Below are 70798 nucleotides of genomic sequence, written 5' to 3'. Positions count from 1 at the left end.
TTTCGACCGGGAGCTGCTTGGTCTCTACCTCGCCATCAGACACTTTCGTTCCCTGTTGGAGGGTCGACACTTCACCGCTTTTGTCGACCACAAGCCGCTGACTTTTGCCATGGCCAAGGTGGCTGAGCCGTGGTCCGCCAGCCAGCAACGTCATCTGTCCTACATTTCCGAGTTCACCACGGATTTACAACACGTTGCCGGTAAGGACAACCAGGTGGCGGACTGCCTGTCACGGGCTGTGGTAGGAGCAGTCCATCTTGGTTTGGATTACAACCGCATTGCAGCGGACCGGACCACAGACCCAGACGTGCAACTCCTGAGGACCTCGACAACAGGGCTGAAAATAGAGGATGTGGTTTTTAGCGATGCCGGCACCACGCTCCTGTGTGACGTCTCCACAGGCAGTCCTCGCCCAATCATTCCCACGGGATGGAGACGAAAAGTTTTTGATGCCATCCATGGTCTTTCCCACCCAGGTTCGAAAGCGTCACAGAGATTGGTTGCGGCTAAGTTTGTTTGGCACGGCCTCAAGAAGGACGTTAGGGACTGGGCTAACACCTGTCTTGAGTGCCAGCGGGCCAAAGTGCACCACCACACTAAAGACCCGTTGGAGTTGTTCCCGGTGCCGGAGAGACGGTTTGACCATGTGAAAGTGGATCTGGTCGGCCCTCTGCCCTCCTCTCACGGTTTCACCTACCTGTTGACCATGGTTGACAGGACCACCCGTTGGCCTAAGGCTGTGCCACTGACGTCGCTAGCGTCGGTCGAAATGACACGGGCGTTTATCAGCACCTGGGTTGCCCGTTTCGGCACTCCTTCCGACATATCCTCTGACCGGGGCGCGCAGTTTACTTCTGAGCTGTGGAACGCTGTCGCACAGAGCCTCGGAGTGAAACTCCACCACACGACCGCATATCACCCACAGGCTAACGGACTCTGTGAGCGATTTCATAGGTCGATGAAGGCTGCTCTTCGGGCCAGCCTCAAAGACAGCAACTGGGTCGACAAGCTCCCATGGGTACTGCTTGGCATCAGGACTGCACCAAAGGAAGACCTACAGTCCTCCTCCGCAGAGCTTGTGTATGGCCAGCCGCTGCGGGTTCCAGGGGATTTTGTCCCTGGCACCACCGTTCCTTGGTCTGCCACTCTCCAGCGGTCCACGCTACTGGACAATGCAAGGCTTTTCGCACCTGTCCCCACTTCCCGTCACGGCCTCCCTCAGTCGCACATCCCCGCTGGGCTTCGGACGGCTGACTACGTTCTCATTCGCCACGACGCCCACAGGGGACCGTTACGCCCCCCCTACGAGGGCCCGTTCCGGGTTTTGGAGACGGGGGACAAACATTTTGTGGTGGACATGGGCGGCAGGCCGGAGCGACTCTCCATTGACCGCCTCAAGCCAGCTCACTTGGACGTGGCCAGGCCCATTGAATTGGCTCAGCCCCCACGACGCGGACGACCTCCAGCTCTGCCCCTGCCCCCTGCTCCCCTCCCTCCCGGGACTCCCACACTCCAGGCCTCATACCCGTGTCATGGCGGGACGCCTGCCACAGTTGTAGCTCCTCGACCTCCTGTACGACGCAGCCGTTGTGGCCGGTTAATACGCCCGCCCCCGCGATGACTGTTTTGTTTTTGTTTTCTCCTGATGGTGAATTCTGGGGGGACATGTGTAGTGAGTGTTACATAATTCACCTACAGTATTTTGTTATGTGTTGTTCTTTACACTGTGTTAGGCATGTCTTTTACTGTCTCTGTGTTTCAGGGATCGCTGTCCCTTTAAGGATTACGAGCTTCTCATGACGCGGAGCCCGATGCGGCATATGTTCTCTTGCAGCACGTTTTGATTCCTGTTTTTCAAAAACTAAATAAACGAGTCACACAACTGTGTGCTCAACGTGCGAAATTGTATCCTTCATTTAATGCAATTTTCACAGCGTAATATTTTTATTGCTATTCCCATGGATCGATTAAAAATAGGTTCGGAGGATGTTTTCCCAAACAAAATAACAAGATTTTGTTTTATGTCTGTATTTCAAATACTTATATTAAAGCTTTGGATAATCTGATCATATTTTCTGAACGAACATCAAAGTCGACAAAAGCTTGAATAAACCAAAGCCTACTGTTCAGTTCACAGACCAGAGCTCGAGGTGTGAGGCTGAGGGACGATCACACCTTCAGGTGTGATCGTTGCTCAGCCCTGTCATCTGTTTATTCACAATGAAGCCGCTCTGAAACACCGCCTTCTCTCGGTCCGTCCCAGCACACTTTGGCTGCCGAGAAACAAAGTGGAGTCCAGGTATTTAGATCGATTCAAATACTTCATCTCAACTCTCTTTAGTGGCGAGGGAGGACCAGTAAACCTGTTTACGTTCCTCACTGGCATTGTCTTCATCAGCAACACAACCATAAACATACCTTCTTGAAGGAATGTTTGGAGAACCGTTGTATGTCCCGAGAATCTGATTTGGCTTGGACATTTCATCAGATGAGAACAGCTCTGCATGGGACAGAGAGGACAACGTCCTCAGCCCAATCCCACTGCTTTCTGACTGGCCAATGTCATTAGGATGTATACACTGGCTGTGCTTTAGAGAGAGGAGGATTAAGAGATGACAGGGAAGGTCCTAGCTTAGCTCCGGAGGCACTGAGCTACAGCTAGTTCGAGCCCTGGCTCCTATGTCGAGGCGTCCCTGAGCAATGCACCTGACCATAACTGCTCCCGACCAGCTGCCTGTCGCCTTGCCTGGTTGACTTGGCCGTCGGTGTGTGAATGTGTGAATGTGTGTGTGAATGGTTGAAGCTGCCTCCTATGCAAATAACAACCGATGTACAAAAATATCTCCATGCACAGAGCAGCTGTTCCTCGGACAATGCAAGACTACTGAGCTGATTTCTTAAGATATATATGAATTAATATGCCTCGTTATGCATCAGAAATAAAATGTCCTCCGTCAGAACCCAAGCTGAAGAGTATAAAAAAGCGAGTAAAGAAGCGCTTTAATCAGTGAAAGGGTAGAGGGAGCAAATACTGAAGCATTTGAGAACCAAAGTAGAGAGTACTTTGGCACTGACACAACCCTACTAGAGCTACTCCACGTGCAGCCCTTTGTTTCCAGGTGGAAGCACAGGAGGCCAAGTGGCCAACAAGGGAATGGAGCTTAAAGGAACAATGAAGAGGGGCACTTCTCAATGGGGCACCTTCCATTTTCTGGTCACTTTGGTCTATTACTTCAAAGCAGAGGCATTTTGATTTCAATATCAGGTTATTGAAATGATACTACATTACTGCAACTGCAAATAATTCTGATGACCTTTGGGATGATTGAATAGTGTTTATTTAGTTGAAGGATAGGCAGTGAGATTGCAGTATTGCTTCTCAATGACCTCCTTCAGTCTGCCTTTTAGAGGGTTTCCTTCCAGCAGCCCTTTAACGCTACGTGGACGAGCGTAACATTTTCTCAGCTGCCACATTGGAAAGGTCACTGGGGGGGTTGTGTTCGGTTGGGTCAGAGTCCAAATTAAAGGCGAATAACTACTTTGTCTGTCTCTTGTTAAAAGGGCAGTGAGGCAATTTGCTTATCCACTTATCATTATGCTGAGGGTACTTCTCCAATTCCCCCAACTCAATACGCATGTTAAACAGATGCTAATAGAGTGGCTGATGAACACACAGACAGCAGCACATTAGGGGAACAACATTCAACATCGATGTTGTTTTCTTCCACATTTAACCATGTCCTACCAATACCTGTCAGACACTTACTTATTAGCTAATTTGCGATTGTTATTTTGATGCAACGCTTGTAATTGAGTTAAAACACAATTGCTAAGACTACGATGCAGTGGTGAAAAACAAGTGCTCTGCTGTAACCTGATTCTGGATGGACTTCTGAGCTGAGAATCTTTTTGTGGTTTCCAAGCTGAGTTTACTAGACAGATATACTGTAGGAATTACAGGTCTTACTCATTAAACCAGGTGTGTGTGTGTGTGTGTGTGTGTGTGTGTGTGTGTGTGTGTGTGTGTGTGTGTATGTGTGTGTGACAGTGCCTGTGCACGCGCGTGTGCGACTGTGTGTGACTATGCGTGTGTGTGCTGCACTGGGCCCTTGGACCCTCATTACCTCTTCTCTACAATCGCAGTGAGGATTGATGACCACCGCAGGCTGTGTGTGGAGTCCCACGGTGAGGCAGTGAGGACCACCGCCAACACGTCCATCCCCTTTTATGGTCGCTCCTGTCCTGCGCCTGCGTTATACAACACAGCATGCAAAACACAGGGCTCTGCTCTCATTAGAGGAGCCCACAGAGGCCTGAGATGGAGCCCAGCAGCGAAAAGCCAAGTCCAGTCCAGCACTAGAAATCCTACGCATAGATCATGGGTGTAAACAAGGCCCTGAAGTCTTGCTGGGTGTTATTCTTAATGTGCTTTAGGTGAGACGCCAGCGTTGTTAAGAGAGGGAGAGATCAACATTCTGAAACGTAACAACCACAGAAGCGAAAAAGCTCTACTAGAACAGGCAAATCAAAACATATTCTCACAGTACATTTCAGTCATTAACAGATGACGGATGGCAATGGCATTTTCAGGTCTATACCTTCATGCTATCAATCAGCAGCTTGTTGCAGCTTCCCTAATTAGTTAATTAGGGTTCGGGGGTGGGGGGGGGGGGGGGGGGGGGGGGGTAAGACGTGGAGCCCTGGGGTGGGGGGGCATTGCGCATTGTGCTCATTCGCGTAATCGAGCAATCGCGCACAAAATATATTTAAAAGTGGACCGGCCCACTTCCTGATCTACCCGATCTCCAGTCCCTGCTGCAGAGCGAATTAGCCGGCAGAACTTGTCTAACACCGTCTACCCACTGCACCGTCCGTCAACGGATGACGGGAGGCGTGGCTGACGGATGGGGGAGTAGTCTTTGCAGAGGCATTCGTCAGCCAAGCCTGAGCATACCGATCTGATTGGATGACGGATCCATCGCTGCCTGAAAAGTTGAACATTTTTCAACTTTCTTGACGGAGCCGACGGATCCAACGGAACGGAAGGATCCACAATGCAGTGCGGCTCCGCCCCATTCAAAGTCAGTGGGATCCGTCCATTGACGGATGCAGTGGGCAAGAGGGGTTACACCGTAATATATATAAACTATAACCGCATTTCACATTAATCGCAAATATCCCGCTGTTTCGGGTTTTCCTTTGTAGGCGCGTTGAGAGGAGGAGCGGGCGAATCCGCTGTCAGTGCGTGCGCAGTGTATCAGTGATACGCGGGTTGATCCAACAAGTTGCAGTGTACCCGCGCACCATTGGCAAGTATGCGCACTTGTTTATGTGTGCGTGTGTGAACGAGAACGACAGGGCGAAAGAGTGCTATGCGGAGATGAATGAACGGAACGATATTTATATTTCAAAATGGCGTAAAATATCAATAAATAAAAGCAGAATCAATTTGTGGCGCTCTGTGTTCATTCTGTGGCGTTGCGCCACACATTGGTCTATGTATGGGAAACACTGTGTTGTGTTTAGCGTAAAGCCATAAGTGATATTCTGTATGTTCTGTCTGTTGTTGGCTAACCCTTGCCTCTTGACAATATCTTTTGCACTTTTCCTACCACAATTAGCACATATGTGCAGGTTTTTAACCTATAAGATTAAATCCTTTCCCCTTGCCAGTGGACGAGTGTGGCTTTCTGTTTGGGCCTCTCTATGCATGTCGTTCCTGTCCAAACTGCCAGCGTTTGGAACCAACATCATAGCATGACGCTGGAAAAGGGGACCGATTTGACAGCCGTGTGTCATGTCTCCGTCCCCGGGGATGGCAGCCTGAGCCGAGGAACACCTGGGACAACTGCAGTCTTTTTTCCTTGGAATGACCTTCCATTCATATCCAAGGGTGGATTACCGCACGGTCACACCGGGCAAATGCCCAGGGGCCCAAGGGTTCAGGGGGTTCTAAGCCAGAGCTTCTGTGTGAAGTCGCTGTTAGTAACTTTTAATGTTGCATTGTCGAAGCAATCAGTAAAGATATACAAAAATTCAAGCGAAAACAGCAATAGTAGGCCTATTACTACTGAGCAAAAAAAAAAAGATTATTATTTCAGTTTGTGGGGGCCTGCAGAGTCCATGTGTCCAGGGGCCCGATATCTCATAACCCGTCTATGTTTATATCTAAAACGTGTGAAAATGTATACAATATAAAAAAGTATATATACATAGAAGGTAAGTTGAAGTGGTAATCGCAAAGATTTCGATTTTGTTCTCTTTGGCGACAGTTTTGGCGATATGTGGTCATTCCAGAGATACTTAAAGTGCCTCACACCGACACCCAGTCATAACATTCATAATACTGTAAGCCTGTTTGAAGGAATAGAAGGAAATTTATGACCAAAATCCCCTTCAATTGTAGTGGTTTTCATGGAACATAATCTTCTGATGCTTAATGCCATAATTCAATTAAGGAGTAAATGATGGATCTGTTGTCCAGCACTTTAATGTATGTTGAAATTGTCTGAAGTTATACTTGTTAGGCCTATTCATGTATAACAGTAATATGAAGTTGGAGAGATTTAAAGGGTCCTGTTATAGAGAGGCTACAAGATGTAATCTCTTCAAACAAATACGTCTGGCCTAACAGGCCCTATCCAGTGGGTTTGATTGGCTTGTAAGGTTTACAGAGTTACTTCCTCCCATGCCATGTGTTAATCAATTACTGTCTGTGTACAATAATTGTTGTATATTGATCCTGGCTTCATTTACTTCATCTACTCTAGCAGTGTCCCTAAGTGTTTCGTAATGTATCTCTCTCTCTCTCTCTCTCTGACATCAGTTGGTGTAATGCATTCTCAGCCTGCACTCTGGTATCGTTTGCAATGTAACAACATTAGCCAAGGCCAAGGCTGGAAGAACATGTCATAGAGCAAGATTCACGCATACTGTTTAATAGGCTGGGAGGATTTCAATTGAAAATCCATAAACGCTGGTCAAAGCGCTTGTTGAAACGTAAAATGGTCTGAGTGGCTCCCATCTTCTTTGCACATTTATACACACATATGTGTACTGTATATATGTGTGTATATGTGTATATATGTACATCTATGTGTATATATGTACACATGAACAGGCACACAACTAATTGTTTTGGCAGGTCTATTGGACAGGGAATGCTTTCTGTCTGCCTCTCAATGTTTAGCAGCATTGGCTCTTAAAGGGTCCAATATCAAATCGAGTCCTGATAGAAAGGTGTTATGTCACACCGCTGGTGTTAAGATATTTGGTTCCACAGTCTTTGGTTTAATTATTTCTGACACTTCCCGCATGGAGAGCATCTACTGCGTTTATATAATTTTTCTGTGAAGGCGGTAAAATGAGACGCTATTACTATTCAAATGCCTCCCACCACTCTCTCTCTCTCCCACAAAAGGATTGATGGAATGATCCTCGAAAGGATTCGAAAAACCACCTATTCAGCGTTTTACTTACCAGCCGTGACACCGGGAGGGCGGAGGACAAGCCGACACAGACAATGTTGGGGGGGGGGAGAGAGACACGCACACACAGAGGGAGAGACAGACACACACACACACACACATACACACACACACACACACAAACAGAGGGGGAGAGAGAGAAACACACACAAACAGGGGGAGAGAGAGAAACACACACACACCGAGGGGGTGAGACACACACACACACACACACACACACAAACAGAGGGGGAGAGAGAGAAACACACACAGACACACAGAGGGAGAGAGAGACACACACACACACAGGGGGAGAGAGGCACACACACACACAGAGGGAGAGAGACACACACACACAGAGGGAGAGAGACACACACACACAGAGGGAGAGAGAGACACACACACACAGAGGGGGAGAGAGACACACACACACAGAGGGAGAGAGAGAGACACACACACACAGGAGGGAAGAGAGACACACACACAGAGGGAGACAAAGACACACACATACACACAGCGAGGGGGAGAGAGAGGCACACACACAGAGGGGGAGAGAGAGAGAGACGCACACACCCACACACACACACACACAGAGGGTGAGAGAGTAACAGAGAGAGAATACAGTACAAGGGAGAATGAGTGGTGCTAAAAGAGTGAGTGGCTCATCAGTATAACAGAAGGGAGGGTTAACGCGCGTTGAATGAATTCTCCACGCCTCACGCTATGAAGACATATATCCTCGTTCCTATTCATACCCCACATGCGCTGACACACCTCTCCGTCTCTCCCTCCCTCCCTGTGGCGTTATCCGTCTCAGCCTTATTACTCTCTCGGAGCAGAGCCCCTCGCTCGCACACGACGCCCTGCAGATGTAACCTCCCGCGAGCCCCCTCCGGTTCCCCGCTCCTCTCCTCTCGGCAGACCCCCCTTGTTATCAGCATGGTGTTTAATCGAATAAGGGGGAGGATTATAAAGCAAGCACGCATGTAATGGAATCAGCGCGAATTTCAAAGATAATTGGTGATGGTGATTGGTGTGTAATTCAGTAAGCAGTCGAGATCTCTGTTTATTATGAATCTCCTTTTAGTTTCCTACATATTACATATTATACTACATATTATTTGATATGGGCTAGATTCGAGCCTTTGTTTTGATAGCCAGGCGTTTTGCTTATTGCCAGCCACCAGAGATCTAAGGTCCCTCTGATATGCATTAACAAGTGCATGATTGAAAGCATGCTGTTGTTGTGTCCAGGAAAGCACGATCCTGGGTACCACACTAAAATATACCATAAAAACAACATCTCTGGTGGTAAACAAACTGACAATTGGCATGGCCCACTGGTGCTAAATGTAGTTTTTTATTAGCATAAATAGAAATGTGTTTGGTAGCGCACCAAGAAGCCACTACTGGTGAGTTCTAAGAACATTGGACTCTGGGCAGAGTGTGAAAGAACATGGAAGAATTCCAATCCTATTCTACATTCTGACCCTCCATTAACCTCTGCCTCTTTGCCTGAGCAGGCCTGGCAACTCTTCATTTATATGAGCAATAAACATCTATACGAGCTATATATATGCCTTCTTGCTCACTTCTTGCTCCCTTGATTTCATTACACAGGACGTCTGTGGCATTGACTAATGAAAAGCCTTTACTCCTCTCCAGAAGCACTACGCACTGTGCGCTCTCTTTCAGCCGGTACGACTGAATAGGGAACAGAGCTCCCTGTGGGTGGGAGGCCCCAGCGGCTCATGCGGCCCCAGCCGTTAGCGGGGCCAATTTGAAGCGGCGGCTGGTCTCGCTCCTGGTCCTGTGTCACTTAACACGAGTGGGGGAGCTCCGTCCCAGTATGCCATGTCCCAGTGCCGGCCCTCCCGCCAGTAGTCGCCGTACCCCCATCGAGAGGCATGGCCTCATGAGGCTCTGACCAAAGCCAGCGGATCCACTTTAAACAGACAGGAATGGTGGTCAATATTAGTTTCTTGTTTGCTGCGAAATTGTAATCGATATTCTTCATTTTTTTTGTGGTTTGTGCTGGAGTTGGCTTGATCTGCAAAAAGAAAATCCATTGTGGAATATGAAAACCCCAGATGGTGTAGAGCGCTCTATCACTGCGTTCATCTGTACAACATTGCCCCCTAAAGCTTCTCCTCAGCGCCTCACACCAGGTCCCTGAAGACACCGGAGCTGGAAACAGCACAGGTATTCACCACTACTCGGCCAGAGTCAGTCTGTCCTGGCACCTCACCCCGATTGTTCTCCCACATCCAGTGTGCAGATGTTCAGACGTCCTCCATGAGGTGCAGGTCCAGACGTGCAGAGGCTGTGTGGGAGGAACGACAACACAGAAAGATCTGGAAGAAGCATGTTGCACTCTTGTTCTAGAAACATGGGTTCAAACCTCACCCCAGACTATAAGTGAGGCTAATAGGAAGAAATAAAAAAATAAATAAAGGGTAAAGGGTGTGTACATCATGTGTCACATTGCAATGACACCTACATTTCAGAAGTATAGGAGCGTAGGAATAGTATTGGTAGTAATGGTATTTCGATCATAGTAATTAATTTGTCGTTATGGGTTCACATTGTGATGTTAGAAACTGCCACAGTGTTTCTCATGTGAGACAAAGTTTTGATAGGCCTAGGTTAATTAGGATTTTACATTCGACAACTCTGTCAAGGCATCAGAAAATGGCGGAGCATCGACAGCCAAGAAATGTATGCATTCTGAAGAACAAGCCGTATAACTACCTATAAATATCATCCAGACACCTGCAAAGAGTCACAACAGTGACATGGAGGTGGGAGTTCGTTTTTTTTCTATATTTTCTCTACTATCTCTTTAATAATTCAAACACGGGAATTGAATTTAGTTTCTTGATTGAATGCACAATGACATAATTATAAAATATAAAACCACACCATGGGTCTAACTTAATTCTGAGCAGACTTTATCAGGGGGCTGCAGTGAGTGGTGTCGCTGCGCCCCCTGGCGGCTGAAGATTACCTGCTTGACGGCTGCTGTCCTCCAGTGTTGACACGACCGATTGCTTTTAGGAGCAACCTCTGGAAAGCTTCAGGAGGAAGGATTTCTACGATTTATTACTGCGCGACTTGAGGAAAACGTTTGATTAAAGACAAAATGGGTAAGGTAGTAGGACCTAGGTATGAATGTGTGTATTAAATGTAGTCCTTAGTTCTCTGATGGCAGAGTCCACTAGCAGCTAGCTAGCGGCGCCCTGTAGCGAGAGCTAAAGCGTGTAGCGGGCTCATGTCAACACAGTCCTGCACATGTATTGACTTCAAATGACATGTTTAATTCTTATTGTATCAAGACAACCTCGGATGGAACTACCTCAGTGGATATGGGTCGACGGAAGCGGGGATTACGGTTAAAGTAGTAACGCACCCCGCTAGCGGCTAAAGCTAGTCTGCTAGCCTGCTAACGGCTAATGCGGCTGTCAGCCTCTATTTTTAAAACTGTCCAACAACTAAATAACATGACGTCAGCTAAAACCTTTTCGGCTGTTCGGCCATAACGTTTGACACCGAACGGTGTTAGCCCGTCAGCTAACAGACGTATAGCAATATTTAAATCCTGAATTACAATCGAGCGTGGGCGTTTGTTGACATGTGACCCAGATGAGGATAGACCATTCCACCTTGACTACAGGTATATGTGGATAGATCAGTTCACCTGGACTACAGGTCTGGTCTCTGATGATAGACCAGTCCACCTGACCTACAGTTCTGACCGTCTGATCGGACTCTCTTACATCGCTGCCCCTATCACATTTGAAACCAATTCTCAGTGTTCAGGGCCTCACAGACTTGATAAAACACGTCACTTACTACATTGGATTAGTAAGTCTACCTCGTGTTTTTTGCCGCATGGACAGTTGTCCATGCGGCACTATCACCTTGACTAAAGTTCACAACTGAGTCATATTAAGCAGGCTATGACACTACGGCACGTTGCACTTCCTTACAGCATCAGGTAGCTGTAAAGTCTGTTCCTGACCACGGCCTACTGCTGAGCAGAATCCTTTTATGGAATCATTACAATGTTCTTAATATAAACAATCTCAACGTTATCATTGCTCTTTTACTATCCACCAAGTTATCCTACCGAGAGGTCTTGAGGAGTGTGAAAGTGTCAGCTCAGCCATGTGTTGCCATGAAATACAATGTTAGTTGCATCATTTAATGCGGGGAATGGATATTGTGTGAGATATTCTATGCAGTCAATAACCTCTGCTGCTGTTAATCGGTTTTGTGGAGCGGCAGGAATACCCTGATGTCGGCCGAAAGCAGGTTCATCTCTGGCCAGAGAAGGAGGATTTAGACATTTTCTTCTATTGCTGCAAGCATAAAATAAAGGCATAAACCTTTCCAAGGCTCAAGCCTCATGTAAAGTTAACCCCCCCGTCCTCTTGTTTCCTCAACGTTACCTAATTTTAGTTTTTGGTGGGGTTGGAGAAACGTGAGACACATCAGTCAAATACCCTGCGCCCCTCAGACACTTGCTACCAGCTTCTCATGTGTCTGTGTCTGTGTCTGTGTGTGTTCTCTCTCTCTCTGCAGAACCGTCAGCCAGTCCGGCCAAGGATACCTGCCGGATGAACCGCTACAAGAACAAAGCCCTGAACCCCGAGGAGATGCGGCGCCGGCGGGAGGAGGAGGGCCTCCAGCTCAGGAAGCAGAAACGAGAGCAGCAGGTGGTCACAGACTCCATATAGGGCCCTCATGATGGAGGGCCCCTGGTCCAGAAGGGGAGTGGCCCTCATGATGTAGGGCCCCTGGTCCTGAAGGGACGTGGCCCTCATGATGGAGGGCCCCTGGTCCAGAAGGGGCGTGGCCCTCATGATGGAGGACCCCTGGTCCAGAAGGGGAGTGGCCCTCATGATGTAGGGCCCCTGGTCCTGAAGGGACGTGGCCCTCATGATGGAGGGCCCCTGGTCCAGAAGAGACGTGGCCCTCATGATGGAGGACCCCTGGTCCAGAAGGGGTGTGGCCCTCATGATGGAGGGCCCCTGGTCCAGAAGGGGCGTGGCCCTCATGATGTAGGGCCCCTGGTCCAGAAGGGGAGTGGCCCTCATGATGTAGGGCCCCTGGTCCTGAAGGGGCGTGGCCCTCATGATGGAGGGCCCCTGGTCCAGAAGGGGCGTGGCCCTCATGATGTAGGGCCCCTGGTCCAGAAGGGGCGTGGCCCTCATGATGTAGGGCCCAGTAGAGGGTAGGGATGGGGATCGAAACCCAGTTAAATCAAATCAATCCAATCACTGCAGCGTGTCCACCAATTACTTTGAATGGAATTGTAAGCAAACAGGTATTACAAGTAAAACAAGTGAAGTCTGGCAGTTAACTTTGCTCGCGAGGATGGCTGAACGGGCGAAACGGGCGAAAATCATTTATTGTAAAGGGGAGAACACAACCTCAATTGCCAAGCACATTAGCCTTGTGCATCAAATGAAGACCAAATGCAGTACCTTCGACTGTCTCCGCCTTCTCCTGTCGTACCACAGACGGGCCCGTCTTAATCATCCACTCAAACTACGAGCAGTAATTGCACACACAGACATTGTCGCTAATCCCGTCAGTTACAAATAGTAATCCAATTGTGAAATCTGTGTTGTAGTCGGCAGCATACAAGCTAGTTATCTTAAAAAGTAAATAAAGTTTCAGATGTGCTGCGTGATGATGTGTTGAGGTTGGCTCAGTAAAACGACTGTTAGGTTATCATGATGCGTTCAAATGTAATATAAAGAAACGGTAAATTGAGTTTTTGGTGAGAAACACGAGTAATACTGTAATACTCATGTTTCTGTATTACTAATACAGTTGTATAGTGCTCTAATCATTTTAGTTTATATAACTAAAACTACTGATGTCAGTATTTATTAAGAATTACATATTTAATTTAAAATGCAATTATTTCCTAAATATTTTCCTCATCACTAAAAACGCTTCGTATTTCAACCAATTAATAGAAAAATATCGATAGTGGTATCGATAAAGACTCGGATTGTTAAGGAGTATCGAAAATGGCATCGATATCAATAAATATTAATGATCCCCATCCCTAGTAGGGCGTGGCCCTCATGATGTAGGGCCCAGTAGGGCGTGGCCCTCATGATGTAGGGCCCAGTAGGGCGTGGCCCTCATGATGTAGGGCCCAGTAGGGTGTGGCCCTCATGATGTAGGGCGTGGCCCTCATGATGTAGGGCCCAGTAGTGCGTGGGCCTTATGATGTAGGGCTCAGTAGGGCGTGGCCCTCATGATGTAGGGCCCAGTAGGGTGTGGCCCTCATGATGTAGGGCCAAGTAGGGCGTGGCCCTCATAATGTAGGGCCCCTGGTCCAGAAGGGGCATGGCCCTCATGATGTAGGGCCCCTGGTCCAGTAGGGCGTGGCCCTCACGATTTAGGGCCCATTAGGGGGTGGCCCACTGAGTAATAATCAATATAATGATCACAATTCTTGTAGCATTATTGAAGATCTTGGTCCTATTTGGAGCCATGCAGAACGTAAATCCATGGCCTGAATGGTCCAACTATTGCACCAATTTATCAAAGACACAAAGTTGAAGATGCAGACCACATTATTCTTCACAACAATGGTGTGAAGAAGAGGTTAGAAGATGTTGGTGTGTCCCTAAGCCTCGACTATGTCCTGTTTGATGCGGAATTGCACATTGTGCAAATGTTCTGTGAGAATTTGAGTCAGTCGATTCACGGTTAGCGTTTTAGGGTACAACACCGCATTATAAACTGGCTGCAGTATCTAGGCTGCGATAGCAACGCTGAATCTTAATGAGGGGAAAAGGCTGAAACAGTTTTTTCTTAATACCTAAATAATTACTGAATGAACTGCTGACTTTACGATTAGTTCAGCTGTATTGTTGCGCTTAATCTTAAAATAAGGAAGTCAATTCTACATAAGTGCAGTGCTTTTGTGTACAATGCCACTGACCTGACCATATCCCTTTTGAGTCGCAGCTCTTCAAGAGAAGAAACGTGGACATGCTCAGTGAAGAGGCAGCCATGTTTGAGAGTCCCCTGGTGGATTCCTACCTCAACTCACCGGTCACAGTGAGCTCCCCACAAACATCTACACACCCATATCCCAACACAGACTCATGCCTGGTTCTTTGTCCATATTTAGTTTCAGTTCTGGTGGCTAATGTTCCCCAGCCAGCTAGTGGGTTGAGAACTCTGGGAAATGTAGTCTCTGAGTGTGTGTGCTTGTTGTTTTGTCAGGAAGGGGTGATAACCAGAGAAATGGTAGAGATGCTGTTCTCAGAAGACCCAGAGCTCCAGCTAAGCACCACGCAAAAGTTCAGAAAGCTACTCTCCAAAGGTAACCCACACCTGACCCGTGTTGCCCGTGGGGATGAGCCACTGTGTTGGACCACAACAGCTCACGCCTTGTTTTGTATTGGTTCATCCACTTCAGAGCCCAACCCCCCCATCGATGAGGTCATCAACACACCGGGGCTGGTGGAGCGCTTTGTGGAGTTCCTGAAGCTGAGTGTCAACTGCACGCTGCAGGTACTCACACACTCACGCACACTCACTCACGCACACTTACATACAAGCTCACACACACTCACGCACACGCACGCACACTCACATACAAGTACACGCACACTTACATTCACACGCACCTACAGGTACACAAACACACAGAGACAGGTACACAGACAGACAGACAGACAGACATTCACGCGCACACAGACATTCACACGCACATACACACAGACATTCACACCTACATACAGGTACACACACCCCTTGATAATAATGTAGCGGTTAGTCGCCCAGCAAAGTATACGCACGCACGCACGCACGCACGCACGCACGCACGCACGCACACACACACACACACACACACACACACACACACACACACACACACACACACACACACACACACACACACACACACACACACACACACACACACACACACACACACACACACACACACACACAGCACTTCTGCCACGGTCTAATCTGTTGCTTTCCCCGGTAGTTCGAGGCGGCGTGGGCGCTGACCAACATCGCGTCGGGAACGTCCATGCAGACAAAGACGGTGATCGAGGCTGGGGCGGTGCCCGTCTTCATAGAGCTCCTCAACTCTGAGTTTGAGGACGTCCAGGAGCAGGTAATGACCGGCCTGGTGTTCCTCACCGCGCCTGTTGAACCCAGTGCGCTGACCACCTGCTGTGGTTGTTTGTCCAGGCGGTCTGGGCCCTGGGCAACATCGCCGGGGACAGTGCGGTGTGCCGGGACTATGTGCTGAACTGCAACATCCTCCCACCACTATTAATGTAAGTTGGTCTACTTTGCCCCCAGGCTGACATTTGACGCAGCCTATACACCGTGTACAACCATCCTGTCTTACTCCTTGGTGCACAGATCAAGTGACTGATCTAATCAATGGACAGTAAAAAAGGGATACATGGTTTACATGAGACTCATCTCAGAAGCAGCAATCCTACATGATGGCAGACAAACACGGCCTGAACCACATGACCTCAAGGGGCGGAACTGGGCCTTGTTAAGTTACGCACATATTCTACTGAAATCAAAGGGATACTTCAGAAAGGATCTTAACGTATTCCTACAGGAGACACTTTTGTAAAGTTAACTACTGCTGGCCAAGATGTGTTAGCCGATGGCACGTGTCATCGGAAGACCCATTGTTCCCCCTTACTGGAGTTGGTTTGCTGTCAGACAGAATAAATTCTTAGATGAGACCAGGGACATCCATAAGGCGATCATACATGGCCTGGGCTGTGATGTGATAAGCCTAGTGCTCACTGTTTGAACTCTCCTGTCAGGCTTCTGACCAAATCCACCAGACTGACCATGACCAGGAACGCCGTCTGGGCGCTGTCCAACCTGTGTCGAGGGAAGAACCCGCCGCCTGCCTTTGAAAAGGTCAGTCCTCTCCTCTCCATGGGGACCAGGCCGCTGTAGCCTTTCTACTTCTTATGGATTAAGGGGTCTTCAAGGGGGAGATGGTGCAGCTCTGTATCTGACTGTGTGTGTGTAACCCAGCTCTATCTGACTGTGTGTGTGTGTAACCCAGTTCTATCTGACTATGTGTGTGTGTAACCCAGTTCTATCTGACTGTGTGTGTGTGTGTGTGTAACCCAGCTCTATCTGACTGTGTGTGTGTAAAACAGCTCTATCTGACTGTGTGTGTGTGTAACCCAGCTCTATCTGACTGTGTGTGTATAACCCAGCTCTATCTGACTGTGTGTGTGTGTAACCCAGCTCTCTCTGATTGTGTGTGTGTGTGTGTAACCCAGCTCTGTATCTGACAGTGTGTGTGTGTGTAACCCAGCTCTATCTGACTGTGTGTGTGTAACCCAGCTCTGTATCTGATTGTGTGTGTGTGTAACCCAGCTCTGTATATGACTGTGTGTGTGTAACCCAGCTCTATCTGACTGTGTGTGCATGGGGCCCAGCTCTGTATCTGACTGTGTGTGCGTGTAACCCAGCTCTGTATCTGACTGTGTGTGCGTGGGGCCCAGCTCTGTATCTGACAGTGTGTGCGTGGGGCCCAGCTCTGTATCTGACGGTGTGTGCGTGGGGCCCAGCTCTGTATCTGACTGTGTGTGCGTGGGGCCCAGCTCTGTATCTGACGGTGTGTGCGTGGGGCCCAGCTCTGTATCTGACTGTGTGTGCGTGGGGCCCAGCTCTGTATCTGACTGTGTGCGTGTAACCCAGCTCTGTATCTGACTGTGTGTGCGTGGGGCCCAGCTCTGTATCTGACTGTGTGTGCGTGGGGCCCAGCTCTGTATCTGACTGTGTGTGCGTGGGGCCCAGCTCTGTATCTGACTGTGTGCGTGTAACCCAGCTCTGTATCTGACTGTGTGTGCGTGGGGCCCAGCTCTGTATCTGACTGTGTGCGTGGGGCCCAGCTCTGTATCTGACGGTGTGTGCGTGGGGCCCAGCTCTGTATCTGACTGTGTGTGCTTGGGGCCCAGCTCTGTATCTGACTGTGTGCGTGTAACCCAGCTCTGTATCTGACTGTGTGTGCGTGGGGCCCAGCTCTGTATCTGACTGTGTGCGTGGGGCCCAGCTCTGTATCTGACTGTGTGCGTGGGGCCCAGCTCTGTATCTGACTGTGTGCGTGGGGCCCAGCTCTGTATCTGACGGTGTGTGTGTGGGGCCCAGCTCTGTATCTGACGGTGTGTGCGTGGGGCCCAGCTCTGTATCTGACGGTGTGTGTGTGGGGCCCAGCTCTGTATCTGACGGTGTGTGTGTGGGGCCCAGCTCTGTATCTGACAGTGTGTGCGTGGGGCCCCCAGGTGTCCCCCTGCCTCCCGGTGCTGTCCAGGCTCCTGTTCAGCAGCGACCCCGACCTGCTGGCAGACGCCTGCTGGGCCCTGTCCTACCTCTCAGACGGACCCAACGACAAGATCCAGGCCGTCATCGACTCGGGGGTGTGCCGGCGCCTGGTGGAGTTGCTCATGTCAGTGAGGCAGCAGTGCAGTTCAAACCTCTCTTACCTTCACCTCCCACTAAGGGGAACGATCTTAGGTCATAATGTGGGATTAGTCGGAAATGAAGGACGTAGTGATTTATTTTGATCTGATTTACTAAGAACTGCTTCGCTCTTGGCCAGCGGTTCCTCTTTGAATAATGCTGCCTGATTAAAGCCGGCCTTATAAAATAGGATTTGTAAATGCCAGTGGGAATTAGGGATACAAAACTTGACGCGAGTAAACTGATACTTGCCAAGCAAATCATAATATGATGATGACAAATGTATTGTAATCTAAAATAGTTTTGAAGTCGTTTTTGTCTGTCTGTTTTATACAGTGCTTGAAGTGCACTGTATTGGATATGTTTGGTATGGGCCATTAAGTGCACTGCCAACAAATCCTGTATGAATCATCATGCCATGGGTGTGTTCTGTCTGGGTGTAAACGATAAGTCAGCTCTGTCCCTGGCTCCGCCCCCCTATCTCCGCCCTCTCTGCAGGCACAGTGACTATAAGGTGGCCTCTCCTGCTCTGAGAGCTGTGGGGAACATTGTGACCGGGGACGACATCCAGACACAGGTGAGCCGAACGCTCCGCCTCAGGAGGGTTGTCGAAGGTTCTTCTCCATGTCTTTTAATTGTTCCTATGGTTCCCTAATATGTTTGTTTGAGTGTTGGATCGTTTTCGAGCCTGTTAGCTACGAGGTCCCAGCACATTCCTGCTGCCCTGCATCAGTCCTGGCTTTAGCCTCAGACTGCAGGCTGAAGCCAGTGGGTGGTGTAAAGCCGGGGGCACTGGGTGGGTGGTGTAAAGCCTCCAGCCAGGCTCATTGTGTGTGCGTTCTCTGTGTAGGTGGTGTTGAACTGCTCAGCGCTGCCCTGTCTGCTGCACCTCCTCAGCAGCGCTAAAGAGTCCATCCGTAAAGAAGCCTGCTGGACCATCTCCAACATCACCGCCGGCAACAGGGCGCAGATACAGGTGTGGCCTCAGAGCTAGATACAGGGGTTACCATGGCTGCAGAGCTCAGATGCAGGTGTTACCATGGCTACAGAGCTCAGATGCAGGTGTTACCATGGCTACAGAGCTCAGATGCAGGTGTTACCATGGCTACAGAGCTCAGATGCAGGTGTTACCATGGCTACAGAGCGCAGATACACGTGTTACCATGGCTACAGAGCTGAGATACAGGTGTTACCATGGCTACAGAGCTCAGATACAGGTGCTACCATGGTGTAACATGCGTTATCTCTAAAGCGTGGACTGGGACACTCAGCATTGGGTGCAGTGGTTTTATTGCCTGCACAATGGATCAGCAAACATACAGACAGGGTATATAATTTCCTGGTCCCCCTGGACGAAATAAATACAATATTACAAATTGCACGATAACCTGTGCGTGCAAACGACAATAGAAAATCAAATAAAATAAATAATACTATGCCAAATGCTGACACGTTTCTTGCTCAACGTACTTGCAGCAGATGCCGTCCTTTCTGCTAAAGGATACCCAGGATGCAACACTGTACCGAAATATCAAAAGTCTTGACCCAATGACACATTTTATTTACTCCGTTACAATGGCAGCTGCACTGGTTCTAGTGGGTTGAGATTGGTTAAAAAGAGGACATCCCACAAGGACCTGAGGGTCTTAATTATCTGCCTGATATCCAGAGAGACCAGGCAGGAGAGTAGATCCAAAAACAAAGGGCGGGGGAAGTCTTTATCTCCTCCTCCGTGCCCTTCTCACAGACGGTGATCGACGCCAACATCTTCCCGGTGCTCATCGACATCCTGCAGAAGGCGGAGTTCAGGACCAGGAAGGAGGCGGCCTGGGCCATCACCAACGCCACCTCGGGAGGAACGCCCGAGCAGATCAGGTCCTCAGAGCTTCACTACACCTGTTGACCTTATTCATTATTACACCTGTTATTATTACACCTGTTATTAGAAGATCAAGTCCTCAGGGCTTCGCTACACCTGTTGTCCTTATTCATTATTACACCTGTTATTATTACACCTTTTATTAGAAGATCAGGTCCTCAGAGCTTCACTACACCTCTTGACCTTATTTATTCATTACACCTGTTATTATTACACCTGTTAATAGAAGGTCAGGTCCTCAGAGCTTCACTACACCTGTTATTAGAAGACTGTAACCTGTTATTATAACACCTGGTATTTAGGTACCTGGTGAACCTGGGCTGCATCAAGCCGCTGTGTGACCTGCTGACCGTCATGGACTCCAAGATCGTGCAGGTGGCGCTGAACGGCCTGGAGAACATCCTCCGTCTGGGGGAGCAGGAGGCAAAGCAGGAGACCAGCGGAGCAGGGGTCAACCCCTACTGCAGCCTCATCGAGGAGGCCTACGGTCAGCACACACACACTGCTGGTCCTCTCTCTCTGTCTGTCTCTGTCTCTGTCCACACACACAGGACCCAATGGGGGGATGGAGGGGTCATCAGAGAGGGATGGATGCTTGAAAAGTAGAATTGTAGAATTGTAACCTTTTATAAGGAGCAATGACTCAGGATCCCTTCCTCTTGGATTCTGTTGGACTTTGAATGTGAATTTTAATGATTCAAGTATTATTTTTTTTATGATTCAGAAAAAAGGAGCATGGAAACAGTTTAGTGCCCCACTATTGTTAATTCTGACCCCTTTCTCTGCGCTCCTCAGGCCTGGACAAGATCGAGTTCCTCCAGAGCCACGACAACCAGGAGATCTACCAGAAGGCCTTCGACCTGATCGAGCACTACTTTGGCGTGGAGGAGGACGACGTGGCGGGCCTGGCGCCGCAGGTGGACCAGGCCGGCCAGCAGTTCCTCTTCCCCCAGCAGGAGGCTCCCATGGAGGGCTTCCAGCTATAACTCCCCCGGCCCCCCATCCTCCAGGGTACATCCAGAGGGCACCCCTGTACCGCCTGACACCTTCCCTCTCTCCCATGTGTGAGGTCGCATCTCCCCCATCTACCCCCCAACCCCGCCCTCGCCCTTTCCTGCAGCCTCCGGTCAGCCCTGCTCGTTGCCAGGAGCGCTGACCTTTACAGTGACCTTTAAACGACCCTACCTAGTCTGAAGAAATACACAACTCAAACGATTAGAGGACACAATCACCTTGACAAAGGCCAGCGAGAGCAAGTTCGTCGTGGCTTCAATGTGACGGACATCGCTTCAACATGCTGATATCCCAGCTCAGATACTATGGTTCATAGGGGTCACTGTAAGGCTTCCTCTTTCTGGATCATGGGCCTCCTCCTGCTCTGGGGACCCCCCGTGGAGAGCTCTGAGGGTCCTGAGGTCGCATGGCCAAAAATAGATGAATTCATGGTCATTTCTTTGCCTCAAGGGAGGGTTGTTGAATCATGCTTTCTTTTCCTATCTTCTGCGTTTGAGGATTAGTTTGGTAGCCCTCCCTGGTTTCTGGGTGTGGAGCAGCGTTTGGTTTCTGCTACAGTGGCCGTAGATTCAGGGCTGGTCTCACAAGGTAAGAGAGGAACAGCCTCTAGGGGGCGTTGCTCCTCCCCATGGAAACACTGGGAGGGGGCGGGGTTAGTCGAACAGAGGCAGAGCCATGCCGTTTTGAGTTGACGGGATTAGTTACTTCCTGATTTTGCTTTCCAGATAGTGGATAGAGTGGGGGGGGGTGGGGGGCTGTGGTTGAAGGTGATGAAGTAAGATGTCATTTAGATTGAGGTGGTTCAGGTTTGGGGGGGTTGGTGTTATGTGGGGGGAGGGGGGGGGGGTCTAATGTTCGTGGTGTGCCGTGTTATTAATAATGAACCCGTTTGGATTATGAAGTTCTCTTGACTAATAAGATAGAGCATGGCTGGCGGTCAGCCTGCAGGGGGAGGGGTGTGTTACCGGGACTCCGTGGGGGGGCTTATAGGGTGCATGCGTTTCTACAGTGATGTCAACCACACTCGGACCTGGAGGTTACAGAGGTGTCATGGTGGGCAAACAGGTGTCACTCACAAAACCAATGATGGCGCTGCTGCTTCTATGCGACGGTCCATCGGGGATGTCTTTACTTTTGGAGTCTGCGGCCTAAAGCAGCAGACTGGTGATGACTGTTTGTCCCCCAGGACTCCTCTGTGAAGGCTCTGTGAGCGTGGCTCTGCTGCGCCCCCTCCCTGCCGTGTGTCCTATAGTCTCCTGCATGGCGTTTATGACCCTACTCCAAGTCACACTATATCCCTGGCCAAACTCAGTGGCAGACTCGTACTACACAATAAGAGCGTCAATGCCGTGGTACACCTGGAGGACTACAACTGGATAGGTTGCATCTAGTGGATGGTTTTTGAAGTACTTACTTTGGTGCTGGTGTAGTCCCAGTGGGAGCGAGGTTGTATTGTACAGCAGTTGATAGATATCTAACCTTATTGATTCTTGGTTACCTTTATCGTGGAGAATGGCTTTGACAACTGGTGATGATGTTGCATGGGTCCATTGTAATATGTAAAGGTGTGGGTATATATTCAAATCACTGGCTTACAACGTGTAGTACCAACTAGGGTCTGGCTAGGGATACGTCTTAGGTGATGAGCCTAAACCTCCAAAACAAAACTTAAGATGTATAGAGCACACATTACACGCACACTTGCATACAACACCAGCAGACACTGCACACATACCTTACCCATGAGTGGTTTCTCGCATTTGAAAATGGTTTCCTCGATTACAGGTTTTACAGTGCACTCCTCTCCAAGGGGGGGAGGGGGAAAGCTATGCACACGTTATTCCGTTCCTCTGTCAAAACGACCTGTGTTCTAGGATACCTTTTTCATTTGCGAGCCACTTGACATGAGAGGATTTTAGCCTCATAAACCCTGATGCCAGGTCAGCTGCCCTCCTACTGCGGGTCACCACAGGCTCACTGGGGGAGGCCCAGTGGAACCGGGATCAGCGTTTCTCCAGGCACAACAGTCTGCTAGTGTGATGTTTGACTGACAGGCACTGCGTGAAGACGGATATATTCTTTTTGTTTTACGACCCCCTTAAGGAGCGCTTATTCAGTGGGTTTAACCCCACTGCTGTGGCTCAGCGTGCAGGCTTGACTGTGGCTTTGCTCTGAGCTTAATGCAGTGTCTTTGTGTGTGTGTGTTTTGTATGGATCTAATATCCATATGGTATTCACATGCACACAACACACACACACACTGAGACGCTACATCAGATTCTAATTGATGAACATTATTGGTGATCATCCCGGCCAACAGACACCCTGTGGGTCCTCCGCCAGACAGCAGCAGCAGCACGGTCTAACGGCAGGGGCGACAGCGCACTGGGCAGCCGCCCGCCGCCGTCTGTTTCTCTCTGCCGGTCTGAAGATCCGCAGTAAACGTGTTCCTACCAGACTGGAGTGGTTCAGTAGTGGAAGCCGTCGAGCGAGCGGTTAACCGTGCCCCGTCGCTCACGGGGTCAACGACAGCATTTATATCGATGGACTTTGGTTTAATTTCCACTTCTGGTCAAGATCCTCAAAGAATTTCCAGAGTGGCAAAGAAAACATGCTCACGAAAGAAGAATCTATAAAAAAAAAAGAAAATATTTATATTTTAAGAAATGCACTCCTATTCACTAAAGTGCCAAACCCGACCAACAACAGACCTGAGATTCCTAGGTTTCTGACTGATAGACTTTTTTTTCCTTTTTATTTTCTTCTTGTTGTCCTTTTTGTACTTGAATGTGCACACGTTTTGTGCAAAACATTGCTGCTCTCCTTATCTCAACATTTTCATTATATTGCCATTTATTCTTTCTATAAGTGGCATTCTTCACCAAACAGGAAGTAAATCAGGACGCAGGATGTGACTTCATTGTTCGGGGCAACAAAGGGCTTAATGATTGCGTCACATTGGGAACTCCGAGTTGTGTCCCACTTCTTCCAGTGTTGTTGTGTTGTGGCTCAGGGGGACCCCACCACCCCGGCGTTCCCAGTGACACGGTGACATTGGCTGACCCACTGGGTCGGCTTGGGTAATTAACATGAGGTTCATCACTGCGGCCAATATCCACTTTCCAACACTGTTCAGAAAAGGTTTGTCACCTCTTCTCAAGAGCACAAGATGCATGGCTGTGATCCTCAGCCAGGCTGGTCCACACATAGTTAGTGCTGCTCTAGTGAGCTGGTTATCTCAGCAAAGCGGGCTCCCCTAAGCCCAACATATCTTTAAAGGTGTTGCTTGAGCGTTGTATTTCTGTTTGGCAAAATGCTGCAGTGTATTTGTTGTTTATGTGGGTCATCAACAAAAGCTGTTTTTTGCGAGCGCTGCAGGAAGCCCTGCGCTACGTCAACACACTCCCGCAAAGTGCTCTGCCCTCGACAATACCGACTGCAGACGCAACAACCAGAGGGACGGGAATACGTTTTTCCTACTTTGAGTTGAAGCAACTGAAGGAACTTCATGATTTTTCGTAAATTATGCAGTGATTGACATTATAAAAAAAGTAAAACTTGGAGCTGATCTAATGTGTGTTTTCTGATACTTGGACGTGTATTCTGGTGAACTTCAAATCACTTCTGAGAAGTGGAGAAAGGACCTTCAGGATGTCCTGGTCTCATTAGGGTCTTCAAACAATGGGAGATGGTACATCAAAGGTTTTGGTTTTTGTTAATTTGATTAGTTTACCTTCCTCCCTAATCAGGATAACCTGGTTTACAATTTTGAATATCTACATCATAAGTAGGATCTTTAATTTTTTTGTTGGTCATGTTCGTGTGGTCGCAGAATACTGTAGGAGCTTTTCTCTGAGGGGCTGGTTCCAAGGTCTCTATCCCTAGTTAGACATGTCTTCCGTCCTATAGGAATAACCATTGATGTCTCTTGTCAAAATGGAAAGCGATGCTTAGCTTGGTCAAGTAATGTCTATGCTACAAATGTTTACAATGCTATGTGTTTGTGAAATAGGTTTCATGTCATCACGGACCTGTCCTAACTTCCCTTCTCTGCTTCAGTCCTCTCCCGCCCCCTTTTTTAAATGTATTTATTTCTCTTCAGATGACTTTAATGTCTGATCCCATTCTTAACTGTGACTTGACTTTACCGACGGTATGAATGAGTGACGAGATATACTTCGAAAGAACATGACACCCAAACATGAACAAGAAAAATTACAAGCATACAAAACCATTAACAATATTAGAAATGTAAAAAAAAAAAAGTATATGAAATAAAAAATTGTCCAGTGGAAATGCTGTACAAAACGAATAAAGTTATGTTGCAACCCTTTTTTGCATTTCCGTTTTGTTGTGTTTGTGTATGATGAACCTGTACAGCATGGGTCACATGAGGTTCAGGTCAGTTCCGCTCCTCATCGCTGGTGGGCGCTAGAGGGAGTAGAGGCTCCTGATAGGTTGAGAGGCGGTGGGCTAACCGGAAGTGATTGTTGTGTTCTGGATACGGTTCTCACGCTGCCAAGAAAGTAAAACCAAAAGCTGCAGCAGGGGCATATCTCCTCCGTCAGGTCTGTCAGGTAACGAATTTAATATGAACATGGTGTAACAGTGGAAGAACACGTACATGACTGATGACATGTCTGTCTGAGGACAGCGAACGCCTCACTGTGTTAGCTCGGTACTGCTAACGTTCAACTACAAGCCGCGGATATAAGTGCATCTATTCGACTAAGGTCTATCTAGTATTATTGCTAAGTGACAGGTTGACTAACCTGACTAAAGTCTATAGGACTTTAATCAGTGTGTTGTGGTCGAGATTGTGTTTTGGCGTTGGAAACTAATAGTGTGGACTTCCTTCTTAACGCCAGATATTACCGTAGATTGGAGAGATGAAGAAACAAGACGCGGAAGAGTCCATTCCCCAGGCGGCCGATGAAGCGCCGTCTACAGCTGGGGCCGTGGAAGACCCCACACCCACGGGATCCGACCCGGAGACCCCCGCGGCACACACACCGCCTCAGTCTGAAGGAACCGGGCTGGACGATAAAGGTTTCCGTCATGTTTTCACGTTGTATATCAAGACGGGAACTTGGATCTCAGCTCTAATGTGCAACAGCTAGTGCCCACACGTTGACCACTGGCTCTGTGTTAAGTCAATGTCGTCCAATGAGCTGTGGCTATTTAAGGTTCACTGAAACGTTCCCAACCTACTGTGTGTGTGTGTGTGTGTGTGTGTGTGTGTGTGTGTGTGTGTGTAGTGGCCGAGGTGGTGCTGTCCCAGTGTGACGTGTCAGAGGAGCTGAGTCGGCAGCTAGAGGACATCCTCAGTACCTACTGCCTGGCGAGCGCCAACGGCGACGGCCCCGCCCTGCCCAACGGCCAATCGCACAGCCCCGAGCTCAACGGCCTGGCCCATGAAGGGGACGAGGGAAAGGCCGTGAAGGGCGGGAAAGTGAGCGGCGGCGGGGGCGGGGGAGGGAAGGAGGCGAAGAAGACCCAGGAGAAGAAGAAGGTGAAGGGATTGGGTAAGGAGGTCAGGGGGCATCATCGAGGGTCAGAGGGCGTCATGGAGGACCTGAGAGCGCCATGCAGCCCCACACTGTTGACTATCAACTAGCCCCATATAGATATACCTCGTTATGTTATCTTAAGTTATTGTATGAGTTCTGCCCCCCATAACACTCTTCAAATGTACTCCTCGGGCCGCTGTGCAGGCAAAGAGATCACCCTCCTGATGCAGACGCTGAACACCCTGAGCACACCCGACGAGAAGCTGGCAGGCCTCTGTAAGAAGTACGCTGAGCTGGTGAGGGGCCTCCTGCACCGCCTTAATACACCCAAGGCCGCCTTAATGCACGGGCTTACCTGGGCTGAAGCTCCAGGGCCTACGACGATCAGGGGGCCTATCATGAGCTGCAGTAAAAATTTTCTTTTTTTTTTTTTGTATTTTTTTTTACTGGCCCATGATAGGCCCCCCAATCGGCCCAAGACAATGTGATTATTTTGTTTGGGGCTTACATAGATCAGAGGCCTATCATGAGCCAAGAAAAAAGAGGGACACTAGTGGTAGCTGGGCCCAGTGGCCACTTGACACCACAGCCACAGTCGTCAGTCGGAAATTAATTTACACATTTTCATTGTAAGACCCCCTCTCAGGGGGCCTACGAAACCTCTCAGCCCCAGGGCCTAATGGCAGGTTAATTCAGGCCTTCATACACCCACCAGAGGGCATTGTTGGCTCATGGGTTTGAGTAGGAAAACTATGATGGCGAAAATGACACAATCACTGTTTAGCTCAAATACATCTTTCAACCCTATTTCACAAATCAAATCGGTTATTGTGTTATTTGTTTTCAGTAATGTTAGTTTTTTAAACTAAATGCCATTTCCATCAGTGTCCACTCTAAGTGAGCTGTTGCAGTCAAAACATGGTGAATGTTGGTGCATTGTTTCTTTTTTCTATATACTTTTAATCATTGTAGTACAGCAAGCTACAGTTGCACGATAAATAAAATGTTGGAAACAAAGGCTAATCAAAGCATCTTTCACATCAAGAATAATGAGACCGTCCATCAAGTGTGTGTGTGTGTGTGTGTGTGTGTATATTTGTGTGTGTAGCTGGAGGAGCAGCGTAACGCCCAGAAGCAGATGCGTGCGCTGCAGAAGAAGCAGAGCCAGCTGGTGCAGGAGAAGGACAACCTGCGCAACGAGCACAGCAAGGCTATCCTGGCCCGCGGCAAGCTGGAGAGCCTCTGCCGAGAGCTGCAGCGGCACAACCGGACGCTGAAGGTACGCTCCTCATCAGCTGGTCAGCAGAGCCTCAGGGGAGGCTCGTAGCACTGACCCTGGGTCTGCTCCTGTTGGGACCTGGACCCCTGGCAGACTAAACTAGTGAGGTCTGCTCCTGTAGGGACCAGGAACCGGGGCAGACTAAACTAGTGAGGTCTGCTCCTGTAGGGACCAGGACCCGGGGCAGACTAAACTAGTGAGGTCTGCTCCTGGACCTGGACCCGGGGCAGACTAATCTAGTGAGGTCTGCTCCTGGACCTGGACCCGGGGCAGACTAAACTAGTGAGGTCTGCTCCTGTAGGGACCAGGACCCGGGGCAGACTAAACTAGTGAGGTCTGCTCCTGGACCAGGACCCCGGGCAGACTTGAAGTTGAATATCAAATGGTAGAATTCTAGACTTCTAACACGTCTCATTCCACCAGAGTATGGCTCGCGTTCTCAACAGCTTGATTCTTTATTATTCTGACTGTCCTATAATAATAATAATATAATAATATAGCTACCAGCCATGAAAGGGTAATGAAAGTTTAGAGCGCACCACAGGGATTCCGGTTGATATTTGCTTGCAGCAAAGTTCCCTTTCAGATATGTCTTGCTGTAAAGACTCGACGTAAGACAATATTTTAGATCGCTGCTCTAGATGTTCAACATGTTCCTAATATCAAGGACACCGTGTGGCACTCTGGGAAATGTGTGTAAAACACTATAGACAAGACTATACATGAAAGGTTTCCGCTCGCGGTTGATATGAGGACACGGGGAATATTGAACGAATATAAGAACTCATCATCCCGGATATAATTGCGAACCGTTGTTTGAAACGGCTCATACACGTGTCTTGAAAGAGTCGTTCAAATGAAACAGGCTGTCATTTAGAACCTAATGGGCTACGATGTGTGTTGTCATGGATGCAAGACAAGACATCGGTTAAGACGCGCCTCCGAGCTGGTAGCCCTGCTGTCGTGGAGATGAAACTCCCATTCAGGCCAGGCTAATGTCTACTACCAAGCCCTGCCGCGTGGAAGGAGCACCATTAGTGTGATGAGCCAAACTGGGTTGTCCTGCGGATGCTTCTTTTAAACGCTCCTTAAATGAGGTGCATCATATCCATATCCCTTCGTGATGTCATGTCTTTGTTCTTTGTTAAAATGGGGGCCAGCTGTACCTGATGACTCACTCACTCACTCACTCACTCACTCACTCACTCACTCACTCACTCACTCACTCACTCACTCACTCACTCACTCACTCACTCACTCACTCACTCACCACCTCCTGACTGCCCCCAGGAAGAAGGGGTGCAGCGGACGCGGCTGGAGGAGGAGAAGAGGAAGGAGGTGACGTCCCACTTCCAGGTGACGCTGCAGGACATCCAGTCCCAGATGGAGCAGCACAACGAGAGGAACGCCAGCCTGCGGCAGGAGAACACCGTGCTGGCCGACAAGCTCAACAAGCTCTACCAACAGTACAAGCTCCGTGAAGAGGTGGGCGGGGCCCCGACTCATGCTTAACCCCGCCCCTATCTCTCGACTGTCCTCTGATTCGAGACCCAGTAAAGGGAAGGGGTGGGCTTAACCCCGCGCCTATCTCTTGACTGTCCTCTGAATCAAGACCCATTAAAGGGAAGAGGTGGGCGTGGCCCCGCCCTTATCTTTTGACTGTCCTCTGAATCAAGACCCATTAAAGGGAAGAGGTGGGCGTGGCCCCTACACATGCTTAACCCCGCCCCTATCTCTTGAATTGAGACCCGTTAAAGGTATAGGGGCTGTGTTGGGCACCGATCGCACCGGGGGATCGAGTGGAGACTTGACCGGTCCTGCAGAATGCAGGAGCAATCAGAAATGGCTTCATTTTTAGTCCTGCCTAAACACGGTTCCCTTCAACAATGCGCTAGTAGCCCTTTCTTGCTGCTGAATGTGTGCCCTTGGTAAACGAGGCCTCCCTCTCCCGCTCAGCACATAGACAAGGTGGTGAAGCACAAGGAGCTGCAGCAGCAGCTGGTGGACGCCAAGCTGCACCAGGCCCACGAGCTGCTCAAGCAGTCTGAGGAGCGCCACGACCGCGAGAAGGACTTTGTGAGTCACACACGCATGCATACACACACACACACACCTAGCTGTTCCTGGGTTTCTTACCCTCCCTCTGGTCCACCCCCCCCCCAGCTGCTAAAGGAGGCGGTGGAGTCTCAGAGGATGTGTGAGCTGATGAAGCAGCAGGAGGTGCACCTCAAGCAGCAGGTGAGGACCTTAAGTTGAGGACGTGCTCTCTGTGCGACCGCATGAGCCTTAAGAGTTGTTGTTGTTGTTGTTGATGGAGCCTGACTCCTCCCCTCATCGCTATGTAGTTGTCGTTATACACCGAAAAGTTTGAAGAGTTCCAGACCACCCTGGCCAAGAGCAACGAGGTCTTCACCACTTTCAAACAGGAGATGGAGAAGGTGGGTGTATGTGTGTAAGGGGGGGGGGGGGGGGTATCCTTCTTTAGTTCATGTCTCCATTCTGTTGTAATGAAGCGGTCCATTTGAAAACGAGTCATGAATGATGATCATATTGTCTCCAGATGACCAAGAAGATCAAGAAGCTGGAGAAGGAGACTAACATGTACCGGTCCCGCTGGGAGAGCAGCAACAAGGCTCTGCTGGAGATGTCCGAGGAGGTGAGGCCCCCCCTGGCCCCTTGGGTCAGCGGCGGTGTCTTCTAGGGCCGGACCCTTGAGTTGGACCAGTCTTCATTAAGATGCCCCAGTGGCCTTCTCAGAAGAAACTTATCGCAGGTCCAAACCCGCTCTCCTAGTCCGGTCATCGGTGTTGGTTTGAAACTCAGACAACGGCGTCAAAGCGAGAGGAGAGAGGCGCCTTCTGGTCAGGAACCATCTGACCCGAAACGCAGCATATTGGTTCATAGCGCTAGACCAACCGGGACTATGGCCACTGATTGGTTCACAGCGCTAGACCAACCGGGACTATGTCCACTGATTGGTTCGCACCGCTAGACCAACCGGGACTATGTCCACTGATTTGGCTTTCGCTCCTCCATTTAGATCAATTTATTGTGGGATTTATCACGCTTAAAGGAGACATGTCATACCACCAGCTGTGAGTGTGATTAGCCTTACAAGCCGTTTCGAAAATCTGCCCCATATGACATCACTAGTGGGCGTGTCCACCTAGATCTGTGCTGGATAGATGAGCAACGTTTACTTCAGTGCACTGGGTAGGCTGGTAGATCTATCCAGCACAGATCTAGGTGGACACGCCCACTAGTGATGTCATATGGGGCAGATTTTCAAAACGGCTTGTAAGGCTAATCACACTCACACCTGGTGGTATGACATGTCTCCTGCAAGCTGTCGAATACCATAATCTTTTCTGATTTCCATGTTGCCGTCGTGGCAAAAAAAACGGAATAAGGTTCATTAGGTTTGTATCAGGGTCTACAGCCTCGTTCATTAGGTTTGTATCAGGGTCTACAGCCTCGTTCATTGGGTTTATATCAGGGTCTACAGCCTCGTTCATTAGGTTTATATCAGGGTCTTCAGCCTCGTTCATTAGGTTTATATCAGGGTCAACAGCCTCGTTCATTAGGTTTGTATCAGGGTCAACAGCCTCGTTCATTAGGTTTGTATCAGGGTCTTCAGCCTCGTTCATTAGGTTTATATCAGGGTCTTCAGCCTCGTTCATTAGGTTTATATCAGGGTCTACCGCCTCGTTCATTAGGTTTATATCATGGTCTACAGCCTCGTTCATTAGGTTTATATCAGGGTCTACAGCCTCGTTCATTAGGTTTATATCAGGGTCTACAGCCTCGTTCATTAGGTTTATATCAGGGTCTACAGCCTCGTTCATTAGGTTTATATCAGGGTCTACAGCCTCGTTCATTAGGTTTATATCAGGGTCTACAGCCTCGTTCATTAGGTTTGTATCAGGGTCTACAGCCTCGTTCATTAGGTTTATATCAGGGTCTACAGCCTCGTTCATTAGGTTTGTATCAGGGTCTACAGCCTCGTTCATTAGGTTTATATCAGGGTCTTCAGCCTCGTTCATTAGGTTTATATCAGGGTCTACAGCCTCGTTCATTAGGTTTATATCAGGGTCTACAGCCGCGTTCATTAGGTTTGTATCAGGGTCTACAGCCTCGTTCATTAGGTTTATATCAGGGTCTACAGCCTCGTTCATTAGGTTTGTATCAGGGTCTTCAGCCTCGTTCATTAGGTTTGTATCAGGGTCTACAGCCTCGTTCATTAGGTTTATATCAGGGTCTACAGCCTCGTTCATTAGGTTTATATCAGGGTCTACAGCCTCGTTCATTAGGTTTATATCAGGGTCTACAGCCTCGTTCATTAGGTTTGTATCAGGGTCTACAGCCTCGTTCATTAGGTTTGTATCAGGGTCTACAGCCTCGTTCATTAGGTTTATATCAGGGTCTTCAGCCTCGTTCATTAGGTTTATATCAGGGTCTTCAGCCTCGTTCATTAGGTTTATATCAGGGTCTACAGCCTCGTTCATTAGGTTTATATCAGGGTCTACAGCCTCGTTCATTAGGTTTATATCATGGTCTACAGCCTCGTTCATTAGGTTTATATCAGGGTCTACAGCCTCGTTCATTAGGTTTATATCAGGGTCTACAGCCTCGTTCATTAGGTTTGTATCAGGGTCTACAGCCTCGTTCATTAGGTTTGTATCAGGGTCTACAGCCTCGTTCATTAGGTTTGTATCAGGGTCTACAGCCTCGTTCATTAGGTTTATATCAGGGTCTTCAGCCTCGTTCATTAGGTTTATATCAGGGTCTACAGCCTCGTTCATTAGGTTTATATCAGGGTCTACAGCCTCGTTCATTAGGTTTGTATCAGGGTCTACAGCCTCGTTCATTAGGTTTGTATCAGGGTCTACAGCCTCGTTCATTAGGTTTGTATCAGGGTCTACAGCCTCGTTCATTAGGTTTGTATCAGGGTCTACAGCCTCGTTCATTAGGTTTGTATCAGGGTCTACAGCCTCGTTCATTAGGTTTATATCAGGGTCTCATTTGATTTATTTGAGTGGTTCAGCTCAGCCTTTAGAGCAAGGCAATAACACGTCCAGGCGTTTGACCCGTGAACCTGACCCTCCTCCTTGTGTTCAGAAAACGGTGCGGGACCGAGACTTCGAGGGCCTGCAGGGGAAGGTTCAGCGGCTGGAGAAGCTGCGGCGGGCGCTGAAGGTGGAGCGCAACGAGCTCAGCAAGAAGGTGCAGAGCCTGGGGGGGCCGGACGAGGCCGTGCCCCCGGCCCACGCCGACTCCCCCTCCCCGCCCCCCATGGACCTGGACTACAGCAGCCACCCCCCCACCCCCAACAGCTCCTCCTGCTCACATGCCTGCCAGTGCGGCCCGGAGACGGACTCAAGCAGCCTGCTGGAGGAGGCCCCCCCGCCCCCCGCTGCCCTGCCCCTCTCTGCCCAGGACTGAGGCACACACACACACACACACACACACACACACACACACACACACACACACACACACACACACACACACACACACACACACACACACACACACACACACACACACACACACACACACACACACACTAGCCAGACCTAGAGCCACGCGCAGACTCACATTCCACCCCAAACCTTAAAAAGAAGAAAGTTAAATATGGGAAGACCAGCTCCTATAGGCCCTCAAAAGTTCATGTATTAAGTAACACAACAGACCATATTTCCGTTGCCATTAGAATGTTTATTTGAAATCATTCCATTGATGTGAGAAAAAGCCATCTTAGCTGAATGACTTTAGCCTTCTGTTGAATTATTGCACATGTAGTTGCACAATGCTCTTGGACTGTAATAACATTTTGACATATTTAATGTAACTGTTACCTATACCTTACAGAGCACCACTATTCATTAAAATGTATATTTTTAATTGACATGTATTGAGGTTTATTTCGCTGTTTTTGGTTTTTAAATAAATGGCCCTATCTCATCATATCATGTTGTGTATGCAACAGTCTTTCCTCATTGCTGTATACCAACAACATTCTTCTTCCCCGTATTGTGTGGAGGGTGTTGTGTGCTTTGTGTGTGAACTGTTTGTGTGTGTGGGTTCAGACATGGCTGTGTTGCTTACTGCCTCCTATACCTCACTATAGTCCCCGGGAATTGAATGTTAAACTATGCAATCCTAGCCATGTTCTACTTCACGCTCTGATCAAGCAAGCGCTTGCACATGAGAATGTAAAGTCTATTCTATTGTTGGATTTGCATGGTACAATTTTCATTAAAAATTCACGCTTTTAATATAACAGAAAAAAATAGTGTATCCACTTGCTGCTTTACTTCCACTGACAGGGAAAGCAAACGATGATATGAAGGAGGGTTGGTGTTGAATACAGTGGTCTACTTAGAGCTGAAAACCGGCTCTGTTTCCATGCTCATTATTCAGTTACTTCTATTCTTTGTGCTATTGTATTGAATATTATGGATTAACTGAATATCATTGTCTTGTGAAATGTGAAGTGCCTCCAAATCTAGTGCTTGGGTATTCTGTGGTTTATTGGAACACACCAAAGATTGTTGAAAATTTTGTTTATTTTGCTTTTGTGTGTTTGTGCACTGTCTGTACAATCTTTCTCTTAAATTGGCGGTGGTGTGGTCAGAGTTCTGGGATACCCAAGGGATTTGTTATGGGGAGGAAGCTGCACAAAGTTTTTGTTTAGGTTGAAAAGCACATTTCCATAAAAGGTTTCCCTGAATTGTAACTATATATTGGTAAACTATAATACATTATAATTAATAATTAATACATTAAACCAGACCTAATGCTCTTATAATTACTATACTCTGTATTGTTTATTAGACATGGTGGCCTAATGTAGTATGGCATGGGAAGGAGGGATTTGATGTGTAGTGGTCAAACTTCCTCTCATATGAATGACATTTTAAGACAAGCACCAGCTCCCTCCGGCCTATAGGGGGCCCCTGTCCGGCCGGTAGAGGGTCCTGACCGGCCGCTAGGGGGGCCAAGGCGGAAGTGCTAACTCCTTTCCGCCGAAAACCCGGCGCTTGATACACGAGTGTTGGTCCTTTCTATTTCTTCGTTGGAATAAACAACCACCGAATACGGAGTAAAGGGACTTCAGTCATGGTGAGTCTGGGTCATGAATATGTTCCGGCGCTGTTACACTTTTAAAGAAAACATGGATTTATCAGGTTAAGAGGTCTGCTCTGCGGGAGCTACATCGGCTACCGTGAGCTTAGCCAATTGGCTAGTTAGCTAGCTACTAGTCGGTGCGCTGGATAGCTTCGTTCCTAGCCTATGACACAATGAGCAGAGGGACGGTACATCTGATGATCGGTACATCCGATGAAGAGGTTGCTACAGATGATCGGTTTATCCGATGATGAGGATGCTACAGATTATCGATACATCTGATGATGATGCTCCAGATGATGGATACTAATCCTCTTGTTCGCCTTAGAAACCCATCCTGCTGCAGGGGCACGAGCGCTCCATCACTCAGATCAAATACAACCGAGAGGGAGACCTGCTCTTCTCCGTGGCCAAGGACACGGTAAGGCTACTGAGAGCCGCACTTCACCTCAGTGAGAGTTCCCGGTCGGTTCCTAAAGTTAAACCAGATGTTTTTGGTTCCAGGTGGTGAACGCGTGGTACTCGGTCAACGGCGAGCGACTGGGGACCTACAATGGGCACACTGGAGCCGTGTGGTGTGTGGACTGTGACTGTATCCTCTTTAGTCCTGCTCTCAATAGCGTTGGCATGGCATTACATTCAGTTGTTTTGTGTGTTTGTATTGTGTGAGAACGGTCCATGTCCTTAACACTGTGGCTCAGGGGACACCAAGAACGTGTTGACGGGGTCTGCAGACAACAGCTGTCGACTGTGGGACTGTGAAACAGGTAGGGCATGAGGCAGGAATTGTTCATTTTAGGTATCTTTTGTGAATGTTCGTCAGCGATTGTCAGGTAGTCATCGTTTTGGAACGTGTGTGTGTAATGTATTTGACTGGTGGTGTTACGACCATTGCAGCCAAGGGTCAACTGTAAAGTGATGCGTGATCATTGAGCGGACAGCCCGCGTCACCATGGTTCAACCAAGACTCCATCCTCTGGCAGGTAAACAGCTGGCCCTGCTGGAGACCAGCTCTGCCGTCAGGACCTGTGGCTTCGACTTCAGCGGAAACATCATCATGTTCTCCACGGACAAGCAGATGGGCTACCAGTGCTACCTCAACTTCTTCGACCTGAGGGATCCCCAGCAAATAAGTAAACAGCCTCCTTAGTTACAAGAGAGAAAAGAGAACGTTAAACTCCATAATGTTAAAGATAGACTGTATTTAATGATCTCGTGTTTAAATCGCAGTGTCTAAGATTGAGTCTCTCACAGTCAATAGGCTAGAACCTTTCAGGATCATAAAACCATCAAGACGTCTTCGGCCCACTCCTACTGGCTGTGTGATTGTATTACTATTATTGACTGCAGACATGTCTGGGTAATTTAAGCCTCAAGCTAGATGAACTGTGTCTTTGCGTCTTTAGAAAGGTGGTTTGATACGTTATTTTAGCTAAATGAATAGTTTGCGTATGAATCAAGCCTCTTCAGTGGTAGTGTTTGCTCATGCCTCTCTTTGTGGTGCAGAGGACAACCAGCCCTACATGACGGTGCCCTGCAGCGAGTCCAAGATCACCAGCGCCGTGTGGGGGCCCCTGGGCGAGTACGTCATCGCCGGACACGAGAGCGGGGAGATGAACCAGTTCAGCGCCAAGGTGGCTCTTTTTTCCTGTCGTGGTTGTGTCCCGTGTTTAGCGTGTCCTGACTCGACGCTACAGTGTAACTGACTGTAGTGTCCTGAGTACAGCAGGGTAACTGAAGGTAGTTACCCTGAGTGTAACTGGGTGTTGTGTCCACAGTCCGGGGAGGTCCTGAAGAAGATCAAGGAGCACACTAAGCAGATCAACGACATGCAGAGCTCCGTGGACCTCACCATGGTGATCAGCGCCTCCAAGGACAACACTGCCAAGGTAGCGCGCCGCCCCTCCGCCCAGATCCAGCAGACTGTAAACACACGCCGTCGTGTGGGTGTCCATCGCTTCCAATTACTGACCATGTTCAACGGTGTTCTCTATTGTCCAGCTGTTTGACTCCACAACTCTGGATCACATCAAGACCTTCAAAACTGAGCGACCCGTTAACTCTGCGGCCATTTCGCCCATCATGGACCACGTAAGGCGACCTCACGGTCACTGCTGAAACAGAATCATTATCCAAGTTTTGCAGCTTCAAGGGTCATCTTAGCCTTTGAAGGCTGGCCTATGTCTAGCTCTGTGCCCATCAGGTTTGCCTCTTGTGTTTTTTCCCTGTCAGGTGGTGATGGGAGGTGGACAGGAAGCCATGGAGGTCACCACCACATCTACCAGGATCGGCAAGTTTGAGGCCAGGTAAGAGGATATCCCCCTGGCAGTCTGCGGTCTCTTCAGCTGTATGGCGGTGAGCACAGCCTCTCACAGATGCAAGTGTTGAATGCAGTCTTCTCTCTGCCCCCCCCTCCAGGTTTTTCCATGCCGCTTATGAAGAGGAGTTCGGCAGAGTCAAGGGTCACTTTGGCCCAATCAACTGTGTGGCCTTTCACCCGGATGGAAAGAGGTAGGAGACACATTTACAATCATTTTAAACCCCATACAAATTATATTCTAAATAACAATTTGATTCAAATGTTCTCTAGAAACGACAGGAAACAGCGTGGCAATTGCTCTACCTTTACACTAAAAACCAAGTCCTCCTGCCCTAGTGACAGTTCAGCAGAGCCTCAGCAAGTAGAATGAAACCTCCCTCAAGGAGGCGTGTGGAGTTCAGGGCTGTTTAGAACGTAAGTTGTGCCCTGTAATGAACTGAAGGTTTTCTTCCATCTGCAGCTACAGCAGCGGGGGAGAGGACGGCTACGTGAGGATTCACTACTTCGACCCACATTACTTTGACTTTGAGCTGGAGGCCTAACCACAAAGGACTACCGACCGACCAGGGCCCCTACCCTTTATGAACTGTCACGTCTATGGGTTCCAGCGGGACCTTTCGCATGGATGAAGGGTTGTGACCCAGAAGACAACGTGTATATTTCATCCCTGGAGTTTTTGTAATGTTGAAATCTGCAGTAGTTATGGCATCTAACTTGACTCCTGAATTAAACCTGATTAAATTCCAAGCACAGCCCATTCTTTGTACACTTTACGGAGACATAATTGAAAGCAGTTTCTTTATTTCTTATTACAAAGTTTAGGGCAATGCACAAGGATCAAACACTCATACACATGGAGGCATGAAATCTAAAACTATTCACTTCTCATTGTCCCCAAAGAGGTATAAACTCATTCACACACAAATAAAAAAGGGAAATGACCAAATAGCAATAGGACGACGGCATAAGGAAATGTATTAATGCCTACTCCAAACATGCAACTAACTGATTTTTACAAAAGTCTCAAAGGGTACAGAAAGTGTTTAAAAGGATCCTTTAGTGTGTAGAGAATATTTAAAGATTTGAAACATAACCAAACCCTCAGACTAAATCCAACATGTTTGACTTTGTTTGGGTACGTTATATGACCAGGGTGTTTTTACTGTCTGAAAGATGACCTGGCTTAAACTCCAGCGCTCCTTTGTTGAGCACAAGGTGAATTGTAATACGTTTTGAAAGTTCAAATCAAGTTTGAATGGCAACACTTTGGTGCTGCTGTCCTGTTTGCACTCATCTAGAAATCCGATGAGGTTAAAAAAGTGAATTGAGCCAGGCAGTTCAGGAGGCACAGATGCTAAAAGTGGATTAGAAAATAAGTCCTTGGTTTTCAACATTGCAGTAGGATTGGATTGATGGTGTGGGGGGGGGGTCCAGGCATCGTCTCACTTTGACCTGGGGAGTCAGGTGGTCTTCGCCTCTTCTTTTGGTCTAAATAAAAAGGAGACATGAAGTCAGTCCATGTTTCTTAATGAATATGAACATATGGAGACCAACCGGTCCATGCAGCATCACTTACCCAGATGTGTCCATCTTCTCTTCTTCCTTCTCCTCCTCTTTCACTTCTGCTAAGAAAACGATAGAAGGGTCATTAACATTAGCAGTATGGAAATTGGTAGAAGCAAAAATAGAAATGTGTTGACTGGTTAATCCAAGATGGAAATTAAGCCACCTTTAGATGGAATACAGGCCAGGCCACCTGTAGTCCATCTAAAGGACAACAGGCCAGGCGGTGGTAGTGGTGCCTCACCTTTCTTCTCCTCGCCCTCCTTCTCCTCCTCCTTCTTCACACGCTTGGGCTTCTTGTGGTTGGCTGCGTTCCTTCGGCCCCCGCCCTGGCCCTCAGCCTCATCCTCCGAGTCTGAGAACTCCTCTTCACACGCGATCCTCTTGTCGTGGGCGCGGACTGAAACCAACCGTGGAACGAGCACCAATTAGCGTCCACCCTCACATCGTATACACAACAAGACCGCTCAATGTTTGTAACCCGGGGGGGCCTCACTTCTATGGACAGGAAGGGGTCCCGTCCATTGAGTCAGACCCACCTATCATCTGTAGCCCCCCCTCAGTGTGATGGCACACACTTTCATTTGGACTTGATTTACCGACAGATAGGGTTGAAAACAAAAAAAGCATGAATGGGGCCAGGGGCCAATCAGGTTTACTAGATCCTAGGGCGGGGGGGGCAATCAGGTTTACTAGATCCTAGGGCCAGGGGCCAACCAGGTTTACTGGATCCTAGGGCCATGGTATGCCTCGCTGGGCCACAGGAACAGGTCTTGAGATTTGGTCATCATAAACAAGGTGACACCAACAGTGGGAGGTGCACAGATGGTCTGGGTAGAGGACTTACTGGAGACCCTCTTGTCAGGGTCCTCGTCGTCCTCCTCAGCGCTGTCGGGGTGCGGGGCGTCCTCGGGGATGGCCTGCATCTGCACGCCGGGCGCGTGGGGCAGCATGCGCAGGTTCTCGAACAGCCGCTGCTTGATCTTCTCCAGGTACTCGCCCGTGTTCTGGTTGGTCATGTTGGACGGGCTGATGTGCAGCTTGAAGTCCGGCCCGAAGTACTCAAAGTAGTCGTTGTAGGGCAGCTCATTGGGGATGGAGCAGTCCAGCGCCACGGCCGTCTCGTAGGTCCAGCAGCGGGCCACGTTCCTGATGGTGTAGCCGCCTCCCCCCAGCATCAGCAGGGGCAGGTTGAAGCTCTTCATGTACTCCACACACTTGGCATGGCCTGGACACACACAGTTCAGGACAAGACACACACAACGTTCAGGACCCCCCACCCACACAAACACCCACAATTTTACTCCGACCTGACCCTTGGAGACCCTCTCTCGGAGCCGACATACCCTTGATGGTGAGATTGAAGCAGCCCAGCCGGTCTCCGGAGAGCGAGTCGGCGCCACACTGCAGGACCACAGCACTGGGCTGGTACATTTCCATCACTTTGGCCATGATCTACACATTACACACCAACAATGTGCTTACTACACCGATCAGGATCAACCAAGACCCCCTGAAAGCCCCTACATTAGACCCTGTGGCTCTGTAATCTAGGGAGACTTACGGGTTTAAAGATGGCTTCGTAGGACTCGTCGTCAATGCCATCTCTCAGGGGGTAGTTGACTGCGTAGTACTTGCCCTTCCCGGCTCCAATGTCCTGTGAACACTCATTGTTAACATTCAATGTTGTGCTTTTTAGATTGTGTGCATTATACACACAAACAAAGCAAACTCAATGCCCTATGCCTCATGACTTGCATGCACACAGACATCTGACTTACCCTCAGGTCTCCTGTGCCGGGGAAGTACTCCCCGTACTTGTGGAAGGAGACGGTCATGACGCGGTCGGTGGTGTAGAAGGCCTCCTCCACACCGTCCCCGTGGTGGATGTCAATGTCGATGTACAGCACCCTCTGGTGGTACCTGCAGGACACAGCGTCGGGGTGTTAGTGCATCCCATGGTTCACAACTAGATGACGGATGCCTTTTAGATGATGGCCAAATCTTATATCTTTCATCACAGAAAATACAAATTTCTTGAAGAATCATCATGCGAGGCCACTGATCCATACACACTTGAGGGCATACTAGTCAAGGGTTTGTATACAACGGAAAGAAAGTGCCCACAAAGGCCGTGTTGACCACCAAAGGCAGTGTGAAATTTCTCCTCCCAGCCTCGCTAGGTCAGGCCACTCCCATTTCCACTTACTTGAGCAGCTCCAGGATGGCCAGCACGATGTCGTTGACGTAGCAGAACCCCGAGGCCTCAGACTTCTTGGCGTGGTGGAGCCCTCCGGCCCAGTTGATGGCGATGTCCGTCTGCTGCTTGTTCAGCTTCACCGCCCCGGCTACACCACGGGGGGGGGAGATATGGATCAGAGGGGACCCCTGACGCTGGTCTCTAACCCTTAAGAACATGGAACTTGTGAACTCAGCGTTAACCTTACCCAATCAAAACTGTGTGTCAATATGCATCACAACCCCCACTACCAGAACGATCTCCAACAAGGCAGGGTGAACGTGAACTGAGAGTGATGCACAGCTGAGGAAACGTACCGACAGAGCCCCCGGTGGAGAGCTGGCAGAACTCAAAGAGCCCATCAAACACAGGACAGTCCTCCCCTACGTTGACTGGGGAGAGGAAACCAAAGGTTAGAATATAAACCTATAGCTTATATGATGATCTATCATTAAAAGCCATTAACCGGGATGAGGCAGCAGCCGGGCAGTCTGATGAAAAAAGAGCTCACATCTCTGCATCTGTTTGCTATACTCCGACATGTTGTCCGGCCGGATAGACCGGAGGAACTTGATGTAGTCGTCGCTGTGGTACTTGGTCATCTCCTCGCCGTTGGCCTTGTGTGGTCTCTGGAGGAACAACACACCCAGCAGTGGGTTACCTTCTCCTCAGTCACCCGGCACAGGAAAATAGAACCTGTTCAATCATGTTATTTCCTTATTCTGACCACATACATTGTGCAATGTGTTTGTGGTTCAGAACTGGCCTCTTGTAACCAGTAACCAGAGATGGTTATTTATTACCCATTAGTTAAGTAAGGTTTTAATGAGCAGGGTGTCAGGAGAGATATCAAAAGTTTGCGATTGAGAATGCACAGCATTGCTCTGAAATAGTTAAATAGAAATAACTCATAATATATTTATACACAAGAAAACAAAAGATCATTCCTCAACACTGCATGTATTTGGCTCCCGGGAGGAAGTGGCCACTACTAACATAGATCTCCATCTTCCTGTACAGCCCGTAGTTCAGCAGGAGGTTGTGGGTCATGCGAATCCTGTGGGGCTTCATTGGATGGCCTTGGCCATAGTAGTAGTTTCCAACGTCCCCTGAAAAGTCGGAAAACGTTCAAATCAACTGTACACCAAAGTTTCACAGAAAGCAATTCTCTCAAACCATTATTTTTGTTTTTTTCTTTTAGTTATCCTCAATACATAATTTATATTCAGTTGACTGTTACAAATCATTGATAATACTACAGTATGGCAGCACACAATGGATAGTGTTGCACCCACTGTAAAATAAAAAAAGGGTGTTTTTTGGTGCAACACCCCTATCCAGCTCTATGGTAGTGGGTTTATAACGGGGGACGATAAGGCGATACTGAACCGGCCGGTCAAGGTCCCCTAGAAACATGATTTACGCAACTTGTATAGCAAACGGTTGGAAATGAGGATTTGAAGATAGGTTGATTCAACTGATTGATGATAGAGGAAGTGGATGGACGGGATGAACCTCTGGGTAATGAACCTCTTAACGCCGGTCGCTCAGGGGTTCATAACCCAGAGGCGAGCTGCGTTCAGAGGCCCAACATGAATGGATTTTATGGAAGAAATTAAGCGTTCATTTTAAATATGTTAAACAATATCAGTAAGGCACAGCACAATAGCTAAACGACGAGATGTAGCCGCACAACAAGCTAACATTAGCAGCACAGGCTAGTTAGCTAGCACTCGAGCTAGCACGCCGGCTACTCTTGTTAGCTATTCGTTTGGCACCACTTTACAGAAGGATAACATGCAATTAATTGATCTGTGTACAAGGTTCGCGCGATTCTAAACGTATGCAAAACAAGAGTGCATATATATTATATTTACCGTCATAATAATAGCAAACTTTCTTCTTTGTTCCTTGAGACAGCGCCATTTTAGCACGGTTCTCCCCGCTGCTCGGTCTGTCTCCACCGAGAGGAGCTGCTGCTGCGCTACCGACCAATCAGAGCGGACCAGGGAGCTGCAGCTGCGCTGCCGACCAATCAGAGCCGACTGGTGGAGATCAGGGAGGACTTCACCACCAGTGGCTCTTTATTATAGATATATACTCAATGTATATGATCTAATGTTTTCATGGAGCAATACTGTAACCATCAGCGGCTCTTTAATATAGATATTATCATTATTATTATTATTATTATTATTATTATTATTATTATTATTATTATATTAATTGGCTTCCAATAAAACAACGCATAAATTTCAAGATCCTCCTCACCACCTACAAAGCGCTAAACAACTTTGCACCCTTGTACATAACAGATCTCCTTCATCGCCACTCCCCCAGTCGCCGCCTACGTTCCGCTGATTCCAACCTTCTCACCTCCATCACCAAGACCAAGTATCGCACCCTGGGGGACAGAGCCTTTACCATCGCCGCCCCTACCCTCTGGAACACCCTCCCTCTGGCCATCCGAAACTCTGATACACTGTTCATTCAAAAGTCAACTTAAAACCTATCTCTTCAGGACCACCTACAACATTTGGCAAATCATCCTCCGCCATCTTCCACTCTCTCCCGCTCTCTTAATGTGTTACCTATTGTTGTGTTGTTGTTTATTTTTTCCCTTTTGTTTGATTGTCTGTACAGTCTGTATGTATTCCTTTCTTATTTGTAAAGCGTCTTTGAGTATTTAGAAAAGCGCTATAAAAAACGGATCAATTATTATTAATATTATTATTATTATATGTACTCAATGCATATCGAATGTATTCTTGGAGTAATACTGTAACTATCTCTTAATATAGATATACACTCAATGAAAAATAGCTAATGTATTCATGGAGGACTACTGTAACAATCAGTGGCACTTCAATATAAATATATACTCAATGTATATATAATGCATTCAATACAACATCCAAATGTTAGTGCTAGATTCAAAACAGCAAAATGTGAAGTGGTTATTGAGCAATATTCCAAGAGTGTTTGTACATACAATGTAATAAGATGAATGTTAATTGCACAGAGCGGAACGATTATGTTTGAAAATGTGGGACTCAAACTGACTGTGATATTATTTACTGCCAACAACGTCACCTGCTGTCTCACTAAAGAAACTGGGCAAGCAGGGTCTTATTGTAGCCTGGTCCTACCAGACTCTCGTACTTCATTTCTTTAGTACTGGACCTACTCAATGGGCTGCATGCACTAAACTGTGTGACGTACTTCCTGTTTCAAATAATACAGCCCCGCCGGTTCCGGTCTGTGTGTTCATCGCGCTAGCCAGCTAACGTTAATACACTTTAAACATGAATCAAGACCGTAAACATTTAAAAACGGTACATTTTCTTAGGCAGGAGAAACCTACGCCGAGCACTGCTGTGTCCCCCACTGTAGACCTACAGCGTCAGCCAAATTCAACGGGGTATTAAGTTTCCATGGCTTTCTGAGCCAAACTGACGTGGAGTCAATGGATTGTAAACATACCCCGGGATAAATATGTCAACACCACTCACTCTAAGGTCTGTAGCAGACACTTTAGTTCTGACAAGATAATTGAGCCAACTACTCTTCAGGGTCGAAGGAGACTTACAAAAGGTGCCGTACCGACCCTTTTTGAGTGGAACCAGTATACAGTCGAAACCCCAAGGCGCGGCGTGAGGGAGAGTGGATCGGTTCGTCGCCCCTCCGGAAGATGAAGTTGATCTCCTTTTCAACGATCAAGACTACTGCTCTGTCCCTGAACCGGCTTCCATGGATATGTCCGCATGCTGCTGAAAGCGTCTCAAATGAAGTACAGGATCTGAAAAAGGAGCTACAGGAGTTACGTCTCCAGCGATAGTTTGGACTGCAACGGTTTGCTGGCTCCGACGCAGACATCCGATTTTACACAAGGGAAGTCACTACAGTTTTTTGTATTAGCCTATGTTATAATAGCAAACAAGCAGTGGCATGTTGAGAGATGGTGTAATTGGAGTTGGCGATGTCCATGTCTTATCAGAATTCATATATATGAATGTCACCGCACCAATAGTACAGAAACAAACAACATTTATAATACAGATTTGTGTAAAGACTTACAGAGACGTGTTTCCAGTTCAAGTCTACAAAAGTTTATTTTTAAATAGTTGAAAAAAGTCATGTTATTATTCTATGAGATGAAAATAGGAGCACTGAAGCGACAGCGCCAGAATGTGACCGTCTCCAACTCCACCAATGCTGGTCCTAGAACAAAAATACTATTAATAAACAATTGTAAAAATGTATGATTGAGCAGGTAACACCCTACTTATCTGCATGCAAGTACACGGCAAACCACCAAACCGCGCCTCCCAAAGATACGGCCCGGACAGGAAAACTAATCTAAAAAGAAAGAGCACAGATACCACATTAGGGCATTGGATATCCAGACCCATCAGGTCGTCTTACAGGAAGTTGGGCCAGTTATTGAACTGCACCCAAAGAGGAAACTAAACAAACCTATCTGTCAGCTGAGTGCCAGGGATTAGTTACGACACCATCCGGTAGAGCAACCTTTGCGTAGTGGCACAAATCACAAGACAGGTAAAAGGGAGGTGACTGAGGCTGAAACAGGTATATGGGAGAAATACAGGTCACCCTGCTACACACTTTTGTAGTGGTGTGGTGTCTTGTGAATAGATTTGCCAGCTACGACCACCTGATGGCTTTTTGGTCTTTGATTGAGCCTTGTCTCTACAAGATGGTCCGTGTCTCCAGAGCCAAATCAGCTGCCCAGAAAAAAGGAGTGGTCGCACCTGCATCAACAGTACTTTATAAGTAGTTACAGATGTAATTATACGTGATGCCATTGCATTTTTATTTGTTGTTTGAGCTATACTTTTTTTCTTTTCCTCTCAGAGACAGCTGCTCCAGCCCATAGATTAACTCTTTCTTTTTTCACCACTGGTGATGAATCCCGAAGCTTGATCTAAGAGAAAAAGGTAAATCATTAGAAATATAACCTCAGCATCATGGGTGTAAAAAACAACTTGGTTCTTATGACGGTAAGTACTTGAACTGTGCTAGAAAAAGCCTACCATCCTGAATGCTTACTGTTATATTCTCTCCCTCTTAAAATAAAGATGTTTTTTTTTAAGCGGACTCCAAGAATCACATAATTATTCCGATGTACCTGTACTTCTGCTGTGCAAACGACAATAAATATCTTGAATATTGAAAAGTTGTAGTCTTGTACTCATTACCTTGACAAAATTAAATTGTGGGTGAAAAACAGGGAGACATGAAAAACATTCAAGTTGGTGGCCCTTGAGGACAACACTTAGCTACTGCTTTACCGAGCAAACACCACTGAGCAGGGATGAACACAGCTTCCTGCCTAGACTCAAACTGTGGTGCCTTGCTCTTCCTCATCGACCTGTAGCACAAGGCTCTCACGCTGACCTGCCCTGTAAGCTTGTCTTTATTGGACACTGAATGAAATAACACATACAAATTAATTGAGCTTCAATTGTACTGGGTTACTCGCATCATCACATCTATAACATGTTACTACATGGAAAGTAGTAACGTTACTTTTAAATACGCAAAACCGTGGCTATAAATTAAACTATTATTACTCAACACAACAGGCAAACATCAAGGCTGATATAAAACACTGATTAAGGAATCTTGTTGGAATTTGCTTTTTCTGCATCCTAACACACGTTAGAAAGTGACAGTTAACTGACAGACTAGACTTTGACAGTAGCTAGCGTCTGTTAGACGTAGATTTCTTAACTTCGTAGATGTGAATGTAGGTCGCAGCATTCAGCCTAAACCCCTTCTCCAATTTGCTGGTCGGAGTTTTCGTTTCTCTACATAATCGATGTACATCAGTGATGTTTATTGTCGGCAGCTCTTGTAAACACCGGGTGTAGAACGTCGCCATCTTTGACCGGAAACTGTGAAGCTGTATTACGGCGAATCAGGAAGTGCTTGTGCAAGTAGCCCATTGAAAAACGTTAACTCACTTGAAGGCGGGTGTCTGTTGAAGTTGAAAACTATTGGATCTGCCCAGTGCCACTCTGGATCTGCATTTACCAATCGCTAACGTTTGCCAGGGAATCGCGTTGCGCGCAGGCTGAACAAACCAATCACCGTGCGTGAAGATGTCTGTGATCTCAACCACCCCCCCTGATCGCTGATTGGACGCAGAAAATTTAGACGGCGAAAACCCACTAACTATGGGGTCAGAACACTCTCATGCACAGGAGAAGGATTCACAAATGTATTTTGTGATTTATATATAAATGACTCTCTTCTCATAAATACATTTCAATGCACACACAAATTGATATTGGTATGTATAAATGTAAAATAAATCCCTATACAAACATAGGTTTCACAAACACATTTCTGATCCACAGAAATGGATCAAAAATGCACAGAAATGGATCAGAAATGCATTGTAGATCCGTCGATCCATCGACGACCCTGGAAAGCTCCCCCATCCGTCAGCCACGCCTTCCGACGTCCTGTGACGGACGGTGAAGTGGGCACGAGGCGTAAGTCCAGCCTCCGAGCCCGGTTCCCCATGTACGATCATTCCCATGAATGATCGTACGTAACAATCTCTAGGTGGCGAAGAAGTAAAAGCTGCGTCACGTTTTGAACTAGTTTCGACTTTGATCTAGTTTCGACTGAGTTTTGGGATTGTCTGCGCCGCTAAGTAGTAAACAATTATTAATGCTACTTTAACGGCACCGACAATCTGAAAACCCAGTCACTGCAGTCATGTCATTGGCTGAAAACGAGGGATTGGCCGTTTTATGTTATTATTTTTTGCTGAAGAAGGAGGGGTGGGCAGCTGAAAGGAGTTCTAGTGAAACAAATGTTGTTTCGGCCAGGAATCAAGAGGGCCTAGTGCAGTGGTATTCACTATTTTTTTCAGGAGAGCCGCACTGACAGGACGACGTCAACAGGAGAGCCATTTTTACCGCAAAGTATCAAAAGCTATAAATCCAGTCATAAATAAGTATGCCTGCTTAATAATATTTCCTCCCTGAAGCAGTGTTTCCCACAGAATTTTGTGAAACTGTGGAGGGAACCCGGTCGTTAGCGGGGTTCGGGGGCATGCTCCCCCGGAAGAAAATTTGGTACCTTTTAACCTGGAATGCATCAATCTGGTGCACTTTGAGAGGAAAATTAAGACTTGTGTGACTGTGTGCTATTTTCTGGAATAATGTGGAGACACTGGGTCACATAACATGGAAGCTATTGAAGAATAAGTTTATAAGAATAAGTCCATCCAAAGAGCACATTCTCTCTTGTTATGCAGGAAAACCGCCAATCTGCGTAGAGCCGAGCAAGTTTAAAAATATTTTCTAGACAAGGCTATATTTCCACCTTTTAATGCCGCTGTTGATTTATTTTTTAAATAATTGTTTGTATTGTTTTTTTTAACTATCTGTATTCACTGCATGATCATATCACTGTATATTTCTATTTTTACATTATTTAACATGAATGACGTTGATGGTTTTTAGGCACTGGGGTGAGTTTTTATCGCAAAAAGTGTATTAGTGATAAAGGGATTTTTAGACTGGTTCAGCTGCTGCTCAATGACTCTCACGTTCCTCTGCTTGCGATCATTGCAATTCACCATTTATTGATCCATTTATTCAAAAGATCCAAAGAACGAGTGCATTATGGTATGATTTTTATAATATTGTTAATAGCCTAGTAAACATTTCAGTTGTGTTAGTATTTAATTTTTCATTTGCTTGTTTAGCTGTGTATGACAGTTAACACTGTTGGTGTATTACAATTATTTATGTGGGTAGGCTACTCCAACCTCGTTGCTGATCGATATGTAACCATTTATTTGCATATAAATTATTGATTGCATTTTTCGTAAATAGTTGGAAGGAATCTGTTTCTTAAGCAATAACATTGAACTGTTTTTTTTTCTAGGCCTACATATATTTACTATGTTGTTGGTGTTATATGTTATGTGGAGCAATCTTTTATATTTATGAAGTTAACTTATACTTCCATGGTCGGTAAACAACGCGACTGCGATCGCTCAGACCTCTCGCTTATGATGCTACAATGCTAACAATATTAGAAAACAAGAATATTTCTGCATCCGGACGTCATGAACTAGGGCGTGGCTAGGCTCCCGAGATTCGGAAGCGAATCTGTCCTTGACGTTGCCCTGCGACATTGAGCAGTTTTCATAGGAATGGGTGGGCGCCATTTTGGAATCCGCTGTCCATTCTATAATAGGTCCATGCATGGTTCAACCGAGACGGCAAGTGGACACACGTTGCTGCTAATTATTCGTTGGTTGATCATTATATCTACTTGACTCTACTTGTCGAAGAGGAAAGCTAACATGGATGGCTGTTTCTCCAGACAGGTAAAATAAAATCTTAAACATAACTCTTGAATGTTACACCTTGCTATCTTGCCTTGAGGTTGCGATGGAAACCTTTAATACAATTGTGAAACACAATATAATTGTTAGTCATGCATTTATGTAATAATCCCGATAGTAACCCGATATATACGGCCAACACTAAAACCTTATTTTAATAAACAAAAAATTAAAACACATTTTCCCGCCACCTTATTTGTTGGTCTTTAAACACGTGTTAGCGACCTGAACGTTCTGATGGCTGAAGGCTACATTGACCCTTTGTAAGTGACCCCAAACTTTTGAACGGTTATGTAAAATATATATATTAGTGCTGTCAGTTTAACGCGTTATTAACGGCGTTAACGCAAACCAATTTTAACGGCGTTAATTTTTTTTATCGCGCGATTAACGCTCTTTTGGCTTGGCAAACGTTGTAGTTTTTTCAACTGCTGTCTAGCAACAACTAGTCACGTAAGAAAAACTACAACACCATACCGGATCTACACCGGAAACAAAACAACAAGCACGCCGCACGAACTTGTTGTGGTAAGCAAGGATACGGAGCGGGTGAAAAACTCCTTAAAAGTGTGTGTGTGTTTGTGTGTCACTCTGTTCGAGCCTGGGCCCCGTTTCCCGAAAGCATCGTGCGATCGCATTAGTGGATCGTCAAGTGCGTCGTTCGAGCATCGTACAGTTTTCACACCGTTTCCCGAAAGCATCGTTGGTTAACGAACGTCGTGAAAACGCTCGTAGCTAACGAGGATTCCAGGGGTACTCGTAGGGTGCTAAGAGCATCATTAGCCTACTATAGCCTCAGTGGCGTCACCAGCGCAAATTCCGTGTATTGGATGTGTTTTATTAAAACACAACCAATACCACGGAATGCCCAGCTGGCACAAATTCGCAACCAAAAACAGTGGTTACCGCCGATATATTACTCATAGGCCCAATCCCAAAGTGAGCCCTGAGGACTAAGGACTCACGGACCTAATTGATCACAGGTGCTAAGTGAGCGAGTGCGTGAGGCTCAGATAGGTGTATATATGGGATTGGGACAGCACTTCACGAGAGCACGTTACCTTGACAACGTTTAATGACAAAGATGTTGCTGACACATGCCGGTTTGGGAATTCTCATTTTTACTTTTTTTTGTTTTTTTGTAAATGCAATGAAAACAATCGGCTATAGCAATTTATTGTTATTAGAAAATATCATTTTTACTTTTATACACTTCAGTATAAAGGATGTATTGAATAATTAAGCTGATTATTGGCATACACATACTAGTCATAAGTCAGAACGGGCTACATTTGGCTGAATTATAAGTAGTAATATGAAGAGCTGTTTGGGAGCAAAAAGAGCAGGCTCTTGTTGGTGAGCTGATCCAAATGATCAGGTGTGGGTACCGGATTGACTCGGCTGCCAGATCGACTCGGGGTCCTAGATGCGCAATAATGACGCACTTCCTGTAAACGCTGTCTTTTAGATGCGCATGCGCGTTTACTTCATTCCCATGTTATTCCCAAGTATTAACAATCTCCTTTTTTCTAATCTATGAATAATCTAATGTACAAATTATTGTTGCCTATACTTGGCTAATATATAAAAGAAGAATCGGTTAACTCTAGTCACTGAACAGGGTGATCCACTTTATTTCCAGCGCTCCCAACACAGAGTCAAAACAGCGACCCACACGCAGACACTTCCGTTCTCCTCCTTCAGAATAAGAGTTTCTAACAGGAACTGGGTTACATATGCATTAATCAGTGCTTTTAGACGTGTTTCCAATGGCTTTTTTTGTGCAAAAGAACGGGCTGCGTTCAATGAAATCAAAACGGATTGAGCCTTCTTTTTATGTCCATGATTGAGCCCCGTTTATAAACAACCCTTCCGGGTTTTGTCTGTTGGCTTGTGTCGATACGTCAAGTGTCGATGCGTCATCTGTAAGCGTAGGACCCCGAGTCGATCTGGCAGCCGAGTCAATCTGGTACTCACGCCGGCTCACTAAAAAAAGGCAGAAATTCCTATCTGGTCGCGCATAGAGTGGCGAAGTCACGCCCCTTCCAGTAGAGCCCATGGGACCTATGAGATCGAAAAATATGTATGGGTTTCAATGGAGAGAAAGTAATTATCTTCTGGTCCTAGTCTTTATCTGCCCCAGATTACACATATGTTGTTTGTGGATTTAAATGATAATTTTTCATGTCAAGAGTTTGACCGTTTATTGTGCAATTGTTCAGTTAAAGGCTTTAGAGAACACAATGAGAAAGACTACGTGTCTCGTATGTGCCGTCACTCTCCCTGCAACTGGCGTGGACAAGACTGACAATCTCCCCATCGGCATAACTGAAACCCTCCACATGCCCCGACTTATAATGGTTTTCACCTTAACATTATCAAACTTCTTCACGAAAATGTTTAGCTTTCTTTGCATGAAAAATTATCATTTAAATCCACAGACAACATATGTGTAATCCGGGGCATATAAAGACTGGGACCAAAAAATAATTACTTTCTCTCCATTGAAACCCATTCATATTTTTCGATCTCATAGGTCCCATGGGCTCTACCGGAAGGGGCGTGACCTCGCCATAGACAGTAGCGTCGTCTTGTTGTTTACCTTCCTAATTTCCCGGAAATAATTTTTTTTAAATTCCAAAAATACATGGGCAGCCGAAATGTACAGATCAATTGCCACGTCACAAGGCATATAATAAAATCAAATGATTCCATTGCTCTTGTGTGGGAGGTCGCTTTCGAGCTGCACTTGCTGTCTCCCTCTGATTTTAATTCAACTATCGTGGTTAAAATGTCCTCATATTGATCAACAACAGAAGACATAGGCTACTGTAGACATGAATCATGCTGAGACCAGCGGGTGTCAGATCATTTCTGCAAGCATTTTTTGTCGCGATTGTTTGCATTAAGCACTGTAGGCGCTTCGGTGAGGCTGTGACGAAGTTCACTATTTATTGGACCGTGTGAACATCCCACCCTGACCATAGTTAGTCGCGTTTGTAGTCTACACTCAGACGTGAACTCATTATTGCATGCGGGTGTCTTCATTCAAAAAAAATTAACATTCGGGAGTATGCAATAATACAAATTATTCTAAAGAGGTCTAGACACCGTGCGCAGCCCCGCCTTCTCCAGTGAGCCAAGAAAGCCCACGCCGGGACGACCAGAGGTTGACCCGCTCGGTTTTACGCAGGAAACTGGAGATAAGAAGGTGAAATCTCCGGGCGTGTCAAGCTGCGACCGAACCGGCTTGGCAGCATAAAAAGACAGATAGCCTACATCAGGCATCTCCAAACGGCGGACCGCGGTCCGGACCAAGCGACAGTCCTATCCGGACCCATCACCTATTTAAAAAAAATATATATTTTTTATTTCACTATACAAAGCATGATTATGTTAATAAAGACATTTCTCACTGAAATACAAATTGAAAGGCAGAATAGTCCGTAGTACAGCATAAAAACAGCAAAAAGTAATGATCTTCACAGAGGGAAGATCATGCCCTCACCGAACTCCCCCCCTCCCTCCGTCTGTCTGTCACGGCATGTGCATAATAGTGTCACTCAAAAAATAGCCAATCAAATCGTTTGTTTACCGTAAGAGCGATTTGGAATGAGAAAATTGCTTGCTCGAAAATAAGGAAAGTTGACCACGAAAACAGACATTTTAAAAGGTGAATGGACTGACCAATACATGTTTATTCTCCCGCAAGGCAGTACTAAACCTTTGTTGTTTTGTTGTGTCTTTTATGTGTTGAAACCGTGGCGCTGATAAAAAGCGGGAACATTAAGCGGCATTACGAATCCAAACACAGATCCTTCGAGGAAAAGTATCCCCAGAAGTAAGAGCATGGAAAATATCCTAGCTGAGAGCTCAGTATGAGAGGTCTACACGAGTCTTCACTTACAGGCCAGCAACGTGCAAATGAATGCTCACTTAAGATTGCATAGATTTTGGGGCAACATAAAAAAAACTTTCAGTGACCGACTGTTATGAAGGAGTGCTTGAACGCAGCTGCCGAGATGTTACTTCAAGGTAAACAAAGTGATGAATTGTGTGAAAAAATAAAGCAAATCCCAATGTCAGCTGCAATGACAACCAGAAAATCCGAAATGTTATCAGATGACGCACTGTCACAGCTTGATGTGGCTGTTCAGAGTGCCCCATCCTTAGCCATTGATGAGCCTTCAGATGTAACGGATAATGCCCAGCTTTTGGTTTATGTGCGTTTTTTTTTTTTTTTATCAAGACAAGAAAGAGATCTGTGAGGACCTGTTGGGTCTAACACCATTTGAGACACACACAAGATGAGAAGATATTTATGAGGCTATTAAGGAGATGCTGTCAAAGAGGGGGATTGATCTAACAAAGGTTGTCTCAGTCACTACAGATGGGGTACCTGTTTTGCTTACTTGAAATGTAGGCCTAGTGTACCTGTTTTGCTTACTTGAAATGAAGGCCTAATGCTCTTTTTGTGTTTATTTGAAATGTAGGCCTGGCGTACCTTTTTTGCTAACTTGAAATGTAGGCCTAATGCACTTTTTATGTTTACTTGAAATGCAGGCCTAATGTACCTGTTTTGTTTACTTGAAATGTTAATATGCGTTACTTTGTCTTACTTGTTTTTCATGGTTAAAAGTAAGCTATTTGGAAATTGAAAATAAATACATCTGAAATTATAAGGAAATATGCCGTGTTGATTGTATTTGACAAAAGTAGGCTATTAGGACGTGGTAGGTTGGAGGTTCGGACCTTTCTTGGAAGGAATTTTTTGTAACTGGACCTTGTTCAATTTTAATTGAAGACCCCTGGCCTACATCATCCTGCCCAACGATATGGGCAGGATCTAGACCAAGCTCTCATAATCGGGTCAGCAATAGCCGTGTGTCAATGCCTAGCCTCTGCGTTTGAATGATAATGAATGAATGGAACGTTGCATTTTTAATGTCTATCTAGTGCATTCAGGATTAGGACCGATACATATGTCAGCCTAGGCCTAGTCAATGGTGTTTTAATATCTTTAGCATTAAAATTATTGCAGTATATTCTTTTCGTAGGCTACTCTGCTGTTGACCTTGATTGGGAGATATTTTAACGCTTTTTAACCCCATTTTCCTGCGACATTCCCGCGTCTCCCTCAGTACGGAGCCCATTTCAGCACCGTGTCAGTAGACATTTACAATCCTACGAACGTCGTGAGTGCAGTGAACGCGCGTTCATGTTAAGAGGGGTTTCGGAAAACGCTCCAAAGAAATTCACGATGCTTCACAAGATCCATCGTGAGAATGATCGTACGAGCGAAGATCCATCGATCGGAACGGAAACGAAGCCCTGCACGAGAGTTCAATGTTGTCATTAGCTGTTACGTCTTTCTGACCAATCGCAGTTATAGGTCCACCTGGGCTGTACCACTTCGGGAGGGGCCACTCAGTTACTCCCCTCTAGACAAAATCGACATGGTTGCGAGTTGCGTTGTGTTGACAGTTTTTAATATATATATATATATGCAGAACGGCTTGTGTTTTCTTGTATTTATTCATTTTTTAATCAATCATTTATCGTAATTGTTTTCCCCAGCAGCATTAAAATATTGTATTATGAATAATTCTCACTACATCTCCCCTCTCTTCTCGTGTCTCCCCCACTACCTGTCTCCCCTCTTCTTGTGTCTCCCCCACTACATGTCTCCCCTCTTCTTGTGTCCTCCCGACTACAGCTCTCCCCTCTTCTTGTGTCTCCCCCACTACATCCCTCCCTGTTTCTCATCACCCCGCCTCTCTCTTCTCGTCCCCATACTCCCCTGTTCTGTTCCCTGTTCCTGTTCTTCTGTCCTCTGGTATCTCCCCAATAACTGTATCTTTCTCCCTCCCTCCCCTCCTCTCCCTCTCCAACAGGAATCCTGGATCTTCCAGATGTCATCACCCCCAGCAGCAGAGATGTCTCCTCCCCACCAGGACGGTCATCAGATGTCGGTGAGCAGAGCAGCTCAGGGACCTCAGAGGACACCACCCTGCCTGATGAGGATATACTGGGGAATCAAATGTAGGTAAAAGTTACAAACATCCATGTTTGTATCTTTTCAATTTGCATTCCTGCTTTTTATTTGTCCTTTAAAACATCAGCTCCTATCCTCAGTTGACCTGGATGAATGTGTGCGTTTCAGGGTACCTGCAGTAGCTGGGAGTGAGCTCAATGAGGTGGAGACCACTGGGCCTCCTGCCCAAACAGGTACTTTGAAGTAGTCCTCCACTGAGTAGACAGCATATCCCACAGATCAACTATTATTGTCTTAACCGTGGTGGTGGTCTGTCCTCAGAGTTCTCCCGGCCCCGTCGCTTCTCATCTCTGCAGTGGTATGTCAGCAGCAGCCAACCTTTGTTGATTGCATCAAGGAGATCCATCAGCGCAGGATTGGACAGCAGATGGAAATCGATGAATGAATGACTCCATTTTGCTTATACGTGACTTTCCTCCTCATTGCTGTGTTTCCCTCTCTGTTCCCCTCGTCCCTGTGTGTTGCAGTCAGCCTCAGAGGGACGAGATCAGCCGGCTGCGGGCCTCCTCTGGTAGGAGCAAGACCCAGCAACACCATGAGGCCCTTGGGTAAGAGACGAAGCTGGTTCTTTAGAGAATAAACATGAATACAAGCAGCCTCTGTTTGGGGCCGCTGATGCCTTCACCCCCTTATAGTCCATAGTTTAAGGGGTTCTGGTTATATTTGTAGAGATTTACACTTTCCTAAACATTGGTTGTCTCTTCTTTAAAACCTAATATTAACGACTATATACTCCAGGCTGGTACATTGACTAATGATGTGTATGTGTTTTCTCCAGCTTGCCCAACATTGGAAACAGCTTCTTCCTGAACGCGACCCTGCAGTGTCTCTACAGCCTGCCCTGCTTCTGCAGTGACATCACGGGGCAGGAGGACCTCTGGAGCCCCCGGAGAAGAACCAAGCTGAAGCTGCTGAGGTCCAGTAGAGAAACAGACCCTTAGCCCTCACACTAGAGGAGAACCAGACCCTTAGCCCTCACACTAGAGGAGAACCAGACCCTTAGCCCTCACACTAGAGGAGAACCAGACGCTTAGCCCTCACACTCGAAACCCAGACCCTTAGCCCTCACACTAGAGGAGAAGCAGACGCTTAGCCCTCACACTCGAAACCCAGACCCTTAGCCCTCACACTAGAGGAGAAGCAGACCCTTAGCCCTCACACTAGAGGAGAAGCAGACCCTTAGCCCTCACAAACTACAGTACAGCTTGGACGATTTACTGACAAAGTGAATGCTCCACTGTACAATATTAAGTATAGTGGGTATACTAAATGCACTTGGTCTTCGTATGCTGTTCTCCAGGTACTTGGGGGAGCTATATAAATCCCGGCAGGGTGAGGGCTCCTACAAAGGCAAGCGCCGGCTCCTTTGGTCCATCAAGAGCAGTCTGGCAGAGTTCAACGAGGAGTACGAGCATATCTCTGAGCAGGTACAGCCGATGACTCCTTATCTCTTGGCTTATGCTCTTGTTGAGGATTAAACACATGTCAACTGAACTTCTGGTTTCTGACAGGATGCTCATGAGTTCCTGCTCCTCCTCTTCATGAAGATGAAGATGGAAGGTGAGACACTGCAGGAGACCTCCACGTCACCCAGCTATATCTGCCCCGTCCAGAACTTTGAGTTCAGACTGCAGTGTGTACGCACCTGCTCCAGATAACGCTTGACTTCAACGAATGTATTATTGTTGTCACATAGTACTACTATAGTACCTCCATCATTCAATGATGGAAATCAGAGTCAATCACTGTTACGCCAACACTTTTGGCATCATGATCTGGTCTGCTGTGTTCAAATGGTGATTTTCGGTTCTCTGCCCGTCTTAAAAGCTGCGGTGACAAGGTCTTCCAGGAGGAGGAGCAGAACCACTTGTCCTTGGACCTCCACCCGTCGTTGATAGCTGGCCTCCAATTCTACTTTAAAGTCAGTACACCGTTGTGTTGGTATGTCAGATTACGCTGGTCCACTGATACTCACAGAGCACTTTCCCTCAGCCTTCAGAGTTGGAGTGCACCTGCCGGCAGTGCTCTGGATGCCAGGCAACAGCGGTTCGGCATTTCCTCACTCTGCCCAGGTGAGCCATGAACTTGAGTCTGTTGTCTCCAATGTTGCCTTGAAGCAGCCTTTTCATACGTACGGGCGCGTGTGTGCACGCAGCGATCGGACGATGAACCGTTTGTGTGTCCACAGAGTGTTACTCCTTCACGTGAAGCGCTTCCACCACGACGGGGCACGGTTTAGGAAGGTGACCGATGCTGTCAGCGTTCCTCCATGGCTGTCTCTGGCCTCCCTCGTTGGCGGGCAAGGTGCTGCAGCTGGGATGGACTCACTGAGGTAAGAGATAAGGAAACAGACTGGGACGGTAGGCAGTGCGTTGTGCTTCATGGAAACAGACTGGGCGGGTTGGGAGTGGTGGGCGTCATTGAAACAGAGTCAGATGAATCTAGATTGGTAATCCGGCCATAAGCTCCCATGCCTCTTATAGAGGACCTCACACAACCATTTTAGTGTTTAATTTTCGATCCTCAATATCTGATTGATCATTATGTATGGAATGTGTTGTAGAACAAGTTATGGAGAGGGGGACATCGCATCTCGAGCAAAACCAAGTGCAAACATGGGTAAGAAAAAAGTGATGGATTCATATCTCATGCCCAACCGCTTGAGTTCTTCAGTTGTGTACAAAACAGGATTGTTGGTATGTTTCTCAGCAGCAGTGGATCATCTTGACAGTGCAGGAGACAGGGACAGAGATCTTCAGGAAGTTCATGGGGTGAGAGGGGCCAGGGAGAGAGCTGTAGTACACAGTGGGACAGAATATGGACAGATTCAAGTGATGATGTAACAGAGAAGCTCGAAGCGTTTTTTACACTGCCAATATGCCTGTCTTATTTGAAACTTTTTCCCGGCATGGTCCGAGAGTTTACATTGACCGAGGTAATATACCGTCTTGATTTCGCACCGCTCGAACCCTACACATATTGGGGGTTCCATTTTCACGTAAATGCGATAAGACGGCATTGCTGTACCAGGGGCAGGACTTGGGTAAAGGTGTTGCTTCTCTACAACAGAGACAACGCAGCAACATCAACACGACTGGGGGAGACGGTAAAACGGTCTAACTGGGGAGACGGTATAATCCGCAAGCTGCTGACCACCATGGGAGAGAAGGAGATGCAGTCGCATGTAACAACGACGGGGAAAGATGGTGCGATCTACGAAAGTAGCAGAGGAACTTTCCTTAAGAGGCTATCCTCGGGATAACAAACATGTGGTCAGCAAAATAAAGAATATGTTGGCGTTTTTGCACTTGTAAATAGTTAATGGGGTTTGTAGCCTACATTAAGACATAGTCTACTCATTCTTGCATGCGAGTGGCTTGAATAATAAAAAAATTAAAACATTCAGAGTATGCTAATTATTCTAAAGATGTCTACGTGCGTAGCCCCGCCTGCTCCAATGAAGAAGAAAGCAGGCTCTTTGACGAAGGGGGAATATATCCCCTCGGTTTTACACAGGCAGGGCAGTGAAATTGTAACATCTGCCAAGCAGCGACCGTACCTGCTTGGCAGCGTAAAAATGCTTAGGGTTAGGTTAGGGATAGGGTTAGGTTCTCTGACATATGAATCCTGTTTCTCTACAGAAGGATCACAGCAACCAGAGCACCTACCGTCTGTCGGGGATGGTCTCTCACCTCGGGGAGAGCATCAACACCGGTAACTAAAGCTTTTATAGTTAAGAATGTACATCTGTACCTGACAAATGCTTCACACACTAGACCCGTCCCACGCTGGGGGACAGTAAGGTAATGGATGTCTTGTGTCCCCCAGGTCACTACGTCAGTGACGGCGCCGGATGGTTCACCCTCAACGACGCCCGTGTGACGCCCGCGGAGACGCCGGTCCTGGGGACCAGAGAGAAGACCGCCTACATGTTGTTTTACGTCCTAAGGTGATACTTTAAACGTTACTCTCTACAACAGCCAATGCTTCTTTTAGACTCAAAGTCTGTTTTACTCACTGAACTTACTGAAACACTGACTCCTGCTTGTCTTCTTCCACCAGTGGTGCAGAAGAGGGAAGCCATGTCCCACTGGCTCAGAACCAGGAGCCATCTGGAGCTGAGAGGGACTGAGACCTGTGAGGCCCAGGAGAGCGTTTGATTGGTGGAGCCTCTACAGCCCGCCCTAGGGGCCACACCCTGCAGCCCCCCTCTACATCCCCTTTAGGGGCCCTTTGGCCCCCCTCTAAACCCCCCCCTAGGGGCCACACCCTGCAGCCCACCTCTACATCCCCCCTAGGGGCCACACCCTGCGGCCCCTCTCAACACCCCCCTCCAGGGGCCACACCCTGCGACCCCCCTCTACACTCTCCTCTGGGGGCCACACCCTGCGGCCCCCTTCTACACCCCCCTCTAGGGGCCCTGCGGCCCCCCTCTACACCCCCCTCTAGGGGCCCTGCGGCCCCCCTCTACACCCCCCTCTAGGGGCCCTGCGGCCCCCCTCGAGGGGCCCTGCGGCCCCCCTCTTTGGACGTTAAGGCTGATCATAATGAGGATCACATTATTTTTATTTTGTATAATAATAATAATGAGCATATTCATATTCTGTATAATAATAATAACGCTGAGGATCATATTATTATGAATAATAATGTCATTATGTGATCCTTTTTATTATTATACATGTATGTATATTTATGTATAATAATAATAATAATAATGAGGATAACATTATTATGTATTATAATAATGCTGACGATCATATTATGTGTATAATAATAATATGATAGTTATGTATAATATATAATGTGAATATATAATATAATAGCACAGTATATAATTTAACTATAAAAAATAAGATCCCCTGTGGAACTAATATATGATCATTGGGCTCTGGTTTTCATTTAATTTCATTTAAATAAATGTGTTTAAGGTATAAATAGTAAAATAACAATTAAAATGTTCATGATATTAAAAATTTCAATAATAATAAGATACCACCAGAGTATATAATAATAATATATGTCATCAATAAATGTGTTTACTTACTACTCATCTCCTGTGTTTGGTCCGTTTCTCCAGTCTCCAGTCTCACCCTTTAATCACATCAACCACATAACACAGGTTTACATCGTCCACAGCTCTGCCATTGTTTAAGCAGTAGATTTGAGGAACATCCAAACAACAAACACTTAATATAGATCATTTACTTGGCCTTATTAATTACCAGGGCTTACAATGGCGCTCCCATGTAAAAGACCCTAAAAAGGTGCAATGTCACTGGGACTCTGACTTAAAAAATGTATTTGCACTCATTTAAAGTTTTTCAGTTACTGTTAAGACAGCATCCTCAGCATTAATGGATATTAACGTTCAGGAGAGGAAGAATTGCTTCGTCTGTCCAGAGCCGAATAACTGAGTTCAGGTAAAGAAAGGTGTCACTGCTCTATGTAGGCCTACTCAAGAACAGAGAGTTCAGGTAAAGAAAGTGGTTTCAATCAGGTTGGTCTTCCTCTTTATAGTGCCATATAATGTGACCAATATTAATATAATGTTACATGAGCAAGCCAAGTAAGTTCCACTGTTGCTTGTACATGAATAACAAAACCTGACACTAATAAATCAAGAAGACCCTTCATGAAGATTGGGCAAACAAAACTGTCAAATGAGCTGTTCATTAGACAATTACTTCACATTATATTTTTTTGCTTGGTTGACATTTTACTATTTTCTATAAATAGGTAATATATATTTTTTACAAATGCTAGTTTCAACTACGTTGATCGAATATGGTCTAAATCAAACCTACCGAGTCAGCCCAGTGGATAACACTCTCTATCCAAGATCAAGTCTGAAATCCAACTTTTGGAAGAATTTATGGCTTGATAAATTACAGGTATATTTTCATGTCTGCCAGAACATATCAAATCTGACCAATAGTTATATACTGGTACTTATATTGTAATTAGGTGAGTGCTGCATGCCACACTCCACTATTGTTCTTTAGTTTTATTCTTTCTTTCTTCTTCTTTATTATTCTATACGTATATGTAGAGACAGAATTTAGATATAATTTATACTTTTTTAAGAATCACAGTTTAAGTTAATTTCATACCGTATATTTCCAGTTGGTCTCAAGGACGTTGAGGCTCGAGCGTGAGCAGTTCTAGAGATGACCAAGGTCACAAGGTGGTTAGTTAGCGATAGCCCATGGTGGCTATGAGAGCTAACCATTGCGGACAACGTAAACCTAGAAACACAATGTGAAGCTTAAACGGTTCTGTATTTCTTGTTACACTTCCGATAAAATGATAAATCGATTGGAAATATGACGGGCGTTTATATATCGGGCGTTTGTCTGTGGAGAGCCCCGTTTATATGGCTAAAGGCTGGGCGCTTGCTACATATCCGGGTGTACTCCCGGTACAAGCTAAATGCTAAAAACAATGCTTGCCTGTCCAATAGTAATTAGGGGCGAGGGAGGGCTTTTAGACCTGTCACTCAAACCACCGCGCCAGTGGAGATTTGTTTCATGAAGTATTATTGGAGCTGCCGTTGGCTGAACATAGTTATCCGGTTGATGTTCTTTAAGTTCTTGTAAGAATATTTCAAGTTCAAGTTCTACATAAATGTAAGATAATTTTATGCGTGACTATTTTGAGGGTTGTTTTAATATTAGCTCATTTACCAAACATGTTAAATGAGCTGTGTCCCTGCACACTGAACGCGCGCGCGCGCGTGTGCGTGTGTGTAACGTAAAAGTTATTGGGTAAATTACGTCGCATTCAGGTGTTTATTTTGCTCACAATTGGACTTTTATGTGCCTATTTTGTGTGTTGTGGATTAATGTCATCGAAGACCCATTTTCTACTGCTATCGGTGTGTTCTTTACGCAGACCTTGTGAGTAGGCCTGTGTGTGTGAGAGAGACGGATGAGAGGTCCCTTGTATACCACATAACGTCATTGATTATAAGGTTGCGATCGGTGTGTATTCGTGTGTTTGCCATTGCAGAAGTATATGATTCATCGCTTTTCTGGCAATATACGTTTTTAGCTGGTTTTTGGTTGATTGAGCGGTTTTAAGTCCATAATTGGGCTGGAAATTGCCAATCCGATCTGCCAACACATGCCTATATCCAGTGTTGTGCCTGAACGCGTTCACTGAACGAAAGTTCATGAACTCGTTCATATTTTGGGCGAACGTGAACTGAACGTACTGTATTACTGCCTGATGAACGTTACTGTGAACTCGTTCATTCTGGTGTCAGTGAACGGCACGCTCACTCGGTTTAACTTCGTTCAATGGGGGGGTTATTTCTCTATCAACACGGCGGATGCGCGCGCAGATCGCCGTGTTGTTTGACCGGTTGCCATGGTAATCCCGTGCGGTTCATTTGCAGTTGCGGTGTTGCGCGCTTACTGTTACATTAAACTGTAATCAGAAAAGGTGGTTATATGCTATAGACCCTATAGTATCTGTCATATAAAGGCTGGGATGAATTTCAAATTATAAATATGTACACTTTATTTTGAAAGTATAGACCAGCGCGATTCCCATTGAAACGAATGGCGCGGTGATTATTCTTCAAAACGAGAGCTGTTAAATTGTGGAAAATGAATTAAACTGTAATCAAACAAAGCGGTTATATGCTATAGACCCTAGAGTATCTGTGGTATAAAGGCTGAGACGAATTTCGAATTATAAATATGTAAAATCCATAACGTTTGCTCTCTGGCTCATAGCTCAGCGGAGTAGAATATCTCATAGAATCATTGCTTGTTGGCCGGAAACGGAAAGGGGGGCTGTTCACGTTTGGTTGTAGTCTTTTCGCTCGGTTCTCCGTCTCATCAGTAGGGCTAGAACCGAGCGAAAAGACTACAATCAAACGTGAACACCCCCCCTTTCCGTTTCCGCCAACGAGCAATGAGTCTTCCAACAGAAATCAATGGGATTTACAAAATGCGCTAAATGTGGAATAAAACACGATAGAAACTGTATTTCGCTACGATACTTGATTCAACCACTCTATATCATCCTAGACAAACCACAAAGGGTGCTCTATGTTCAAAATACCGGAAAAAACGAATAGCTCACAGCAACATTTGAAAAAAAGAACTATGAACTAGTTCATTTTTTGGAACTGTGAACTTAGTTCAAAATTTTGAATTATGAACGTTTAACTGAACTAGTTCATTTTAAAATTTGTGAACTGAACTTTGAACTAGTTCACGAAGAAAGTGAACTTTCCCAACACTGCCTATATCCACACAAACGATACGCGATATAAAAGCTGAGACTCAAAGGAGACCAACGGGATAAGCCTCCTCATTTTGTGAGCTTATTTCGATTAACTAAATGTGAAGGAATAAGGTCAATAATATATTTTCCAAGTCTCAGACAAATACCCACAACGTACTCAAATATATTGAAACTCGATCACATTAGCTATTTTTTTAACCCACTTTATTTGTTTTCGAACCATTTTACATTGTTCACGCTATTTTCAAATCCTTTCACTTGATTTAAGCCATTTAACATTTCTATACGTCTTAAACTATGTGGCTTTACTTATTAAACATGTTTTCAACCTCAGTTTGCACTACAGCACTCAGCGCATTTTCTGCAGGAAATGCATTTTCTACTTTCCAATTTGTTAAGATTATGTGGATAGACTTTGATTTAGCATGGCCTACCATGCTTGATGGACAGATATGGTTAGCGATCATTATACAATATGAAGCATAATAATAGCGATAGGCTAGCAGCAATCCCTTTTGGTTCATTTTAAATGCTTAATGTGACGGGATGAGACGGTGATGTGGACATCCATCACATTACCATATAAGGCTTGTTTTGAGAGGTAGGCCTACTTATATTGTAATTAGGTGAGTGCTGCGTGCAGCTGTCAACTGTTGTTCTTCAGTTTTATTCTTTCTTTCTTCATTATTCTATGCAAACTTTGTAGAGACAGAATTTCATCCATCCCTTTCGATTTATTTTAAATGCTAAATGGGACGGGATGAGACGGTGATGTGGACGTCCATCACGTTACCATATAAGGCTTGTTTTGAGTGGTTCTGAGATCCATGGTCTCCATGACGACAGCATCACTGCCTCATTCAAGCGAGACGCCACGTGGACTCACGCTGCACGAAGTTGTCTTTGCTAGTTGTTGCTAATTGTTGCTAATTATTCGTGGGTTGATCATTATATCTACTTGACTCTACTTGTCGAAGAGGAAAGCAAACATGGGTGGCTGTTGCTCCAGACAGGTAAAATTAAATCTTAATCATAACTCTTGAATGGTACACCTTGCAATCTTTCCTTGAGGTTGCGATGGAAACCTTTCATCAAATTGTGTATCAAAACGTAATCAATATAATTATTGATCATGCATTTATGTAATAATCCTTATAAGTAACCCGATATTTACGGCCAACAGTGAAACCTTATTTTAATAAATATTTTTTTAAAGAGACATTTGCCCGCCAGCTTCATATTTGTTGTTCTTTGAACACGTGTTAGCGACCTGAACGTTCTGCTGGGCGCAGGCTACATTGACCCTTTGTAATCGACCCCAAACTTTTCAACGGTAGTGTGTGTGTGTGTGTGTGTGCATGTGTATATATATATATACACACACACACACACACACACACACACATATATATATATCAATACATACAGTACCGTTCAAAAGTTTGAATACATATATATATATATATGTATGATAACTTCTTGTGTTTCTTTCATTCAATAATTTTTGATACAATCATTTATAATAATTTTTCCCATCATCATTTAAATATTGTAATATTATAAATAATTCTCACGCCCCTTTCTTCAAACAGCCTGCCATGGAGGAAGATGGAGGAGAACCTGACCCCCGCCCGGCCCCTTCTGTGGTTGTATTGCTGCCACAGAAGGAACCCTCTTTTTTCCCCACTTTCCCATCCCTCCCCTCTTCTCGTGTCTCCCCCACTACCTGTCTCCCCTCTTCTTGTGTCTCCCCCACTCCATCCCTCCCCTCTTCTCGTGTCTCCCCCACTACCTGTCTCCCCTCTTCTTGTGTCTCCCCGACTACATCCCTCCCCTCTTCTTGTGTCTCCCCCACTACCTGTCTCCCCTCTTCTTGTGTCTCCCCCACTACATCCCTCCCCTCTTCTTGTGTCTCCCCCACTACCTGTCTCCCCTCTTCTTGTGTCTCCCCCACTATATCTCTCCCCTCTTCTTGTGTCTCCCCCACTACATGCCTCCCCTCTTCTTGTGTCTCCCCCACTACATGTCTCCCCTCTTCTTGTGTCCTCCCGACTACAGCTCTCCCCTCTTCTTGTGTCTCCCCCACTACATCCCTCCCTGTTTCTCATCACCCCGCCTCTCTCTTCTCGTCCCCATACTCCCCTGTTCTGTTCCCTGTTCCTGTTCTTCTGTCCTCTGGTATCTCCCCAATAACTGTGTATCTTTCTCCCTCCCTCCCCTCCTCTCCCTTTCCAACAGGAATCCTGGATCTTCCAGATGTCATCACCCCCAGCAGCAGAGATGTCTCCTCCCCACCTGGACGGTCATCAGATGTTGGTGAGCAGAGCAGCTCAGGGACCTCAGAGGACACCACCCTGCCTGATGAGGATATACTGGGGAATCAAATGTAGGTAAAAGTTACAAACATCCATGTTTGTATCTTTTCAATTTGCATTCCTGCTTTTTATTTGTCCTTTAAAACATCAGCTCCCATCCTCAGTTGACCTGGATGAATGTGTGCGTTTCAGGGTATCTGCAGTAGCTGGGAGTGAGCTCAATGAGGTGGAGACCACTGGGCCTCCTGCCCAGACAACAGGTACATTGAAGCAGTCCTCCACTGAGTAGACAGCATATCCCACAGATCAACTATTATTGTCTTAACCGTGGTGGTGGTCTGTCCTCAGAGTTCTCCCGGCCCCGTCGCTTCTCATCTCTGCAGTGGTATGTCAGCAGGAGCCAACCTTTGTTGATTGCATCAAGGAGATCCATCAGCGCAGGATTGGACAGCAGATGGAAATCGATGAATGAATGACTCCATTTTGCTTATACGTGACTTTCCTCCTCATTGCTGTGTTTCCCTCTCTGTTCCCCTCGTCCCTGTGTGTTGCAGTCAGCCTCAGAGGGACGAGATCAGCCGGCTGCGGGCCTCCTCTGGTAGGAGCAAGACCCAGCAACACCATGAGGCCCTTGGGTAAGAGACGAAGCTGGTTCTTTAGAGAATAAACATGAATACAAGCAGCCTCTGTTTGTGGCCGCTGATGCCTTCACCCCCTTATAGTCCATAGTTTAAGGGGTTCTGGTTATATTTGTAGAGATTTACACTTTCCTAAACATTGGTTGTCTCTTCTTTAAAACCTAATATTCACGACTATATACTCCAGGCTGGTACATTGACTAATGATGTGTATGTGTTTTCTCCAGCTTGCCCAACATTGGAAACAGCTGCTTCCTGAACGCGACCCTGCAGTGTCTCTACAGCCTGCCCTGCTTCTGCAGTGACATCACGGGGCAGGAGGACCTCTGGAGCCCCCGGAGAAGAACCAAGCTGAAGCTGCTGAGGTCCAGTAGAGATCCAGACCCTTAGCCCTCACACTAGAGGAGAACCAGACCCTTAGCCCTCACACTAGAGGAGAACCAGACCCTTAGCCCTCACACTAGAGGAGAACCAGACGCTTAGCCCTCACACTCGAAACCCAGACCCTTAGCCCTCACACTAGAGGAGAAGCAGACCCTTAGCCCTCACACTAGAGGAGAAGCAGACCCTTAGCCCTCACAAACTACAGTACAGCTTGGACGATTTACTGACAAAGTGAATGCTCCACTGTACAATATTAAGTATAGTAGGTATACTAAATGCACTTGGTCTTCGTATGCTGTTCTCCAGGTACTTGGGGGAGCTATATAAATCCCGGCAGGGTGAGGGCTCCTACAAAGGCAAGCGCCGGCTCCTTTGGTCCATCAAGAGCAGTCTGGCAGAGTTCAACGAGGAGTACGAGCATATCTCTGAGCAGGTACAGCCGATGACTCCTTGTCTCTTGGCTTATGCGCTTGTTGAGGATTAAACACATGTCAACTGAACTTCTGGTTTCTGACAGGATGCTCATGAGTTCCTGCTCCTCCTCTTCATGAAGATGAAGATGGAAGGTGAGACACTGCAGGAGACCTCCACGTCACCCAGCTATATCTGCCCCGTCCAGAACTTTGAGTTCAGACTGCAGTGTGTACGCACCTGCTCCAGGTAACGCTTGACTTCATCGAATGTATTATTGTTGTCACATAGTACTACTATAGTACCTCCATCATTCAATGATGTAAATCAGAGTCAATCACTGTTACGCCAACACTTTTGGCATCATGATCTGGTCTGCTGTGTTCAAATGGTGATTTTCGGTTCTCTGCCCGTCTTAAAAGCTGCGGTGACAAGGTCTTCCAGGAGGAGGAGCAGAACCACTTGTCCTTGGACCTCCACCCGTCGTTGATAGCTGGCCTCCAATTCTACTTCAAAGTCAGTACCCCGTTGTGTTGGTATGTCAGATTACGCTGGTCCACTGATACTCACAGAGCACTTTCCCTCAGCCTTCAGAGTTGGAGTGCACCTGCCGGCAGTGCTCTGGATGCCAGGCAACAGCGGTTCGGCATTTCCTCACTCTGCCCAGGTGAGCCATGAACTTGAGTCTGTTGTCTCCAATGTTGCCTTGAAGCAGCCTTTTCATACGTACGGGCGCGTGTGTGCATGCAGCGATCGGACGATGAACCGTTTGTGTGTCCACAGAGTGTTACTCCTTCACGTGAAGCGCTTCCACCACGACGGGGCACGGTTGAGGAAGATGACCGATGCTGTCAGCGTTCCTCCATGGCTGTCTCTGGCCTCCCTTGTTGGCGGGCAAGGTGCTGCAGCTGGGATGGACTCACTGAGGTAAGAGATAAGGAAACAGACTGGGACGGTAGGCAGTGCGTTGTGCTTCATGGAAACAGACTGGGCGGGTTGGGAGTGGTGGGCGTCATTGAAACAGAGTCAGATGAATCTAGATTGGTAATCCGGCCATAAGCTCCCATGCCTTTTATAGAGGACCTCACACAACCATTTTAGTGTTTAATTTTCGATCCTCAATATCTGATTGATCATTATGTATGGAATGTGTTGTAGAACAAGTTATGGAGAGGGGGACATCGCATCTCGAGCAAAACCAAGTGCAAACATGGGTAAGAAAAAAGTGATGGATTCATATCTCATGCCCAACCACTTGAGTTCTTCGGTTGTGTACAAAACAGGATTGTTGGTATGTTTCTCAGCAGCAGTGGATCATCTTGACAGTGCAGGAGACAGGGACAGAGATCTTCAGGAAGTTCATGGGGTGAGAGGGGCCAGGGAGAGAGCTGTAGTACACAGTGGGACAGAATATGGACAGATTCAAGTGATGATGTAACAGAGAAGCTCGAAGCGTTTTTTACACTGCCAATATGCCTGTCTTATTTGAAACTTTTTCCCGGCATGGTCCGAGAGTTTACATTGACCGAGGTAATATACCGTCTTGATTTCGCACCGCTCGAACCCTACACATATTGGGGGTTCCATTTTCACGTAAATGCGATAAGACGGCATTGCTGTACCAGGGGCAGGACTTGGGTAGAGGTGTTGCTTCTCTACAACAGAGACAACGCAGCAACATCAACACGACTGGGGGAGACGGTAAAACGGTCTAACTGGGGAGACGGTATAATCCGCAAGCTGCTGACCACCATGGGAGAGAAGGAGATGCAGTCGCATGTAACAACGACGGGGAAAGATGGTGCGATCTACGAAAGTAGCAGAGGAACTTTCCTTAAGAGGCTATCCTCGGGATAACAAACATGTGGTCAGCAAAATAAAGAATATGTTGGTGTTTTTGCACTTGTAAATAGTTAATGGGGTTTGTAGCCTACATTAAGACATAGTCTACTCATTCTTGCATGCGAGTGGCTTGAATAATAAAAAAATTAAAACATTCAGAGTATGCTAATTATTCTAAAGATGTCTACGTGCGTAGCCCCGCCTGCTCCAATGAAGAAGAAAGCAGGCTCTTTGACGAAGGGGGAATATATCCCCTCGGTTTTACACAGGCAGGGCAGTGAAATTGTAACATCTGCCAAGCAGCGACCGTACCTGCTTGGCAGTGTAAAAATGCTTAGGGTTAGGTTAGGGATAGGGTTAGGTTCTCTGACATATGAATCCTGTTTCTCTACAGAAGGATCACAGCAACCAGAGCACCTACCGTCTGTCGGGGATGGTCTCTCACCTCGGGGAGAGCATCAACACCGGTAACTAAAGCTTTTATAGTTAAGAATGTACATCTGTACCTGACAAATGCTTCACACACTAGACCCGTCCCACGCTGGGGGACAGTAAGGTAATGGATGTCTTGTGTCCCCCAGGTCACTACGTCAGTGACGTCGCTGGAGAGGACGGCGCCGGATGGTTCACCCTCAACGACGCCCGTGTGACGCCCGCGGAGAAGCCGGTCCTGGGGACCAGAGAGAAGACCGCCTACATGTTGTTTTACGTCCTAAGGTGATACTTTAAACGTTACTCTCTACAACAGCCAATGCTTCTTTTAGACTCAAAGTCTGTTTTACTCACTGAACTTACTGAAACACTGACTCCTGCTTGTCTTCTTCCACCAGTGGAGCAGAAGAGGGAAGCCATGTCCCACTGGCTCAGAACCAGGAGCCATCTGGAGCTGAGAGGGACTGAGACCTGTGAGTCCCAGGAGAGCGTTTGATTGGTGGAGCCTCTACAGCCCGCTCTAGGGCCCACACCCTGCAGCCCCCCTCTACACCCCCTTTAGGGGCCCTTTGGCCCCCCTCTAAACCCCCCCCTAGGGGCCACACCCTGCAGCCCACCTCTACATCCCCCCTAGGGGCCACACCCTGCGGCCCCTCTCAACACCCCCCTCCAGGGGCCCTGAGGCCCCTCTCTACACTCCCCTCTAGGGGCCCTGAGGCCCCTCTCTACATTCCCTTTGGGGGCCCTGAGGCCCCTCTCTACATTCCCTTTGGGGGCCACACCCTGCGGCCCCCTTCTACACCCCCCTCTAGGGGCCCTGCGGCCCCCCTCTACACCCCCCTCGAGGGGCCCTGCGGCCCCCCTCTTTGGACGTTAAGGCTGATCATAATGAGGATCACATTATTTTTATTTTGTATAATAATAATAATGAGCATATTCATATTCTGTATAATAATAACGCTGAGGATCATATTATTATGAATAATAATGTCATTATGTGATCCTTTTTATTATTATACATGTATGTATATTTATGTATAATAATAATAATAATGTGGATAACATTATTATTTATTATAATAATGCTGAGGATCATATTATGTGTATAATAATAAGATAATTATGTATAATATATAATGTGAATATATAATATAATAGCACTGTAT

The 70798-nt window shown here is 46.8% G+C and overlaps 4 protein-coding genes across 6 annotated transcripts; 3 read left to right on the top strand and 1 right to left on the bottom strand.

Moving 5' to 3' along the window:
* The first annotated feature begins 10471 nt into the window (after positions 1 to 10471).
* On the top strand, positions 10472 to 21585 carry kpna6 (karyopherin alpha 6 (importin alpha 7)). Its single transcript, XM_079749290.1, has 14 exons — positions 10472 to 10612; positions 12051 to 12184; positions 14463 to 14555; positions 14724 to 14823; positions 14920 to 15014; positions 15499 to 15630; positions 15708 to 15796; positions 16310 to 16409; positions 17789 to 17952; positions 18465 to 18543; positions 18817 to 18942; positions 19714 to 19841; positions 20148 to 20332; positions 20641 to 21585. Exons 1-14 carry the CDS (start codon positions 10609 to 10611, stop codon positions 20829 to 20831), a joined length of 1620 nt encoding a protein of 539 aa, XP_079605416.1. The 5' UTR covers positions 10472 to 10608; the 3' UTR covers positions 20832 to 21585.
* A 3745-nt stretch (positions 21586 to 25330) lies between these two features.
* txlna (taxilin alpha) lies at positions 25331 to 33920 on the top strand. 2 transcript variants are annotated; one of them, XM_079749840.1, is made up of 11 exons: positions 25331 to 25436; positions 25728 to 25908; positions 26118 to 26384; positions 26574 to 26665; positions 27478 to 27648; positions 28939 to 29133; positions 29605 to 29724; positions 29812 to 29886; positions 29994 to 30086; positions 30209 to 30304; positions 32767 to 33920. In XM_079749840.1, exons 2-11 carry the CDS (start codon positions 25749 to 25751, stop codon positions 33088 to 33090), a joined length of 1593 nt encoding a protein of 530 aa, XP_079605966.1. In that variant the 5' UTR covers positions 25331 to 25436; positions 25728 to 25748; the 3' UTR covers positions 33091 to 33920. The 2 variants fall into 2 exon arrangements, with proteins under 2 accessions (XP_079605966.1, XP_079605967.1); XM_079749841.1 differs by having other exon boundaries at positions 25332 to 25427.
* A 753-nt stretch (positions 33921 to 34673) lies between these two features.
* Positions 34674 to 37846, top strand: eif3i (eukaryotic translation initiation factor 3, subunit I). Its single transcript, XM_079750089.1, has 11 exons — positions 34674 to 34773; positions 35108 to 35200; positions 35284 to 35371; positions 35481 to 35546; positions 35763 to 35912; positions 36286 to 36413; positions 36558 to 36668; positions 36781 to 36870; positions 37012 to 37085; positions 37198 to 37290; positions 37560 to 37846. The coding sequence occupies exons 1-11, from the start codon at positions 34771 to 34773 to the stop codon at positions 37639 to 37641; spliced, it is 978 nt and encodes a 325-aa protein (XP_079606215.1). The 5' UTR covers positions 34674 to 34770; the 3' UTR covers positions 37642 to 37846.
* A 37-nt stretch (positions 37847 to 37883) lies between these two features.
* Positions 37884 to 42869, bottom strand: LOC307085321 (putative histone deacetylase 1-B). 2 transcript variants are annotated; one of them, XM_079750087.1, is made up of 12 exons: positions 42779 to 42869; positions 41898 to 42010; positions 41413 to 41530; positions 41219 to 41293; positions 40872 to 41010; positions 40444 to 40585; positions 40227 to 40319; positions 40009 to 40117; positions 39510 to 39890; positions 38907 to 39062; positions 38676 to 38724; positions 37884 to 38587 (listed from the first exon to the last, which is right to left on the bottom strand). In XM_079750087.1, exons 1-12 carry the CDS (start codon positions 42825 to 42827, stop codon positions 38560 to 38562), a joined length of 1452 nt encoding a protein of 483 aa, XP_079606213.1. In that variant the 5' UTR covers positions 42828 to 42869; the 3' UTR covers positions 37884 to 38559. The 2 variants fall into 2 exon arrangements, with proteins under 2 accessions (XP_079606213.1, XP_079606214.1); XM_079750088.1 differs by having other exon boundaries at positions 38676 to 38721.
* Positions 42870 to 70798: the final 27929 nt, after the last annotated feature.

Source organism: Pollachius pollachius, assembly GCF_949987615.1.
Source record: "Pollachius pollachius genome assembly, chromosome: 13".
Lineage (NCBI taxonomy): Eukaryota > Metazoa > Chordata > Actinopteri > Gadiformes > Gadidae > Pollachius > Pollachius pollachius.
The sequence above is the reverse complement of the archived record's forward strand: the minus strand, read 5'-3'. Positions and strand labels throughout refer to the sequence as shown.

Excerpts from the sequence above, each read along its gene's own strand:
- kpna6 (XM_079749290.1), top strand. Across the intron at positions 15,015-15,498 it reads GTGTCAACTGCACGCTGCAG|TTCGAGGCGGCGTGGGCGCT; the intron begins GTACTCACACAC and ends TTTCCCCGGTAG. Across the intron at positions 15,797-16,309 it reads ATCCTCCCACCACTATTAAT|GCTTCTGACCAAATCCACCA; the intron begins GTAAGTTGGTCT and ends CTCTCCTGTCAG.
- txlna (XM_079749840.1), top strand. The coding sequence starts at position 25,749 with ATGAAGAAACAAGACGCGGAAGAGTCCATTCCCCAGGCGGCCGATGAA. Across the intron at positions 29,134-29,604 it reads AGTACAAGCTCCGTGAAGAG|CACATAGACAAGGTGGTGAA; the intron begins GTGGGCGGGGCC and ends TCTCCCGCTCAG. Across the intron at positions 29,887-29,993 it reads AGGTGCACCTCAAGCAGCAG|TTGTCGTTATACACCGAAAA; the intron begins GTGAGGACCTTA and ends ATCGCTATGTAG.
- eif3i (XM_079750089.1), top strand. Across the intron at positions 35,372-35,480 it reads GTGGTGTGTGGACTGTGACT|GGGACACCAAGAACGTGTTG; the intron begins GTATCCTCTTTA and ends ACTGTGGCTCAG. Across the intron at positions 35,913-36,285 it reads GAGGGATCCCCAGCAAATAA|AGGACAACCAGCCCTACATG; the intron begins GTAAACAGCCTC and ends TTTGTGGTGCAG.
- LOC307085321 (XM_079750087.1), bottom strand. The coding sequence starts at position 42,827 with ATGGCGCTGTCTCAAGGAACAAAGAAGAAAGTTTGCTATTATTATGAC. Across the intron at positions 40,320-40,443 it reads CCGGCACAGGAGACCTGAGG|GACATTGGAGCCGGGAAGGG; the intron begins GTAAGTCAGATG and ends GAGTGTTCACAG. Across the intron at positions 40,118-40,226 it reads ACGAAGCCATCTTTAAACCC|ATCATGGCCAAAGTGATGGA; the intron begins GTAAGTCTCCCT and ends TGTAATGTGTAG.